The sequence below is a fragment of the Physcomitrium patens genome, chromosome 12, assembly GCF_059467195.1.
Source record: "Physcomitrium patens ecotype Gransden chromosome 12, ASM5946719v1, whole genome shotgun sequence".
Classification (NCBI taxonomy): Eukaryota; Viridiplantae; Streptophyta; class Bryopsida; order Funariales; family Funariaceae; genus Physcomitrium; species Physcomitrium patens.
Genome location: NC_143421.1, coordinates 15,473,726 through 15,543,830, shown reverse-complemented (window position 1 = coordinate 15,543,830; position 70,105 = coordinate 15,473,726). Strand labels below are relative to the sequence as shown.

The following is a 70,105-nucleotide window of genomic DNA, read 5'->3' as shown; positions in this document are numbered from 1 at the left end:
TTGGTAGAAGATGTTAAGAACATAGTCCTTAGAATCTTCTAGAAGCAAGTCTCTGGAACCTTCTAGAAGCTTCCTAGTTGGTGGAAGTTACTTGAGAAGTTTTCTAAATAGGAGTATATATTGGAATCGAGGCTGAAGAGTTCTTCAGTCTCGACAATACATCTCTTAAAGTTCTAACTCACCTCTCTAGTCTTGTTCTTGTATTCATCTGATTAATCTAGTTCTTGCCAGTTCTTCTTAAACTTCTTGTTAGATCTTGAACTTGTATTTCTATGTCCGTGACAGTTTGTCAAGACTAAACTCACCTCATATATCAGAGCTAGTTTCTTCCTCGTTAGAGTGTAGATTACTCTTCTGCTTGAAGATGTACTAGCGTTTTAGAAGTTGCGGATTACCCTCCTCTAAACTGATACTTCTTTTGTTACAGTATTGGAGTCTTATTCTTCTTGGAGAGAGTGGATTACCCCTTTTCTTAAAGCTCTTAAGGCATTTTAGAGGTTGCGGAGTACCCTCCTCTAAACCAATATTGTCTTCTTGTACAATCATTTCTGTCCTTCTCTTAGAATGGCCGGAGGCCAAGACATTAGTATGACGAAAAGTTTGGAGTCCAAGTTGGATGTTATCATGAATGCTCTCGCTACATTATCGCAAAGAACTGCAGAGATTGAAAGAGTCGTGGCAAGGCTTCATAATGATGGAACATCTGGGATGGCACAATCTAGGTTGCACCAGCCTCAAACTTTTGCACTTGGAGAAGCAACTTTCCCTCAGGTTCAACAAGTACCGAGTTAACCTTCCAGACAAGTTTGATAGTACGCGTTCCAAGTTTCGAGGATTCGTCAATCAAATCAGGTTGATAACAGTTTTACAGCCCGAACGCTATCTAACGAAAGAGTCACATGTTGGGCTTGTTGGAACCTTACTTATAGGGCAAGCTCTATCATGGTTTGTTCCTTTGTTTGAGAAATGATCGTCCATATTAAACAACTTTGAAATCTTTTTGGAGGCGTTTGCAGAAGCATTTGATGAACACGACAAGGTTCGATGGGCTACAATAAAGATCCGGTCACTACGACAAGAGATGCACTCTACATCAGTCTATGCATCAAATTTCAGGCAATTAGCATGCGACATCAATTGGGATGAAGAAGCATTGATGAATTAATTCTATTGGGGTTTAAGGGACGATGTGAAGGACTTGCTGGTAATTCTTCCTGATCCGCGAACGCTCAATGAAGCTATTAGCCAAGCTGTGAAGTACGATAACCGCCTATTCCAACGTCACCGAGACCAATGCTCAAGACAACATACAATTTGACATGTCCCAACTATGTCGACAAGCAGTGTGAATTCACATTTAGAGATAGAAGACATGCAAATTGATGCAATACGTATCAACTCCCTTACTCTAGAAGAAAAAAAGTGGTGTATGGAAGAAGGTCTATGCTTTTATTGCAATGAAGAAGGCCATAAAGTTGGAAACTGCCTCAAGAAGCAAAATCGATGCACTGTCAGGACCAAGGGCACGTTTGTTCAGGAAAATGAAGATGCTCAGCCACAATAGGAATCATGCGGCTGGACAGTAAAATATCGCAACAACAATTAGGTTCCTTTCTTTTCGCTCAACTTGTCCTTTGTTTTACAATCCATTTATTTATTCGCCCTCAAAGATTAAGAACCTTAGCATTATTAGATTCAGGAGCATCTGCTTATTTCTTAGATGAAGAATTTGCGAAGCGTCATAAGATCCCTTTAGTACAAAAATCCAAATCTGTTCACGTTGAGGTCATAGATGGGTGACCTTTATTGTCTGGTAGTGTCACCTATGAATCAGAACCTGAAGAAATGACGTTTAAGGGCCATAGTAGTCATATTATTTTCAATATTATTAGAATCCCATCAAATCCTATTATTCTTGGTCTTTCCTGGTTGGAAAACCATAACCCATCCATAGATTGGAGATTGTGGTGTCGTGATGTAATACGGACAACAAGTGAAAAGGTGAAGAAAATATCATGTTTTGAGGGATCACTTCAAAAATATTGTAGCAAATTATCTAGGAAAAAAAGATATTAGTCGAATGGTAGAAAAATTAAAGGTGCTAATGTTGCCTATTTACAAATTATGCTTCTATTTACTTTGTAAGGCCATAAATAAGGCAAAACAAGGTAGATTAGAAAAATAAAGAATATAGACATATGTAGGAAAGAGTAAGGAGTGCAAAATAGTAAAATTTACCTCAAGAAGATGAAAGTTGATACTCGAAGAAGAGTAGTTATGAACCTGGGTCGAAATCAGACCCCAAGGCACAAAACTGTACTTTGATGGCGATTGAAGGATTCTTTGGTAGATCGAAGAGTGGGTTTTGATATAAGATTGAGTAAGGTTTCTATGCGTGTAAAATTTGGGTGTTTTGGATTTGTATTGACTTTAAAATAGCTTTGCAAAGTCAAGGTTTGTTTCGGATGACTTGGATTTTATGAAATAAATAGGGTTTATATTTTGGGTAATTTCAAGAGATTTGTTATAGATCCACAGGTGAAATTTTTGGCATTTATGTTTATAGTTGTGTTTAATATGTGTTGTCAATTTGAGCTCGATCTAACGGATGAATTAAAGGATATTGAGGTTTATATGGGTCAAGGTCTCAGAAAGTAGAGTTTTAGGTCCAGTGAGGTTTTTTAAGATTTCTTGCAATCTACTAGTTGGATTGGAGTGAAACTTATGTGAGAGGATATTAGACTTGTTTTCTAAGTGTATGAGAATTTTGAAATCAATCAAACGGTGCAAATAAAAGATATTGGCTCTGGAAGATTGGCATCAAGATTGGAGAAGGAGGCCGGCCAATACCCGAGCATATTTTTGAGGATATCGTCAATTTGGTAACTCCGATCCTTATTTATTTTTTTTGTACTTGTTTTTAACTTATTTTTTTAAAAGTGTGTAAAATTTGAGTTAAGATCAACGGATTATTCATTAGTTATTGGGATTTAAATCTGTTGTAGGAATTACTAGGATTTTATTTAGGGTTTGGTTAGGATTTGGTTTGGGATTTAGGATTTAGGATTTGGATAGGATTTGATTCAGGATTTAGGATTTGATTAGGATTTGGTTTAGGATTTAGAATTTGGATTAGGATTTGGTTTAGGATTCCATTAGGGTTTGATTTAGGATTGAAGGTTCGGTTAGAGTTTGATTTAGGATTTAGGATTTGGTTAGGGTTTGATTTAGGATTTAAGATTTGGTTTAGGGTTTGGTTAGGGTTTGATTTAGGATTTAGGATTTTATTAGGATTTAAGATTCAATTAATTTGACTTAAAGTCTGAATGAAGTTCAATAGGATTTTAACTAGAAATAAATTAAGATTGAATTGAGATGTATTTGAATGACATTTGTATTCTTTCTAATGTTTTTTTAAAAATTCCTATTGTTTGTTTGAAATTTCTTTAAGGTTCTTTTGAATTTGATATAGCTTCCTTAGCATTATTATAGTCTAATTAGAGCATTGTTAGTATTCTATTAGAATTAAAATTTTGTTATTGCAATTTTCATTCTTCCTTCCACAGCCAGGTGCCCGGAGTATTTTTAAGCCAAACCTCACGTAATACGACAGCGAAAGATGACCTTTCCTACAAAACCATCCAAGAGCAAGCCTAGTAAAAAACCCCGAATAGAGAAATCCTTATTCATTGGAGCAAGAGCGTTTGTAAGATCATCCAAGGAAGGCACATCATTTGTCATTTATGCAGCTCCAACTACCGGAGAGAAGATCTCAACAGCAAGTATACCGAAGCAATATAAGGATTTTAAAGACATGTTTCAAAAGAAGAATGCCGACATGCTACCGGAACACCGACCATATGATTGTGCCATAGACTTGCAGGAAGGAGCACAACCACTTTTTGGCCCAATCTACAATCTATCGCAGATGGAGTTCGTAGAGTTACGGAAGTACATCGACGAGAATCTAGCTAAGAACTTCATCCGTCATTCAAAATCGTCAACTGGGACACTCATCTTATTTGTGAAGAAGAAAGATGGCTCGTTGCCAATGTGCATGGACTATCAAGGCCTCAACAAGATAACAAAGAAGAATCGTTACCCGTTACCCTTGAATTCTGGTCTCTTAGAACAACTTGGACGTGCAAGGATCTTTACAAAAATTCATCTAAAGGGAGCTTACAACCTCGTACGAATCAAGGAAGGAGATAAGTGGAAGACAATGTTTTGTATAAGGTATGGCCATTTTGCATATAATATCATGCCCTTTGGTCTTACCAATGCTCCAGCGGTCTTCCAACATATGATGAATGATATTTTTCGAGAGCACCTTGATAATTTTTTTGTCATATACTTAGATGATATTCTGATATTCTCCAAAAATGAAGAAGAGCATGAAAAGTACATTCGTTTGGTCTTAAAGAAACTACGCGAGCGAGGGCTATATGCCAAGTTAGAGAAGTGTTTATTTCACTAAATGGAGATGGAATTTTTGGGATTTGTTGCAACTACGGAAGGCTTGATGATGGACCCCAAGAAGGTGGAAGCAATCGTGTCTCGAGAGGTTCCGAAGACAGTTAGAGACGTACAATGCTTTCTTGGTTTTACTAACTTCTATCGGATCTTCATCAAGAATTACTCTCAAATTGCTGCTCCTCTCACTCAATTGACATGCAAGGATAAGCTGGAATGGAGACCTCTAGCAGAGAAGGCGTTTCAAGACCTGAAGACGAAATTTACTACGGATCCAATCTTGGTACATCCAGACTTTACAAAGGCCTTCTATTTAGAAACTGATGCTTCAGATTTTGCTTTGGAAGCTGTACTTTCACAAATGAGAGAAGACAAGAAGTTCCATCCAGTTGCATTTTATTCTCGAAAGTTCTCTGTTGCTGAAATCAATTATGAGATCTACGATAAGGAACTTCTTGCTATAGTAGATTCTTTCCAAGAATGGCGTCACTTTCTTAAAGAAACTGCACATCCAATGACCGTATACATGGATCACAAGAATTTGGAGTATTTCATGTCGGCTTGAGTTCTAAATTGACGTCAAGCTCGGTGGAGTATGTCGCTATCTAGGTTCGATTTTGTTATCACTTATCGACCTGGAAAGCAGCAAAGATTATCCGATGCCTTATCGAGGAGATCGTATCTAGTACCAAAGGCTGGAGAAGCAGTGTTTGATCAAGAATATACGACATTATTGAAGCTAGAGCAATTTTGGCTTTGCACTACTATTGTGCCAATTAATGCTGACTTCCTGAATCAGGTACGTGCCGTGACCATTGAAGATTCAGTAGCCATTGATATCAAGGAGCGTGCCAATGACGACAAGTTCAAGGTGGAGGAAGATCTTTTATACTTTAACGAGCGGTTATATATTCCAAAAGGATCAACACGATTCGGAGTTCTTCAATCTAATCACGATTTTCCAGCTGCGGGATATTTTGGATTCAACAAGACCTTGGAGCTTATTTCTCGAGATTCTTGGTGGCTCCAAATATGGAAGGATGTGAAAAAAAAATTTCCTCTCTAGCGACATTTGTTTAAGATCCAAGAATCCTCGATATCGCTCTTATGGACTTCTACAGCCATTGTCGATTCTACGTCGACCATGGTCTTCAGTTTCCATGGACTTCATCATGGACCTGCCATCATCAAACTCATTTGACAGCATCTTTGTCGTGGTAGATCGGCTTACAAAGATGGCGCACTTTATCCCTTGGAAGAAGACATTGTCCAGTGAAGTTACAATAAGGTTCTTTCTTGATAATGTGTATCAATATCATGGACTACCAGATGATATTGTATCAGATCGAGGAACCCAGTTTGTATCAAAGTTTTGGAGATCTCTCTTTGAGATACTGAAGGTGGATATCAAGCTTTCTTTGGCTTTTCATCCTCAAATTGATGGCCAAATGGAACGTGTGAACTAAGTCTTGGAACAATACTTACGATGCAACATCAACTATCAGCAAGATGATTGGTCCGCATATCTGTCGCTAGCCGAGTTTGCATATAACAACACCCTACATGCGTCGACACAATACACACCATTCTTTTCCAACTATAGATATCATCCGAAGCTTGATTTATTGAGTCCATCAACAAATAACAATCTAACAGCTGAAGAATTTGCGAAGCAACTATCGGAGCTTCAAACTACGTTGAAGCTTCAATTACAATCTGCTGAAGAATCCTACAATGCGTCTGCAGATAGATTTCGGAATCAAGCACCTACTTTCAAAATTGGAAATAAAGCATGGCTTCTTCGACGGAATATCAAGACCAAGCGACCATGTGATAAGTTGGACTATCAAAGATTGGGACCATTTATCATCCAGAAGCAAATCAATCTAGTGGCGTACCGTCTGGAATTACCAGATTCTATGAAAGTACATCCAGTCTTTCATGTTTCTCTGTTGGAGCCTTATCGAGAGTCGTCTTTTCTTGGAAGAGTGCAATGTCCACCACCTAGTATTGAGATCGAGAACCACAAGGATTACGAGGTTAAAAAAGTGCTGGATTCACGATAAAGATGGAGCAAGTTGGAGTATCTTGTTCATTAGTGCGGTTACAACATTAATGAACGAACATGAGAACCAGCTGAAAATCTCGCCAATGCGTCACAAAAGGTACAGGAATTTCATTAACAACATCCTCATAAACCTAAGCCAGTTTGACGATAGCTTCTTTCTGAAGCTTGTTCATCCAAGAATATAAGCAAGGGAGAGAGCACCACCAAAATTCGTAGTTGATGTAGTTATTTTTTCTAAGATAAAGTAGAATTTTTTCAGTAGCCATAGTTTGGTCTTCTGATATGGATAGCCAAGAGATAGATACTATGCCTGTAGATTATCTCAACCGACTAGCTCACGAAGGTGACCCCAAGATGAAGAACCGCCTACACCATGACGACAATGGAGGATATCGAATAACCGATCACCGGTGATTATATTTGAATTCGACCCTACTTACGATGGTCAGCCAGAAGGCATGTTTACAAGACAATTTCACAATGAGGATACGGAAGGTCATGCTTGGTCAGAAATCAAAGGCATGGGCCACTATCGTTGGCTTCAAGGATCGATGAACCACTTGCCTCGTAAACAACAGTTGGAGTTCATAGCAGACGTTATGCGACAGATCTTCATTTTCTTGCATTGGTACTAATTAACAATAATATTGCTTCTTAAAGACCTCAAAGCTAAAGAAGGGAGTGATGTTAGGGACATAGTCCTTAGAACCTTTTAGAGACAAGTTTTTAGAACCTTCTAGAAGCAAGTCTCTGGAACCTTCTAGAAGCTTCCTAGTTGATAGAAGTTGCTTGAGAAGCTTCCTACTTGGTAGAAGATGTTAGGAATATAGTCCTTAGAACCTTCTAGAAGCAAGTCTCTAGAACCTTCTAGAAGTTTTTTAGTTGGTGGAAGTTACTTGAGAATTGTCCTAAATAGGAGTATATATTGGGTAATCCACTCTTAATCAAGATTAGACAAAGCTCTGATATTGTAGATGTACTCTTGTTAATCTATCAAGGACAAGAACTCGATGAAAAAGTAATTCAGACAAGTGAGCCTTCACTCAAAGAAAGGTAACAAAATATAAATAAACAAGTATGTATATTGAAAGAGAAATTAGAATGGCTATTGCCAAAAGATAAAAAAACTAGAGACCCTTAAAACTAGACTGGAAGCAAAAAAGGAGTTGACAAGAGTGAAGAAGGCTTCACTCTTGTCTCTATGTTTATTATCTAACTAGAGGCTACATGGCGACGTTCTATAGGACCTCCAATAAGTGTTGACTTTGTAGGACACATGCCTTGACTTACAAGGTAAGTTTTTCTATGTGTCGGCTTCATTGTTAGCTTGGTCTTCAAGCTAACAACATGCGTGGTACATGGCCAACTTGTTGACCACGTTTCTAATCCAAAAAGTTAATTAAAGACACCTATAAAGTCAAAGCAGCATCTATGAAGCTTCTAAGAAGCTTTTATATCAAATACTATAGAATTAACTTACTTTTATCTACTTTTACTTACTTCTATCCATTTCTATATATAATTATTGATTTACATGAGTATGTCTATGACAAATAATCATAGGGACAATGCTTTGAAAGAATATCTGTGTTCTTTTTTTCTAAAATGTCTTATTAATGTTGATATTGACTTAGAATGTCACTTAAAATCTTTTTTTCATCAACAATAGGTATGGCGTATATAAAAAAAGTTGACTCTTTTTTTACAACATGCATGAAAGTTTTTACACCTACTAATAATGATTTGGATGTATTGATGTTATTGATTTCTACTTGTCTAGCAGAATTTTGGACTAAACTACAAGGAAAATCAAGGTTATAAGAAATCTAGCCTATTTGAAGATTATACTTTTTTAGCTACAATAATCCTAAAATAATTGAATTAAATAGAGATCTTATCACATTAAATATTATTAAATTATTATAATCACTAATTATTATATCTAAAAAAATAGTTTCATTTGTAATATCTCTAGAAGATAATAAACAACCATCTATTATTTCTAGATGTACAAATTTGATTTTTTTAATTAAGAATATATCTTATTTTTTGACAAAATCTTCTTTTATTAAATAGGTTGAGGCTCCTAAATCTAAAAAAACTAAGTCTTTATGTTTTTTTGATCCTAAAGAAACTTCTATTGTAAAATAAGGTGAAGGACCTGAGAAGAAAATAGAACTTTTAGTAGGTTTTATGCAAGATTTCAACTGCACAATCCCTACTGTAGCTAGAGATACTTGTTTTTTGAGACCTTATCTTTTTTGGCAGTCATGATTCTCATTTTGTGATTACATTATTTTTTTGAGAAATATTGAGCAATATATTTGGATTCTCCTTAATATAGAAATAAATCTTTTTAATGACAAGAAAACTTTTCTTACTTAATAAGAGATTTAAAATATATTGTGTCAATTTACACAAGCTTTGGCTTAGACAAATAAGCTTTCAAAATCTTAGAAGGTGTTACCTATGGCTTGATTTATACTTCTCCAACCAAATCTTTGTTTTTAGCATCTTTTAAAGAATTAATTGTCATATGCAATAGTTTAGATAATAAATTTCTTCAATAAATTTGTTCTTGATATTGTCTTTTAATTTATATCAAAATTGATTGATAAGGACTTTGTCATTTCAATCCACATCACAAGCAAGATTTTGGAATTCAATAGCATATGAGGTAGTTGAATATGATCTTTGTTGTACTAATATGAACTTAATCTTTGCTATCCTTTCTTGATCACTTTCTTCAAATGTAGATATAAACACTTCTAAGAATAAATTCAAATCATAAAATAGTTGTGAATCTTTTTCCATCAAAAGAACAAATCAAAAAAGAATACTCTCAACAAAAAGTATCTCAATGAATCCAACTTGAGTAAATCTATTATAGTATTGAGAAGGATGCAACTTTAGATAGAGCTTTACTTGTTATAGAAACCTTCAAAATTTTAACCTTGTTCTATCAAACTTCTTTGGCATATTTAGCTTTGTATTTCTAATACTTTTAAAAGCAAGTCTCTTCAAATTTAATTATGAAATTCATTTGTTTACTTATCTTAATTGTACAACTTCTTGGTGCATACTTTGAACTTTATTGTTGACTTCTTTAATAGGCATAAAAATAAAGCCTCTAATATTCATATTAAAAATATGAGAGATTTTTACTCTTAGAGTGTTAACAAGCTCATGAAAATCTTCAATAGTTGGAAATCTATTCTCACTTCCACTAAGATTAGCATGCATGATCTTTCCTTCTATAGATAATTCAAACAAATTCAAAAAGTTAAATTAGAGAATGATAATCGACAATCTTTAATATAAAATAAAAATTTCTATAACAAGAGATAATTCACTCTCTTTAAGAAAAAAATTAATGTTAGAAAACTAAATTATTTATTTAAAGGTGGATAGTCCGTAACCTTTAAAATACAAAAATAAAAGTAGGATAATCCACTCATTTTTAAAATAAGACAAGAATAATAAATTAACACTCTTATCAAACTATCTTAGATATAAATCTTTAAAAAAAAATCTCTGTACATTCTTATATCATTTAAAAGGACTAAAAAAATCATTGAAAGATGATAATATATTGAACTAGAATGGTTGTTGTCAAAGATAAGAAGACTAAAAAGTCTTGAGAGAAGACTAAGGACTAAAAAGACATTGACAAGAATGAAGAAGGCTTTATTCTTGCCTCCATATATACTAACTAATTAGAAGCTATGTGATGATATTCTATAAGACATCCAATACATATTGACTTTATTAGATACATGTTTTAACTTACAAGGCAAGTTTTTTATATGTATGCCATATAGTTAGCTTGTACTAGAAGCTATCAACATGTGTGGCATATGGTTAACTTGTAAACTAAGTTTCTAACCTATCAATCAACTATAAAATATTTAAAGTCAAAACTGCATCTATGAAGCTTCCAAAAATCTTCTTTAAAAGTTATTATAAAATTAATCTATATTTACCTACTTTTACTTAATAAAATATATATATATATATATATATATATATATATATATATATATATTTGACAACAAATTGGAATAGCTTGTTTATTGATATAGATATGATATTAGTGATTGTACATGGAAGCTAGCAAAAAATCTTGCAAATGCAACAAAGAAGATTGATGCTTTTTTTCAATTACATCCATCAAAACCAATATGAAGAAAATCAGATCTATGAAAGATGATAATTGCTCTTTATAGAACTTATTTCTAAAAATAGAGGTAATATCACAAATATATGTATTTTTTCCAATAATTACCTATATGATTAGATAGAAGTTGATAAATGTAGATTAATTTCCTAATATCTTTTAAAAAAGATTCATGGAAGCTTCATAGACATTGTTTTGACTTTACGTTTGTTTGTAGTTGATTGGTAGGTTAAAAACTTGGTTAACAAGTCAATCTTGTGCCACACATGTTGGTAGCTTGTAGAACAAATTAACTATGTGGCACATATATAAAAAAATTGCCTTACAAATTAAGACATGTGTCTAGTAAAGTCATATGTGTTAGAGATCCTATAGAACTCCACCACATAGAACATAATTAGATAGTATATATGGAGGCAAGAGTGAAGCCTTCTCCACTCTTGAGAATGCCTTTCTAATCCTTAGTCTTGTTTCAAGACTTTTTAGTCTTCTTTTCTTTGACAATATTCAATCTAGTTTAATATATTACCATCTTTGAGTGGTTTTTTAGTCTTTTCAAGTGACACAAGAGTATATTGAAGATTTCTTTCTTTGAGATTCATGTCCTTGATAGAGAATTTAGAAGGTTTTCATTAATATTATGAAATCTTTGTATATTGTAAACTTTTGTCACGACACATATTTATAGTCAAACTTTGCTCAAAATAACTTTGATTAATATATTGAGTTGAAAGCTAGCATGTAATAGTACAATATTGGTTGTTATTAAATATTTCATAATTCATACAACAAAATTGACTTTAAAATAGTATTGTTTTCTACAATCTAGAATCAATTGGATGTCTAATTAAATTTGGCAATGAGATTTGAATCCCTTCTATTTCTATACTATGACCAAATATGTCATATTAAACATATGATAATTTTTTTAATAGTCTTTTCTTATGATATAGTGTTGATTAGTGTATTTAATTGATTAATATGACATATCAATCCATCTATATGAACAAAGCAAAGATTATTAAATGATTCCATTATACATTTTTAATTTTTATTTTTATCATTTTAACAAACAAATAAAATATATATACATATATATATATATATATATATATCAAAAATTATTTTGAAGCCACATGAGTTGCTAAATATAAACTAGATTTAAATGTCATTCAAAATATAGATTTATTTGTGCCATGACATATAAATCTTATTTTTGTCAACCAATTCAATTATCTTCAAAGTGCTTTTTGATACAATTGATTTCTTTTCTTTTTTTTTTTTTCTAATAAGATTAAAAAATAAAGTAAATATGTTTGTCATGTAATAATTGTTGGTTTGTTAAGATAGATGGATCAAAAATGTAGTTGATATCAACTTTAAACCTAAAACATTAGCCAAAAATGAATGCCTTAGTGGAGCACCATGTTGCAATTAAAAACCATATTTAGATAGGAAGGATCTAAATGTGGTTTATATATATATATATATATATATATATATATAAATTCTCTCTTTGGTGATACTACTAATCCATAAAAATAAATTTTATACACAAAAAAGGCCTATAAAAATAATAAATTATTCTCCAAAATGTTTGTCATTATTTCTATCAAACTATTTGAAAATATTATATTTAAAAATAGCATAGTATTGATGAGAAGGCCATAAAGCAAAGAAAAATGTGAAATTAAAAAACTTTGAATTAAGATTTTTGTATATACTTTAATATCTTTTACTTTATATTTATTATTTATTATTGTATTATTTTACATATATGTCTCAATCCTTCTAGCCTTTATTTGTAAGCAATAAACTACCAGCCTTATTGTAAATATTTTTGCAAATAGATTATGCCATTACTGTAATTTTTTTTTTTTAATGCATTTTGTTACATATGATCCTACCATTACAAGAAATTTGCTGTGTTTGGATGAAAAATGCACATATGTATGGAAAATACTAAAAAAAAGTAGTGAAAATAATATCAGTCGCCAATCCAAATAGAATTCAACCACTAAAGATTATGGCTAAATTTGGGATGAATAAAATAAAATAAAAGACCCAATTCAAGTCATATGAGAAGATCTCATTTTGAGAGGTCATCACCAACACACACTTTCTTTTTCTTTCTCTAAATCCCTAAACAGACCTACTGATTTTTTAATGGAGACAAAAATTAGGGTTTATTCTGTTCTACTTCTGGAGTAATTAATCTACAAAACCTTAAATCCCCTAACCACCAACTAATTAATCCCACAACTCCTGCAAAGGCTCACAGAAGTTCCAATGCTCGCAGAAGGAAATCGTCCCTTTCCATGAATGCCAGCGCCAATCACCGACAGTCCACGAAAACGCGTTGTGTCAGTCGATCGGCGATGACTGCTACCAATTTGTTTGTGATCGGAGGAAGAGCAGCCAATCCATGAAAGGCGGATGAAGAAGAAGGCATATCTCAGCCTTGATCGTAGCACCCACCCAACTCACCCACCTGGGGTACCGATTTCTGTCATCGCTACGAGATATCAAGGCGCACAGGAAAAGAAATGAATGAACAAGTACATGAAAAGGAGGAAAAAGAGGCGAAAGAGAACGAGAGAAAGGACAACCCGAGATGCGAGTGAGGATTGCGTGTCAGAGATTGAGAATCTTACGAAATTGGGTCACGCCATGGAGTGAAACCCGCTATAACCACCACGCCGCGGCGTTGACATGGCTGGATTACGCGTTATCCTGGGGCGGCATCTCCGCATTCATTCCCTTTGCACTATGGCAGCTAACATTGAGCAGTTGAGGATTGCCCAGATTCGGAACAGCCCCTTTGGACGTTCTTCGTCGACTCTTAAGCACCTTAATTGTAGGGCTTTTCTACTTGAGAGCTTGAAAAGCACATGGTGAATCTAAGGTCCGGTTGTGGGCCAGGAGTTGGGAGTGGGAAGCACTGCCTTCCTGAATGGGATGAAGTTGCCACTGAAATTTTGGTTTGTTACTGGGGGTTTTCCTCTTATTATTATTGTTATAGATTTCAGTAAAAGGTTTAAAAGAATATGTCAATGATTGAAAATTCTCAAATCGTTTTTGTCAAGACATTGATTTTTACTGTGAAATGTCATCGTTAATACTTAAAATGATGGTTCTAAAGTAGTCTGATCACATTTTTAGTACCTCAACCACTTGGCAGTCGCTTCAACAATTAATTTTATCACGTGTGCTCATAGTTACAAAGAAAATGTGATCAGACGATGCAGTTCAACTTTAAACAATTACACAATCCTCAGACACACGCACAAGTATGCACATTTCATTATATGTAACCTAATCAAAATATGATAGTTTGCTTTACAATCTACATCATGCATATGTGATCGTATACCAAATGAGAGCATAAAATTTGACATGAAGTTCAATAAACGTGACCAGTAAAGTCTCAGTAAAGTTATAAATTAGAAAACTACAAGGAACCCATCTAAATCTCAATGAAGACATGTCCTAAATTAACCAGTGCATTTGTTGCATTAACAAGTATACATTATATATCTAAGAATATGTCATTTTGATAAGATTCAGTGAAAAACTACAAGGAACCCATCTAAATCTCAATGAAGACATGTCCTAAATTAACCAGTGCATTTGTTGCATTAACAAGTATACATTATATATCTAAGAATATGTCATTTTGATAAGATTCAGTGAAGTTTTTCTTACAAGTAATAACGAATCTAAAGTCAAGTGCTCGAAGAAACACATATATAAAGTTATGAACATTATTTGTATGAAGAAGAAACAATGAGGATTACAAAAACCAGGGCTCCGCACAAAAGGATTGAATGAGAAACAAGGCAATTCTGGGGTGCGTCACAAAGCTCCTGCGCGTGCGCGCCAGCGGCATCAGAAAGGCAAGCGACAGCGGCAGTCAGCGCTTCAACCAAGCAAGCAAAACACTCCAGCGTCAAGGTCACCAGGACACGGATTGAGAAGAAAAATGACGCAGCTCAAAGCCCTCTCGCCGAATTGTGCACAACGCCCTTCGATGTCCCCATTGCATAGAATTCTCACGCCTTCTGGCAGATCACGGAGCTGTGCAGCTCGTCCTTGACACCGAATGAATATCTGGGTACAGACCCACCGGCTCCTCAGAACGCCGCCACAATCGACGAAACAAACAGACATCTAGAGATACAGCAACGCTGCGCTGTCGCTCCTTTTAATGGTCGCGACGAGGCATTTCGTCAGTGGTGCCTCGGGCGGCAGCTTTGCATATGCCCCACTCCATTCCGATGCCTGCCTTGCCTTTTTTTTGTTACCAACTGGCGTTCGTTGCCCAGTTGTCTACCTCGATTGGGAAACAATTGGGCGGCTGCTCTCACATCTCGCACATGTTGGCAGAGAATGGGCACCTGCTCTCACATCTTGCACATCGGCTCCTAATAAATCTACATACATGGACAGAGTTAAGAATGAATGCAGAAGAGAGAAAGAGAATTTACTCGTTGTCGTGTGTGTGTGTGTGTGTGTGTTTGTTTTTAATGTCATCGCGTCAACAACCAAAATGAAATTCAGTGCATTCCCCACGAACCAAAACATGTTTGTCGCTGGGTGGTGATGGTTTAACGATGATCTGGTTGGCCATGACAAATCCCAACCTTTTGATCTGGCGTGTGCTTCCAATCAAGTTGAGGATAAACTTGACGGTGACGTTTATTACGAATGTATGCAGGTTTCAACCTGAATGAAGTGCTGGATGTTTACTACGAGCTGCTGTAAAAAAGGACGCATGCACTTTTACGTGTGCACTTCAACAGGGGAATATTCCTTGCTGTAAAAAAGAACATGTGCACTTTTTCAACAGGGAAATATTTCTTGCTCGTTGTTTTTCTTGTGATGCCCACCTGGCTTGCTGTGTGCTACAGCGGCTCAACAATCAGCGACCAATTGTTGAGCCCTTGGATTGGGATCGATGTGCTCCCTGGGATTGGGTTTGTTGCATCAAGATGTGAAAACATCTAAGTTTGGAGTGTGTGGATATTTCTAGAAGATTGAAGGCGAGGCGGAACATGAGCGCCTGCGAGATCATTCATTCGTTAGCAAGAGTCTTGGAGATGGTAGGCGCGAGGCTACGAATGTTGATGTAGCATGTCCACCTTTAACAAGGTTGTCACAGGTGAGAGAGTGTTGGGGAAGATTTCCTGTCATTCCGGCGCGCAATTCGCGTCTCTCAGGTGTCGACTAACTCATGGTAGCGTCTTGGGGATTGTGAGGCAGTGACTGACATTGTGTCGTGTGTTCGTAGAGGGCGACTGCGCTCATGGTTGCATTTTAGCTTTGGGGTGAGAGCGTCGAGGAGGGGAGAGAGGGATGGTTGGGTGAAGAGAGAGGGATGGTTGGGTGAAGAGAGAGGGATGGTTGGGTGAAGAGGGAGGGCAGGTGGTCAAGATCTGGTTTTGCGGATGAAAGGAGGGTGATTTCGGGGAGGGAGCATGGGGACAGGGGAGAATGTCGAGAGGAATAGAGGATGAGCGGGAGAAGAAGGTAGGATTCGGGACTTTTGTGAGGAAACGGTACGTAGAGATGGTGCATTCGTCGACGGATTGGGCGGGGAGGTTGCGATGGTCCTACAAGAGGGCTACGTTCATTCTGTGCACAGGGAACCTGTTGGTGGCGCTCGTTATGTTGCATGCTGCTCTGGCGCCCGTCTTCTTTGTTTCAACCTCGACATCGCAGTTGCCTCGTGGCAACGGCGTCTCTGCCCATGGTGCGCGCTCGTTCTTGCCCATTTGGCACACAGATTTTATTAATCTTGAATGTCTGCGCGATAAGGGATCCGCTTAGGAGCGTGCCTTTTGGCTTGTTCTCAAAATCTTCGGCGGGTTATGATCGTGAAACCTTCATCCTCTCTCTCTCTCTCTCTCTCTCTCTCTCTCTCTTGCGCGTGAGCGCATGGTTGTTGGTAGTGTTCTGTGACTTGAAAGAGCCGCGAATTCTTCTCGCTGAATGGTTTTCCTCTGGGATAATGGCAGGTGTGGGAGTGACCCTTTCAAAGGAAGAATTGGAACGCATCGAAGATTCCAACCGGCTGCGACAAGAGCTGCTTCCCACTCCGTTAATTGAACGGGTAGGTTCAAGGGTTGCCTCCCTCAGACACCTATCTATTGCGAATGATCCGAATTCAACTCACATTTGTTGCGATCACGTCCAGCTTTGGTTTCTGGAGGAAAGTCATGAGAATTTTAGTCTTTGTCACAGCAATGAACAGTAAGCTCTGGTTTGTGCGATTCCTGGACTTTCCATCAGGGGGATAATTTTTGATTGTCATCATCGATTTTAGGACTTACAGGGTTTTGCAGAATCAAATACTGGTTCGGAATAATAGCCTTTGCGGGAGGCTGAGTATGACCTAACCCTAAGCCCGGTTCTTCAGGCTCTCACAGTGAACGGTTTCTGGGATTGTTCTTGAAGGTGCGGGAGATTCAATTAGAGATTGAGGAGGAAGTGAATAGAACTGCGGCCTTGAATATAGCCAGGCAAAAGGTTGCTTTGGAGCTTGCGGAACGTTTGCGTGAGCTCAAGAACAGCAACAGCCAGGCTACCCAAGCAGGTCTTTCCTCATACCAGTTTAAGTTATACTTCTTCGCTGCCGTCCCGGGACTCGATTATCAATGACATCATCATCATTCATCACATTTCTGTTATTCTGAACAACAAATTGTGTCAAAAATCCTGTCTCTTTATGTAGTTCTTCAGGCTATCTTTATGCATATAAATTTCCTGTGCTTTAATTTATTGTTTTTTGTAGCTCTTGAGGAATGGAAGAGGAATAAGTTAAAGAAGAAAAATATTAGTGTTATTGCGTCAGCTGGTGGTATGAATCATATCCAACAAATCTGCCTGGGATGAGCGCGTATTCAACGAACTCGTAGCACACAGGCTCAGACCAATTCAGTTCTTCACGCATCATATTCAGCGATTCTTGAATTTGCCAATACGACTTAACGTTGTCTTTTGAATTTGCAGACGCTGACAAGGTGGCTGCTGAACTTGGTGTTCAGTTACCTGGAGATGGAGCAACAGCGGATTTAGATCTTGTGAACGGAGAGTCATTGAATTTCATTGAGCATGGTAATTTAAGTTTATTCGCGGCTTGTTATTATTGTTATTATTATTATTGTTGTTTTTTATCTTGCTAAATTTTGTGACTCCTTGACCGAATTTGGCCCGTTACTGCGCCAGAAATAATGTTAGTTAATTGCTTGTAAGTTGCAAGTTCATGGTTACATAGAGGTAGTATAGAAGTTATCATAGAGATAGAAGGTCATTAATCTGTACAACGTGGACCCTGCTTGTGAAGACCCGTCGTTGAATCGTTGAAATGCTTTAATTGTAAGATATCACAAGGTGACAATCTTGGTGTCGGGTTTTCAGAGGACGACTCCATACCTGGAAGACCAATGCCGCCGGAGTGTTACGCCGAGGCACACACGGATTACGGTGGAGTAGCGGTTCGGTGGGGACTCACACATCATGTAAACAGTGCTGCTGATTGCTGCCAGGCCTGCTTAGACCAGGCCAAAAATGCTACAGCGGGACAGAAGAAATGCAACATCTGGGTGTATTGTCCCAAGGAAGACGGATGCTACTCTCCTGACGTTTACACCCACGAGAATCACGAGTGCTGGCTGAAGCAGGTCAATCCTTACTTCATCATGTGATCTCGCAGGTTTTTTGTCTACTAACTGGCGGATGGCAATGGATAGCTAAAGATGTGCCGTGTTTGTAGCACCGTCTGTTCTTCGTAGTCTTGAGGTTAGCGGGAGTTCCTACATTAGTCAGATTGCATTATTGATGCTCTTGGGGTGGTTTGCATGGCAGGCCGATGACCCGGCGTTGAATTTTAAAGGGCACTACGACGAAGAGTATAGGCGGCGTCATCCAAAAGCCCCCCTGGTTGTTCCTTGGATATCTGGAGTTACGTCACAATGACTCGTAATTTCCTGCCTTTATTTTCTCTCGTTTGCAGAGCAGATTGAAGGAGTCTCTTGACAAGCTTTTCGATCAGATGTTTGATGCCCTCGCGGGGTATAGTCTTCATTTCATATGTGCAACTACAGCACGGTCGGCAATGGGCCGAAAGCTCACAGCTGGTGTCTCAGTTGAAGGAGGCCACTGTTAGATGCTGGTGAATCACGACCTGCTTGTATCCCTCAGTTCAATTCAGTGAACCATTCGAAGCGTGTGTTAGATGGAGACCAGAGATTATTGCACAGCGCAGGTAGGAAATGCTACAGTTGCTGAATCGGCCGCGATTCTACCAAGTGAAGTAGCAGAAAGAAATCATTCAGTAAACACACCTTTCCCCCTTTGAGGGTTCTCTGGAAATGGTGCTGTAACGAACTTTTTTTGGATTTGCTGCTATAATGCACAAAAAAACCGATATAGCCGTTGCATGAAAAACCTAAGCTCTGCAATAGTGTGTATGGTTGTGTATGATGTTGCTTCAAGTTATATCCTCAAGTGGGTGCTTCGTGTTTTTCAAATCAAGTTAATCATCGTGATATCTTTCATATAAGGATAAATCGAGGATCAGTTTCGAATTCCTTTCAAAGTATTTCCACCTTCATCTAGTGGTATTTATATTGACTGTACACCATCAGATGAAGATGTCGATGTTATCCTGAAGCTGTTTCTCTACCGACACAATTTTGTATCCCGTTCATGAAATGGTAGAGCACTCATCAGAACAAGACCCCAGTTTGTCTGTCACTGCCTTTGTCGGTGGGCAGAACTGCCGCCCTGTGTCTGTCGGTACCATCCAAGTCTGAATCGTGGTTGAATGATGGATGGATGTGCGGCCATTGGATTATGGATGGATGAGTAAAGAGGTTAAAGAGTGCCTTGCCAAACTGAATGTTGGGTTTTCTTCTAAACAATTTCTTGAATAATTGTAGGACATTTCAATTGAAGAAACCAGATTGATGTGTAATTGTTTGAGATTACTTTTCTTTTAGATGGCTTGTATAAATTTATAATCTTGTGTTCATTGTTTTGTTGTATCAAGCCTTTGTTTCTAACATGTCAATATTACAACTTAATTTTATAATCAACATTATTGAACACCATCATAGTAGTAGAGATCACGAGGTGGTAACCAATTTGTAGTTTGTATAGTACTTCAATCTTTAAAATGAACTTTAAAAAATGAAATTCAAACTTTTATTGATTGTGTCGTTAATAACTTTTGTATTACACTTTAAGACCACCTTTCTACTATGATTGTATCAAAACCACTTCATAAATTCCTAATGATGTTAAAAATGTGAAAACAATTCTTAAAAATAACATTATTTAAGTTGAAGATATAGTTCTTCTTACAGCTATACTTTCTTTCTTTTTTCAAAATATTTATTTGAAATTTGTATACGTATACATACATACATACCTATTATCTCGCAAATCATATTCATTAAAATAAATGTACATAATTTTTTTTATAACATTTTTTTTATAAAATCTATAGTTCATAAAAAAAAATAGTGTTTTTCTGAGTCATATTGTAACTATTATTTTATGAGATATATTCATGGTATACAAATAATAGATTAAATCTCAATCTGTACATTGTGTTAAAATTTAAAGCCTTCTAAACATACTGTATGGTTTGTAATTTATAATTTTTTTAGTTTAAAATATCAAGCACATAATCACGAAAAAACCAATTAAACATGATGCGTTTTAGAAACCAGTTAGTAGTTGGTAAAATAAGCATTCAGTTGACTTAAGAAAAACTATTAAATTATGTTGATTTAAAAAAAAGTATGTGGCACCAAATGTTTGCAACTTTTGCTCTGTTGCGTTTTTTTCTTATTTTTCTTATTTTTCATTTTGTCAAAAATAAAAAAGTTAACACAGTAGACATTAATACATTTGAAATATTCTATTTTGAATACTGTTTATCCTGTGTGAGAATATCATACACATATTTTTCAATTTGAAAACAGTGTATTGCATGAGAAAATTCAATAGAATATAATTATTTTTATCTTTTTAATTATTAAAATTTTATTTTAAAATAATCAATAAATAAAAAAATAAAAATATTTCATTGACTACAAACATGATAAGATTATGTATGTATGTATGTATGTATATATATATATATATATATATATATATATAATATTACTTTTAAGATAAAAAAACATATTTCTTTCCATCAATTAGATTAAAGTAAAAAATGTCAAAATTGAAAACTAAGTTACAAAATAGATGTGTGTTATATTGATAGATTATCAAGAACACAAATTTGTGCTTTTAAAAAAAGAAAAAGATAAAGAAAAAACATGTGTTTGCACATAAAAAAATGCAGTGCCCAAATTAACTTTGTTCAATTCTAGTTAAAAAAAAAAAAAAAAAAAAAAAAAAAGAAGAACTATCATGAAGAACTAAACTAATATCTAATGTCATTCCAAGTAAGTTCTTAGAATACTGGGGATATTCTCATTTTTGCAGCAGTTTATGCTACCTTTCACTCATACAATATACTAAAAATTGAACTCTTGGACTGCTGCAGAAAGATTTTAGTGGAAGTTACCTTGAGTATGTGGCTCATATAAGATGGCTTGTAGATTCAAATAGAAATGAAAAATAAAAATAAAAAGTTGTAACAAAACATTCCTAAAATACACTAAAGATTGCTGCCAATGTTTTTCTAGGAATCTGTAAAATAAAAATAAAACTAAAATCAATGTCAAATCAAAGTTTGACATGACTACATGTGATGTTCCAATGGTACAAAGGAACCAGTGCTCAATAGCTTAGGAACATGAGACAATGAACGATTACTTTAAGATTGATGCTTCAAGAGGACTAATGGTAGTTTATAAAAGTCTACAATGGAAGCTTTGAAATCCATGACCCATGTCCTGCAAACATTTCATAATAGAAAAAAACCAAATGTGGTGCATGAAAGCAAATGTTAAAAAGTACAAGTAAAGTGAAGAGTTTGCTAACGCAGACACATTTATTGTTGTTATTATTATTATTACTATTGTTACTGTCATCAAACCCATAAATGCTAATTTTCAACAGTGGACAAAACGATGTTGTGTAAGTATTTACAATCTGTGTGTTCATGTCATTTCCTCATCCTCCTTTTGTCTTTTAATTATACTTGTGAGTTATTCAGACCTATAGCTTAGTAGTTGTGTTCAGTCCTTATAAACCATTATTCCAAAAATAAACTCAGCATATTATTGTTATTTTTTATATTTTTTTAAATTTTTATGGTCAAAAAGATTTTCAGTAATTTCTCTTACCTCAACCCTTACACAAAACAAACACACACACACACACACTTATATATATATATATATATATATATATATATCCAAAAGTGAGTTTTGGATTAGCTTAATACTAATCCTAATCTCCCATATTTTAAAAATTAATCTAATTTTTTTTCCAACTTGTGTGTGTGTTTTAGTGGGTTTTAGGTATCAAGCAATTTTCCATGTGTTGAGAGTGGGGGCACCACCCATAATTTTTGCAGTGGGGCAATTTCCAATGTTCCCATGGGAAATTGCATGGACTTCATGGGCTTAGTCAAGGTTGAAGAATTAAAAAAATCAAGACATGGGAAAAAATTAAAAATTAAAAGAAGAAAGGAAAAGAAAGATGAGAATTTATTGTAAAAGATTCAATGCATGCTACTTTTTTTTATCACAATTCATTTGTGGGAGTCTTTCATTAATGGTTGATGAGTGGTTTAAACATGTGTTTGTAATAAGACTATTGTGTTTGTGGTAATAAATTATCAGATTACAATATTGGCTCTTGAATGGGATCCTTGACATCAAAACTACACCATTATTCCAACTCATTACATTTCATCTTTTAATTAGTTATTATAAAAAAACAATCCTTCACAATTTGTCTAGTTATGAAGTTTCAAGAACTTAAAAAGAAAACGTACAGAACATGTGTATTTATAGATGTTAATAGTTGCAAATAATACAATAACATTTTTAAAAAAAAATTTTAAAAAAATCCAATCTTCATGAATCCAGTCTCACAGAGGCTGATTAATTTTTAGGTCTGTGTCAAGGAAAAATATAGTATGTTCATTTTGGGGCAAGATTTAGTCTATATATGTATATATAATTATTAACATTTAATATAATTATCCAGTCTATATATGTATATATAATTATTAACATAATATTTAGAATTTAAAATTATCTTGAATTATAAAAATAGAAATTTGAAGTCTTTTGCAGATAGATCGTAGAAAGATGATATCTCCTTAAACTTTCAATTATTATTCAAATACATGGTGTTATTACTTAGAATTTTGTTTGAATTTGATTAATTTTCCATAATAACTAAATATCTTTTATCTCAAAATAAAAATCAAACTTAAATACCCAAAACGAATTTACATCTTCAAATCTAAAAATATTGACGTTAAAATATATATATATATATATATATATATATATACACACACAAAGAATTATGTAAACTATGACTACTATTAAGATTGTATATCAAATTTTAATTTTTGAAAGAGAATCTTATTTTTTAAAATAAAATACAAAGACAAAAATAATAAAAAATTATTCTATTTATTTGTTCAAAGTTTTTTAGTCTATTTATTTAAATTTTTACTTGGTTTTAAGTATTATAAATTTAAAATAATTCATTTAAAATATTTTTTACTATATATATGTACATGTTTAATATTAATAATTTCATTTTTAATATTTAAATTCAAGGATTGTTTTATGTGGTTATTTTATCCATCATAATATTCTTTTAAACTATCATTATTTTTGTTATATATGTTATATATGTTATACCTAAAATAATGTACTTGAGATTGGTAAAATCCAAAAAAACATAATTTAGTTATATATATATATATATATATATATATATGTAAGTATATATATTTCTTAATTACCATTAAAAATCCTTTACATTGTATTAAAAATTGAGTGATTTGATATGATTTTTGAATTTAACATCTTATGTATATCTATTTATAACTTTTACATATATAATATTAGACTTTGAAATAATGAAGATTTGTTACTTATTTATTTACATAATTCTTTAGAATCCATTAATATGAAAAGAGATTATTTTTTGAATGCCATAGAGAAAAATTACGGTGAAAATTAAAACAACTAAAAAAAAACATTATGAGACCTTTAGTACTTGAAATGACATTGAATCTAACCACATGACACATTCTACAACTCTTCAAACAAAATCCAAAAAACCATTCTTGAATTTGCAAAAAATACCGATCAAGAAGCTCGATGATACTTTGTATTCAAAAAGTATGTGCCCATGATTGTTCATTTATACATCTATTCATTCATTAATTCTACAATTAAAAAAAATGAAGAAATGAAATACATATATATATATATATATATATATCATGCCACTTTATCTTACACCAAACACACATTAATTAATGCTGTTTATACAGACCTCCCAATTTTGCATTGCAATTACCAGCTTCGTGAAATCGACTTGCTCACACAAAACACCCAAATACTTTCAACCTTCACAGCACCTCAAAAACTTTTCCACATTCTACGTTATAATGCTTCACCCAATACAACCATCTTTTTCTTCTTCTTTCACTTAAAAATCTTGACTGTTTTGCTCCAATTGGTGAAAAATTATAAACCTTTCGAAATTGGAGCTCATCAACAACAGCGATGGTAATTACGACCTGTTCTCGACACAATCAGACGTCATTATGATAACGAATCAGTACACCAAGTAGAGCAATATCATACCACCATCGGTATCATATGAACATAGATGACGTGGGTACTGTTTGAGAAACAAATGGCTGACATAAACCAGTGTCAGAAGCCTTGGAATGGATGCGGCGAAGACCCACGAGTTTCAAAGTGTGTCAGGTCAGACACGGTCTGTGGCGCTCCACGTTGGCCAATCCTCCAGCCTTAGCACTCAATGTCTTCGCACAAGACTCGTAGAATCACCATAAGAAGACTGTCGTATTCTTTGTAACGACACAGTCATCGATGTCTGTACCACAATGTTTTGCCGACCTGGGCTGGCATTTACATGTCAGCCTGCTCCTCACCTCTCTCTCTTCGATCGGTGGAACTTATCTTGCGATAAGAAGAGTAATAGTTCCAGCTGGGGAGATTTGTCTTTGGCGAAGCTCAAGTCTAGAAAACGCTCTCACAATACCGTTACTTCTTCAGTCTCTTAGATCAGTCTGGTGTTGGACCCAGCTGCGTGAACTGGTGGTGAGGCTTTTGTTCTGTGCTGTGAAGTGCTAGCCGTGCCGCCGTGCTCACGGGCGACACATTGCTGTTTACGACACTGGGTAGCAATTTCGACGGTGCCGAGCTAAGAAAACCATGACGATTTTCGGTCACCAAGGTTTGGTGGCGGTACACGTGCATGGTGACTTAGAGGTGGATGTGGAGACGCAGTCATTGTTACTTTGATGAACAATTCAAGTTCAGGTGTTCGTGTGCTTTGCAACTGAAGCTTGGATATTCGCGGTGGAACTGCAGTCTACCAAGGCTCGGTGATATCACACCCCCTGCGAGATGGGAAGGCATTCAGTGCACCGATTCGGGTCATGTAGATTCGATCTCCGTGAAGAATCTCGCAGGGGATGTGATATCACCGAGCCTTGGTAGACTGCAGTTCGTTAGAATCATCGATCTCGAGTCTGGGAAGCTGCGAGGACAGATCCCTCCGGAGCTGGCAAATTGCTCCCGGCTTGAGACCCTGAACCTCATGAACAACGAGTTATCCGAAGGGCTTCCGGGCGAGCTTGGAAATTTGACTGCGTTGTCGAAATTGCTGGTCTCCAGAAACAAGCTGGGGGGAGAGATTCCCCGTTCGATTGCAGCTAGTCCAAGCCTGTCTATTTTCAACCTCAGTGCGAACTAATTCACTGGCAGGGTTCCCATGGAGCTGTACAATAATCTGAATCTTCAGGTGATTAACGTCGGAGAGAATAACTTCACTGGTGAAATCACTGCAGGTACAATTTTACAATCTTTGTGTATTTCTTTACGCACAATCTCAATAGTATTGTAAAGCAAGGTTTTTTTTAAGAGACAACTCTGCAAAGCATCACGTATTATTTGGTCCATTTGTTGCGAGAGCGAGTGAATGAACTGCAGTTAAGATAATGATTAAGACTAGCTTAAGATTCATCAAGGTTAGTTTACTTGGTTTCCACCACTGAGTCAACTACGATGCAACGCAGACTTGGAAGAAATGTCGAAGTGGCCGAACATTTGGCGCATACAGATGAACGACAACAATTTTACGGGTTCCTTGCCGCCGTCGATTGGAAACATCTCGTCGTTGCAATATCTTGACCTTGGTTCCAACAATCTGGAAGGAACAATCCCCGATTCTGTCGTGAACTGCCGACGTTTGATAAGCTTGATATTGGATACTAACCCACGTCTCACTGGTCCTGTTCCTCGTGACATCGGAAACCTTCGTAAGCTTACGACCATTGTCATCTACGAAACACAGCTCAATGGCACTATTCCAGAGTCGATTGGCAATTGCTCCACTCTCCAATACCTGGTCCTGTCAACCAACAACCTCACCGGATCAATACCACCGACTGTCGGGCAATGTCTAACCTTGAACTTTGCTAGTAACTCTTTGTCAGGAGATATACCGCCAGAAATAGGAAATTTCACAAAATTGCGAGTGCTTCAATTCGGGGGCAACAAGTTCAGAAGCGAATTGAAAGTTGACTTTAGTAGAGTTACATCCTCAACTCTAATCCTGTCGATCTTCAACAACTTGTTTACGGGTGATATAAAGTTCGTGGGATTCGTGGCTTCACTGCATAAAGATAGAATAATAGACACATACACAACAATACTCTCTAACTTGTCACTGTAAATTTGCATGAATCCATAAGATCAAAAGACTTCTTATGTCACCATAATCTATTCATAAGGAGTCTTTTAATATTATTCCTATCTATGTATATTATCAAGATGCTTCTTCTAAACTATACTAGCAGATAGTTTAGAAACAAGGATCCTAAGTGGTTGTGCTAGAACAAGTAACAATAGTATTGTATATAAGCAGTTGGTTGACAATACTTCCTTAGAATTATTGAGACACACCACAAGTGGAGAAAACACCATACTTTTCCTTGTACATATACAAAGCTCGGAGTCGAGCAGAAGCTACACAAATCTGTAGTACCATAACTTCATCACAAACTACAAGAAAAATGGACATCGGGGTGCACGATCAATTGAGGTCATCTCTTGTGGAGGTCTCTCGCTTGGAACTTAATCGAAGACTTGACTGTTGTCAGAAAACCTTAAGAAGTTGCTGCAATGGATGGTCGTGTCTACGTTAAATATACAAGTTCACAATTGAAGCAGATGCAGAATTGCAACGAATTCCTCATAAAAACCTAGCCAGACTGGGAAGTTATGAAAAAATAGAGTTCAATTTTGCTTCCCCAAGTTCGGCAGCCAGTTCACGGTATGCCCTGCCTTGGCAAAGTGTCCCTGCGGCGATTTCACATCGTTTGTGAACACAGACAGCAAATGTTACAACCTTACCAAGCAATGTACCACAGATGGCGCGATGTGACCCACAAGAGTCCCCATTGCACTCGACACTGCTGTCAAATTCAGCATCACCGCTCGAGTCCTCCGAAACCTTGTTCTGCGAGATCTTGTGTGCGTACTAGTTCAACGCCGCGACCGTGACACCCTCCTAGCGGAAAATTCAAGCAAAGACAGAACTGGTACGTGATCAGCGTGAGGATGTCACTGTGATCCTAATCCTGATTTGATGCTACGAATGTGTACCTAACCCTCTTCAACTTGGGCCCGAAAGGAATAAATGAGAAAACCCTTGGTGTGATTGCCTGCTCTTGAGGTGCGAGACAGTAATGTTTTTATATGCTCGAGTTTTTAGAGGAATTTGTTGTTTTTAGATCTAGTTTTGGGTTGAGTTTCTCGTCAGCTCTATACTGCGTTTGGAGGCCGAGACATAGCCAACCAATAACAATACAGAAAAGCACACACTGAACAACAGGTAAGAAGGGGGTTCGAGAGCATTTCAGGGTCATGGTCAGCTACCTACGGTGTTCAAAACTCTCGCTGGCTAAAATGATTATTGGCGCAGCGAATCTTAGCACCGCGAGTCACAGCGTGCCAGTCTTCCATAGAATCTCCGAGCTCCGGATCGGAAATGCCACCAACCCGTTTGCGCGAGTAAATCATGACCCTGCACGATGCAATCATGGAGCAAGAGCCGAGAGTAAACTCTGGCCTGCTCCCTCATAGAGAATCATTCATTCCGTATGAGTTGAATCGGTAAAATACTTTGAAAATTTATTTGTCACGGGGGAAGAAAAAAAAAAAAAAAAAAAAAAAAAAAACTAACTAACTAACTAACTAACTGCGAGTCGGAGTTCAGCTTGCATTATTGAGTGCTAGCCCTAGATTGTGTGTATGTGGAGCAATTTCTAGCCAATCTTCGGTGCGTGATTCAGTATTAGATCATCGAAATTGGTTGGGTTTGTGTGTCGATGAACGAGAAGTATCAGTAGCCAGTTACATGTTATTCGTATAAAAACTTCAACTTACTGGTTTGGGATTGAAACTACTTGGTAAGAGGAGGCTAAATCCTCATAGATCTACACATTTTCAATGTGAACAAAAGCAAAGAAACAAATTTCGGTCTTTGATAATAACAAGTTCCTAAGAAAACCAACTTGTTCTCTAACTTCAACAGAAAAGGAAAATCTCGTTTGACCGTTTCGTCTAATTATTCCTTAAACCTTACCTTATTTGAATAATCATGTCACGTTTAAGCAGAGAATGAAGTTTAACATCCGGTAAATATATCACTACATTTACCTTAGGCGCCTGTTCAAACTGCCTGATTACCGAAGCTTTGAAAATCCGCAACCGACCAAAATGAATGACAGCAAACATCTAAAAAGAAAGCCACACAAGTCCATTCCAGTGAAGTTTTCAAATAAAACAAAAGTTACGAGAGAGAGAGAGAGAGAGTGTGTGTGTAGAACGATCGATGGCGACATGATCTAGGTGGCATCCGAATCGATAACAAAGAAAATGATTTTCTTCCTTGTATCCAAAATTTACAGTGTGGCAAATGTAACAAGCTTGAAAGCTGGCACGCCAGCTTGCAGCAGGACCCCGAAGGCCAGGAGACTGAGTGTGGGTCGTGACGAAGGAGGAGGGATGGGTGGGGTCTTCCGAGGCAGCAGCAGCTGAGAGTATCTTTCCGCAGGGCGGTGATGTGCGCCCGCGAGCTGATGATCCCGTTCAGCCTCTTCTCAGCTGCAGGTGAAGAAGTAGAAGAAGTAGAAGAAGAAGCTGGTGTAGTGGTCAAGCACCGAATGGCATTGTGCTGGATGGAGGCGACGCTCTTCATGGAGGTAGCAGAAGCGGTGGCGGTGAGCCAAGCGGGCGGAGGTTAAGCGCCATGACGAGGTGAGTGCGTGAGTGCGTGAGTGAGCAGCACATCAGTTGCAGGCTGCGAGAATGGTTTACCCACAAAGCCACGTAATCGGGCTTGTGGGTTTGCGCAAGCTTTCTCTTATCTGCGTCAGTCCAGGTCCTAGTCGTTCACCGCCACTTCAATTTCTGCATGGAGTTTTTTATTTTATTTTTCTTTCTTGCTTGCTTGCTTTCTTTCTGAGCTGTTTTTCAATGGAGGTGGAGAATGACGTTCATGCGGCTCGTGAGCATTTACGAATCCGGTAGTAGTTTCTATCAGTGCAAGGACGTGCAGCTGCAGCTTGTGTTTCAGGGCGGCATGCGGCTGTGCGGCGCGCGCGTTACTATTATTAGGAGATAGGTGGCAAATTGAGACTCTCGCGGCTTCGGAAGCGTCGGAATGAGATTGGAAACAATGGGTTTCCACTGTTCCTATTATTAGTGCTGCACCTTCGGCAGCTGCAGGAGTTGTGAGCAAGTGTCTCAGTGGGGAGGACGACACATGAGGGGTTGACAGGTCTAGGAGATGGAAAGGGGAGGGGGGTAGCTGAACTCGTTGACAGCACCATCCCTCCGTGCGCTTTCTGAGGGCTCACAGTTGACGAGAATGCCTCACGGCTCACTACCCTGAAGCTTTAGTTGTGGCTTGAGCTGCGAACTGGTCATGGTGGCATTTTTAGGCTTCGCAGGAATGTTCGCAGGCATTGGTCTAGAGACGAATGCAGCGGTTTTGTGTTTGCGTTGTGAGTCTTTTTCATGTAGAATGGTGGAAGGGCATGTTTCGAAAGCTAGCCTGAGAGAACGCCGGCTATGGTAGAGGGTTTGTATTCAGTATGACCGGAATGTGGTGCCACTCGTCGATCAATTGGGAGAACTGGACTCTAGGTTGCAGATTAACAGACTGAAATGTTCAAATTATCAGTATCGATTTCAAAAGCTTAGGGAAAAGTTGAGTTCGATTTCAGTAAGAAAAAAAAAAAAAAAAAAAAAAAAAAAGGGAGAAGAAGAAGATGAAGAAGCATACTGTAGTTAAATCTAAGAATACAAATGAGATTGGGCACTAGGCCCCCGGCTCATATTAAAAGAATAAAACGAGAATCTCAGCGCTTGCTTTTCAAATTTGGGGTTAGATCACGTCACTCTTGACCTGTATAGACTCCGTGCACATTAGAACTGAGAATCTCCTTTTAGATTCTAGACTTGGACACTAGTGTGACCTTTCGTCACTATTTACCTAGTCTTTGGATGCGGCAAGCAATGAGAGGTAATGTAGGATGAATGTTCGATGTCTCAATGTCAAGCGATCACACAGCTGATTCCATGGTACCACTTATCTTATATGAAGCAGCCTTTGGGAGTAAGGTCATGTTAACACCAGTTAATTTGATTTCCATTATCTTGTGTTATGGATCTGTCAAGCTAAATCCTATCTAGTAAATTGAAATCGCTTGATTTGCAGATAATGCGCATTGACAACTTGGAGTGATTTAGGGGCACGCATGTATGACAAGGTCGGACAAAGAGCACGTTCCACAGATGCAGCAGGGTGTTTGGCAACAGCACTGGCCGAGGATTTAGCTGCTGGTGCAGAGCCGAAATCTACATAGGAATGACGTGAATTTCTCTGAGTTGAAGCGTATCTGTTGCAGACAAACAGTATGAAACAAATAAGCCTGCTGGATTGGCGTTTAGATACTCTGATGTTATAATTTCATTTTCATCGGGGCTTCAAAGGAATGTGTAGCATGGCTTACACTCGCAAGTCCTCCGGATCCAAATCATGCGCATTGGGCTCACCAAAGTGCAGTAACATAGATATGTCACTGCGAAGGATGAGGTGGGTTTTGGCGATGATCTTAGCATTAGGTCTAACGATGCCTGGTTATGAAGCTGCTGGGCAAAGTCATGCAGACATTGATACCTACATGGTGTTACTGGAAGGTCCGCCAATTGTGATATACAAAGGGGATATTCCTGGTTTGCGTGGCACAGCCAAGTACTTCACGAACAGCTGGAAGAAACATCATCGCAGGTGAATTCTTCAATAGAGTTTCAAAAAGTCTTGATTAGTGCGTGTGCTCTAAGTTTTTTAATTTACATAGTATAGTGTGCAAATGTATAACCGTTAATGTGCTTAACTCTTTTCTTTCCTTCAGAGCCCATGTTAAGGATTTGGTGAGTAAGTATAAAACTCACTTGATTCAAAAGCATGATGCACTTCTGAAGGATCTATTTCAGGAGAAGAGCTGCACCAAGCTCTACAGCTTCACTCACATTCTCAATGGCGCTGCTGTGCGACTGACATCCCAGCAGGTAGACTACAGTTTAAACACAACCGTGTTCCATTCTTGTGAGATTCTCGCGAGAATATACCCATATTGATGTTTTCATAGAGAAAAAGCTTATTCAATATGTTATTTCAGAATTCACACGATACATACGTTCAGTTAAGGACTACCACAGGAAATTGAGGTATGATATATAGTTGGATGAAGTTGACCTAAGCGAAATTATTATATTGCTTTGTATCCTGGTACTGGATACGCATGCTCTATGCTCACGTTTTATTTTATTTCATTTTATTTTACTATAAACATTAATACCTCTCTGTTGTAGGCTGATGTTTTAGCGAAGCACCCTTCAGTGGTGCATGTTCAGAAGAGCTTTAAAGTGCAGACGACAACGGTCCATACTCCCGAATATCTTGGACTACCCACGGGAATATGGTCAAAGATGGGGGGAGCTTTGGGTGCAGGAGAAGACATAGTTATTGGAATAGTGGACACAGGAATCGACCCAACGCACCCAAGTTTCTCAACTGTAGGCCAAAAGCCATACGTACCTCTTAGTAAATATCGAGGAACATGCGAGGTTGCCAAAGAATTTCCTGCTGGTTCTTGCAATGGAAAACTTATTGGAGCGCAGCATTTTTCAGCTGCTGCCAGTCAAGATGGTGCATTCAACGCTTCGCTTCATTTTGCGTCCCCCTTGGATGGTGACGGCCATGGAAGGTGCTTATGTGTTCCTACTCACTTTTTATCTCTTAGCTTGTGCATGTAAATGCTCTAGTATACTTTGACTAACATTCTGAGAATGTCATGTTTGACTCTATTAATAGTTCCTGCTCAGGTCAGCCTTCTAATCGTTCTGGCCAGATTCTCACACTTGTCCGTGACCTGCTCTATTCTAGCCATGTAGCATCTACTGCAGCTGGAAACTACGGAGTGCCAGTCATCCTTAACAATGTCACATATGGTAAAGCAAGTGGCATGGCTCCAAGAGCACGGTGAGTTCCTTCGCATGTCATTTGTAGGCTAAGGTGATTTGAACCACCCACGTAGGACTGAATTTCCAAACAAGTCCAACTCTCAAGTCGCACCTAGTTAAGCCCGGCCTCGAAAATATTCTATCAGTGCTGGAGCAACATAGAGAGATAAGCATGACCCTTGCCCAATGATGGCGCGAAAAATGGTCCAAATCACTCAAATTAACGTTTTCCTTTTAAAAGCCATCCTCCCTTTGAGTTTTGCTGAAATGGCGAAATTTCTCTCACACACGCACACAAACACACACACACACACAGATCAAGAGAGAGAGAGAGAGAGAGGGCATCTCTAATAGAATGCTGCAATATACAAAACTAGACTGGTCTCTATAGAAGACTGTCCCATTCGGTGTCGTCGTGGTGATCGCATATTCTTTACATCATCGTATCTAATAACAGCTTTATCATCTTGAAAGTTATGCTTGGCACCCTAGTTTTGTTCAATTAGTCCCTTGACATGCACTTTTTATGCATGATACATGGTAGTCACATCCATTTTCTGTCTGTGATGGGAATGCTCGGCATGTCCGTGTCCACAATTTAGTGCTTGCAAGCTGGATTCTCTTTCTAATTATTAAACAAGAGTGGGTTTCATTACCATTCAGAATTGCAGTTTACAAGGCATTGTATCGTTTGATCGGGGGTTTCATACCAGATGTTATTGCTGCCTGCGACAAGGTTCGTTTTTAAATTCTATTTATTTACTTTAAATCGCCATGAAAGTCCTTGGTTAGTGTACTGCCGTACAGCTTCCACTTATGAAATGAATACTTGATTTTTTATTAATGATTTTAGACTTGACTCTTACGGGATGTTTTACAGGCCGTTGCCGACGGAGTAGATATACTCAGTCTGTCTTTAGGACCTAATAGTCCACCAGGTAACTCTACAAGTACCTTCTTGAATATCCTAGACTTAGCTCTACTTAATGCTGTCAAGGCGAACGTCCTCGTTGTTCAAGCAGCTGGGAATGGAGGTCCTTATCCCAAGACGGTGACATCCTTTAGTCCCTGGGTACTGTCGGTGGCGGCCGGAGTTGATGACAGAACGTATCCTAACGTTATTACTCTTGGAGATAAAAGTGTTCTGAAAGGAACAGGACTTGCTCGTAAGTTACTTCATGAATTTGTTGGATTTCTGTTTCTAGGAAGGGACTGAAAATCATTATTAATATTGCGATCTAGTTAGTGCATGAAATTTTAAGGCCATCCTCGGTGGGACTTAGAACAATGAACCATCGCAGTTGCAATGTCAGCGTCAGAATTAATCAACAGAATGCTGAATGGGTACATGGTTTTAATTACAGCTGCGACAAAAGGAGAAGTACTCTACCCCTTGATTTTAGCTAAAGACGCAACAGAAGGTCAAGGTAATCCGGGATTCGCACCTAGCGATTGTCAAGAGCCTTCTATTTTTCAAAAGGCGCTAGTCACAGGAAAACTCCTCATCTGCACATATGGCTTCAACTACATTTTTGGCGGCAGTACATTACAACAATTAGTGAAGACTGTTGAGGCTGTGGGAGCAGCGGGTGTGGTGTTGGTTGTGGAGTCTGACGGTTCTGGCAGTAAATTCGATCCTGTGCCCCTTCGAATCCCAGCTATTGCCCTTCTCAGTTTCGCGGATTCAGCGGTACTCCTTTTGCCTCAATTGTTTCACGCTGGCCTCTTTCGATGCCTGATTTTCGAACGTTTATCTTGCTATTTTCAACCTGTCGTTTTATCTGCAACTTTGAGATGGCGAAACATAAATGAATCAGTTCAGAAAGAATCAGATGATTAAAATAGATATGTCCCTCTCGTACTTTTTGTGTCACCGTGTAACCAGAAGAACATGTGACCGCAGACTTTTCTGGGATACTATGAAGCAAATACAAAACGGGGTCAGAATGGCAAAGCCCTCTCATTTGGCGCAACTGCTAAACTTGGAGATGGTCAAGTCACTGTCTACACGGGTCAGGCGCAGCAAGTTGCTCTGTTCTCATCGAGAGGCCCCGACGTGAGAGATTTCAACTTCAATGACGCTGATGTGTTAAAACCCAATGTTATGGGGCCAGGCTTCCTCATCTGGGGAGCGTGGACACCCATCGCAATTGATAATGCCGCTTATCAAGGTAAGCTCTACTGCATTGTCAATACCAGTACTCCACTGGAATCGCTGAATCTGTTGTCTCTTGCACTGAACATGATCGCATGCAATTACTTCCAACGTCTGTGTCATCTGGAAGATACAATCCTCAGAGAAATGGATGGATGGGTTTAGAATGCTTTTCGAGAACTGCATTGAGGTGGCTTGTTTTTGTACCTGTAGGTGAACATTTTGCCATGATCTCGGGAACAAGTATGGCGACGCCCCACGTTGCGGGTCTTTCTGCTTTGCTCAAAGCGAAGTATCCGGCATGGAGTCCAGCCGCTCTCTCGTCAGCCATGGTCACAACAGCTGATGTTCTAGACCAGCAAGGGCGACCAATTCAGTCACAGCAACTCTCTGGAGGCCCTACACCTTTGCTGCAAGACGCTACGCCCTTTGACATGGGAGGTGGAGCGCTCAATATCAATGCTGCCATTAATCCAGGCCTCATCTTCGAAGCAGGTATTCGAACTTCTCTCTCTCTCTCTCTCTCTCTCACTTACTCTCTCTCTCGCTGCCCGCTAGACTCTTCCAAATTCCCATGGTTTACATTGTAATTACGCACCATCGAACAAGTCCTTAGATTTCTACTTCTTATGCTCACTATCAGACTGAAAACATGACATCAAATTCAAGTTTCGCTGATTGTGAATGTTCTTGGACTTCGTTATAATTTATGTGGTTTTTGGCTGGTATCTGCAACAGTATATCTAGACTACATAAAGTTTCTATGTTCTGCAAACATGTCAACTCCCGGAGAAGTGTTGGCTGCGACGAAAACAGCATGCCCACAAGCTCCAGGCATTCCAGCCGACCTCAACACCCCATCCATCACATTCGCCAATCTGGTGGGGACCAAAACTGTGTCGCGAACCGTCACGAATGTCATGGCAGCGGGAGAGACGTACACCGTGACATGGACGAACCCAGCAGACGTTGTCCTCACAGCCAGCCCCACAAGCTTCGCAATCGGAACCGGTCTTCAAAACACGCAAACCGTTGGCTTCACTTTGCGAGCAACAGCAACTTCACAGACAGCTTCCTTTGGGCGGATCATATTCAAGGGGTCCTTAGGACACACGGTACACATCCCAGTTTCGATTGGAATCAAAGAGCCTTGAAAATTTTCAATTTTTTTTTCTTCTTCGTCCATTACTATCCGGAAACAGAGCTCCTCTAATTCTGTTCGAAGTTTTTCGAGGCTCAGGCCTGTCGTGGGTCTTGCTTTGACCTCACATTACGATGAAAGCTTAGAAAGGATTGTTATTTCTCTACAAGGCCATTTCCCTACCTTCCACATTTCAAGGTAATAAGGTTATGAACAGTTTTTGCAAGAATGCATTGGATGGAATTGATAAAGGTCCTCAATTATTATTTTTTACCCGATAAGATTGCTGAAGTCATAAATTTACCACTCAGGACTGCGTAAATTTCCCACACGTTTCTGAAGGGATTCATCAGCGATGAGACTTTTGTTTCCGCAACTTGGCCACAAAGCAGAGAACCAGATAAGAAATTTACATTGCATTTGATATCTTCATTTTTGGAAAACAAAAAGCCTAAGAGCCAGACAGCAATTGCAACTATCTCTGCATCGAGATGTGATGAACTTATTGGATAGCAAAGGAATGTATCCACTGCTTCGGCATTCCCTTAAAATGCTACTAAGAGCAACTGGTTCAGAATCGATAAAGTATTCTGAGCTGGGTTGTAGTGATGTCTTCGATCGCCTCTACAGATTGGTGCTTTGCAAATCAACCAAGTCCCTTGAGAATAGTAGTTCAGTGCTGCTCTGGGTTGTACAATGCTTCACTACTCTTTGGAGAAGAACCCAAGAAGGTTGCTTTGCTTTTGCTTGACCCCTGCATGCACAGCATTTTTAGAAGATCCTTTCGAAACATCATTCACCCGTTGACGCTTTGGGTCGTGACGATTGACCAGTGTAGCTGCTGTCCTAGCTTGCGGCTTCACAGGAGTGGAAACTGGGCTGGTCTTTGGGCTGGTTGGTTCGGTACAAGATATATCGTTACCTGCTGTAGCAGAGTCTTCTTCCTTGTTGGTCTGAGGCACATGGTCTTCCTTCGTTTCGGGTTTAATGAGCGGAGGATCTTCTTCTTTCGTTTCGGGTTTAATGAGCGGAGGATCTTCTTCTTTCGTTTCAGGTTTAATGAGCGGAGGATCTTCTTCTTTCGTTTCAGGTTTAATGAGCGGAGGAGCTTCTTCCTTCGGTGTAGCCTGTGTATTTAATCTATCCAGAGATGAATATTCAGAGTGACTCACTGCTTCACTGACATCCTGATCAGGCTGCATGCCTGCGAGCAAAGCCTTAAAGTCTTCATCATTAAGAAAATCTTCATCCTTGATATCTTGAGACATTACTTTGTTAACGTGACTTTTATTCTCCTGTGCAAGCTGTTTCCCAAACATTTGGGCTATGTTGCTCTCGCCTGCCACCTTCGGCTTGATCTGTATTGAATACATCCAGGCTGAATCAAACCTCAGTACATAAGAATCCAGCCGGTTGGGAAGACTTCAAAGTTCTCAACAAATGCATCCCATAGTTACAGGGAGAATTTGTGTAGCTAGTCTGGATTCCTTACAACAATCACATGCACGCTTTCAAAGAGCTTGTATCTATCCAAGTTTTGATTAAGTGCATCTATCCAGTATCCATCAATTAAAAAAAATCCCCCCTTCGCAATGACCTGAAGTTGGTGTCAGTCTGGCCCAAATCCCTAAACAGAGTCAATAACTACTGATTATGGTTCTTTTTTCTTTTCATTTAATCAATGATAGAATCTCAAAATGACTTATTCTACCTCCTCAATGCACTCGGGTCCATTGAACGCTGGTTTTCCCATGGCTGGAGTGACAGGATACCAAATCTGAAAATACATCCAACCGTTAGTGAGGTGCATGACCTTCATAGATTACTCGAACCTATTTCGGGGATATAAAGTAAGCCCCTGATAATAAAAGATAATCACTTCAAACACACGAAGCAGGGTGGGCCCCATCACGACGGTTGCATTCTTACAAGGTCAGGAGCTTCATAAGGTTGTGTCAGCTTTTTCATAACATCTTCAGATAAATTATCATTCAACCATGAGTCGATAGTATCCTGACCTTTCAATATAACTGGCATCCTGTCTACACACCACCACAGCGATTTCTCAAACCTCATGGTCATGACCATAAACCGTTCAAAGGGTGACAACGTAAAACTAGGTTTTTTTTTAGACAACATAGTCCTTGGCCATATCCTAGAGCTCAGTCATGATTATATCCCAATGTAGACATATGACGTTCCAAGTACCAACAAGATGTCAAAGTGACGACACTCCCAACAATGAATAGCATGATCCAACAAAAAATCAGAAGCGCAAAAATGAAAAAGATTCGGAACTCATACCATGTAACCATTCTAACCGCTTTGACACACGAGTGGTTAAGATAGTGAATGTATACAACATATCCCCTGCCAGAATTGACAGAAACAACTTTCAAGTATTTCGTACACAGAAAAAGCAATACGTGCATGCTTCAATTAAATGTAAACTAAATTGCTCATATAAATAATTCAAGGTCTCTTTTAAGCCGTGAATACCTTCAGGAGATTCCCAAGTATCATATAATGCAGCAAACACGAGAGGATGCCCGTCTTGCATGTGTATATAATATGGCTGCTTTTTCTGGCCATCTTTTTTCCATTCGTAAAACCTGAATAAAGAGGACTAGAGAACTTATTATAATACATACACAATCTTAAGTAAAATAGGCAGACTTGTTGTCAAGTGAACAAGCCATTCAGTGAGCGTTGTAAGCATGCGTTAATCTATTGACAAGTCCTCTGACAATTTGCAGCGTCTCTTATCAACTGGCAGATAAACTGTTACGAAAGGAAATTGAGTGCGAGGACATACTCACCCTTCTACAGTAGTAAGGCATCGATTCTTCGCCAACAGTCGACGAAAAGAGATCTTCTGATGTACAGATTCTGACCTAGCGTTAAACTGGAAAACAACAATCAAACAAATCACAAAAAAGAAGCTCACGATATAAAGCATAATCTGGGATCAAATTTCGAAAGCATCAACATTTCATTTAGTAAAAGAACGTGTATTAGTATTTTAGAAACACGTATTTGCTTACCATACGATAAAAATCTGGTTTCTCTGACTTCTTGGCAAAGTTGGGGACGAGGCCCCATCTCATGCAGTGCACAACAGGCTCCCTTGCATCACCAGCACCATCGTGTCGCACAACAGGCATGTGTGCACCTGGTGCCACATTGTACGAGGGCTGATATCTGCAAACACATAACTAATAATATTCATGACAGAAGACCAGAGGACCGCATAATGATTGTAGACGCACATTTAAGGGTTTAGAATTTAAGAAGATATCATCGTATTACCTGCTGGACATAAATGTGAATTCAAATTAAAGGAGTGAAGGAAAACAATGCTTTGAATGTAGTCAATTTACACGACATTGTGAAAAAAAGTCGCACAGAAAACATCTAAAAATTGTCTCAACTTCTGGAGCCTCAAAACCCTGACCACATTCGTCGGCTATCTTTTGAAAAAAAAAAAAACTGCAACTCAAAAAAGACTGCCTCAAAGCTTCTAATTAAGTAAATTGCGATAAATGTCAGAGAGTCGTGCGTCAACAAAATGATTGTTGCCAAAAGCCAAGCACCGCTAAACTTAAGAGATAGCTACAGTGGAATGGAACGCAGAGGAGCTCCAATTTGATAACAACGAGTGCGGACCGAAATATCTCTATCGTCACATGCCAATTCTCACTGAAAAAGCAGCACCCTCCTAAACATCACATTGGAATCGAAATCGGCATTGAGAATTGCACAATTTTTCTCAAAAATCGCTCAAGAAACACAAAAAGGTCAAAATCAGCTGCAACCACAGAACTTCAAAGCACATGTACAGCAGCTTCTTCATGAAGCCAGCCGAAAGAGTCCCAAGCTGGACACCAGGTGCAGAACTGACATACCGATCAGCATTCACGGAACGCAAGGGAGCCGAGAAGCCGCAAGCACGTCCTACTGCATCAACTCTCACCGTGCACCGCGCCCTCCCACACATATCTTTCCCCCTCTCCCTCTCCCCCGCTCTCTTCTTCTGAACCGAAAAACACTGAACTCCTTCAACCCTCAGAAAAACTAAACTAAATGGACCACAATTCAACTACAGCCCCTCCAAAAGACGACCGCGAAATAGAGAATCAGTACAACAACAGAAGCTTGTGATGCGCCCTAGTGATCTACACAAATGTATCAACACAGAAGGAGAGCGAAATTTGGCGACGGAGACTACACTTGGCAGGCAATTCCCGTAATCGACGCACTGCTTCAGAGACTTACAACCTCGGCGGTGGTAGAGACGGTCTTGGGTCCCGACATATAGGCCACGGTCAAGGGTTTGCAGCACGGTCTCTAGTAGGGTCGTCGCGGTGAAGGAGTCTCGGTCGTGCCCCATGGGCAGTGACGGTGGAGAGGATTAGGGTTTCGGAAAAGTGGAGTGCTAATCTTTGTTTCTGTGCCGAGAGTAATGAGTTCGTTATGGTCTTGGTACGTTTATTAATATTCATAAAACAATGTCTTCAAGTGATTTGCGAAGTTGAAACAAGATATCATGTTCATACAAAGAAATCAACGAAATTCCATTGATGTAAAAGACGAACTATTAAACAGATTTTTATTGTACAATAGACAAATGGGTGTGAATGTAGACAGTGGGGCTATGAAATGTCAATGAAACATTTGAGTACTTTATAAATCACTGCAGTGCAAAGGATACACAAAAGATGAACACTGAAGGATATTGGTTCAAGTCCTCATCACAAGTGCTTTAAGTATGTTGAGAATGTTTAGAAAGACACAAGAGTAATAGTAAGTCATACACACACACAAGAGTAGTAGTAAGTCATACACACAAGAGGGTTTCTAAGGAGAGAGAGCTTCACACATAAAAATCTATTGATCTGGTTGTGTCTTGTATACAAGAAGAGAAAAGGGAAGAGGATAAACAGTACTTCTCCACTAGACTCTAAATATTGTAGCTATAGTATTTACTATAGTCTACATTAAATATTATGGAGAGCGTCGACTACATTTAATGATTTCAACACTCCTCCTCGCTCATCATAATATTTACATAATATAAAATTTATATAGAATTATGATCTATACTTTTCTGTGATCTTGTAAGATCAACAATTGTTGCCTCATTAAAACCTTATCTAGGAAAATCTTATTTTATTTAAGGGCAAAACCATAAATAAAGGAAAAAGAGTACAATATCATTTTCTTTAATTATTTAAAGAGCTTATTAACTTTCTTATTCAAGAAGAGCAAGTCGCTGCATATCAATGCCATAAGTAAGTCGACGATGGTTGCTTAATGGAAGAGCTTTAGTGAAGAGATCAGCAACGTTATTTGTAATTTTCTTAATTATAAGTGCTTGAACAGTAATCAAGTCATGGATATAACTAAAATACTTTGGATCAATATGCTTTGTCATGTTGCCTTTAATGAAACCAACTTGCATCTGTGCAATATAAGCAGTATTATCTTCATGCAAGATAGTTGGAGAATCATCATATGAAAATCCACAGGTTGTTTGAATGAATTTATCAATTGATCGCAACCAAATACATTCTCGAGATGCTTCATGTAAGGCAATAATTTCTGCATGGTTGGATGAAGTTGCAGTTATTGTTTGTTTCACTGATTTTCCTGATATTGCAGCTCCATGTCTTAAGAATACATATCATGTTTGAGATTTAGCTGTTGCAATACCAGATTTATATCTTGCATCACAATATCTAACCAATTTTGGATCTGCGGATTGTGTGTAGTATAATCTCAAGTCTTCAGTACTTTTTAAATAACGTAATAAATGTTTGATGTCATTTTAATGTCGTAGTATTGGACGTGTACTATGTCTTGCAAGAACACTAACTGCAAATGCAATATTTGGTATTGTAGATGTACCTAAATACAAAAGTGCTCCAACCACTGCGAGGTATAGATATTGATCTCCCAATATTTCCTCCTCTTCACATGGACGGTATGGATCATGACCATCATGACCATGTCCAACCATTGGTATGGACAATGGATAAGCATCAATCATATTAAATCTTTGCAAGTTTCGTCTAATATACGTTAGTTGGTAGAGAAAAATGCTACCATCTATTAGATGCATAATCTGAAGACCTATACAAAAAGTTATTTTTTCTAGCATTTTCATCTCAAATTCATGTATAAGTAGGTTAGTAGTTGTAACACATGCAGTTGTAGTGCCCACTAGATTAAGATCATCAACATATATAGCAATGATCACAAAACTAGTTTTATCTTGTTTGATAAACAAACAAGAGATTAGTGGATCACTTATAAAATTATTTGTAATTAAATAATCTCAAAGACGTTGATACCACATGCATCCGGATTGTTTTAAACCATACAAGGCCTTACATAATTTAATACCCTAATATTGTCCTAAAGCGGGTCGATTTGGAGTTCCTATTTCTAAGCCAAGTGGAACTTTTATATAAATATTTGCATCAAGAGAACCATATAGATATATAGTTACTATATCCATCAGATACATGTCAAGGGTGGCATGAATTGTCATTCCAATAATATATCGAAATGTAATTGAATCCATGACTGGAGAATATGTGAATTCATAATCAATGCCAAATTGTTGAATAAATCTTTGAACAACAAGACAAGCTTTCTAGCAGGTTATTTGGCCTTGAATATCTCGCTTGCATATTAATACGATTTTATATCCCACAAGGCAAGATGTAAGAGTGTCTACAATTGGACCAAAGACTTTTCTCTTACGCAAAGAGGCATATTCCTTCTCAATAGCAGTTTTCCATTTTGACCAATCTGAGCGATGCATTGCCTCTTCGATGGTTTGAGGTTGAGGATTGTCTTCCTCGCAAGAAAGGGCTTCTATAATCATATATGCAAATGATTCATCTACCATAATAGATGGTCTGTCCCAAATATCATCTATAACACAATACATAATAGATAATTCTTTACTCAACTTGTTCTTATTCCTTCCAATTCCAAGATTGTTTTTTATAGGAATTGAAGGTACATTATGCATGGATATATCATCATGAATTGGTAGTCCTACAAGATGTGTGGCAATTTCTTGAGAAATAATATCAGGATTAGTCAATTTTATAGCTTTCTTCTTACGTGGTTGCTTATTTGGTCCACGAGTTCTTTTAGTTGTTGTTGTTATAACTTGAGGTATTGTAGTCAATGGCATTGCAATCTGAGCAGGTGCATTCTGAGCCTCATTAATAGGAACTCTTGTAATTCTAGGTGTATCATTGAAGCCATCAGGTGTTTCATCTGCGATCTGTTTTAGATGCAAAATCTTAGCAACTTCGGTTTCTGCCAAAGATGTCCTAGGATCAAGATTCATTGTAAATGTTTCTGGTGCTTCAAATATGAATACTTTATTTCTTTGTTGATTAGATACTCCTCCTTGAATAGATGGGAATACATTTTCTTCAAAACGACAATTTTATAAGCGTGCACGTAATAGTGTGCCAGTTGATGGATCAACAATATGAATAATGCTTGGTGAATCAAAACCAACATATATATCTTCTTGTCGATGAGCTCCAATGGTACGCCGTTGAGGTTCTGGTACTCGAATCCAAGCACAGCAACCAAATACTTGTAAGTGAGATATATTTGGAACACGACCCGAAATGAGCTCATGTGGTGAAACAATTTCAAGAGAAGAAGGGCGGAGGCATATTAATGCTACACCATGTAAAATTGCATGACCCCACATAGATGCAAGTAAATTTGTGTGAAGGAGGAGAGGCCGAGTAATGAATTGTATATGCTTTATAAATGACTCTACAAGTCCATTTTAAGCATATTCATATAGAACACAATATGTCAATTCGATTCTTGTTGTAGTACAATAGTCTTCAAAAGACTTTGATGCGAATTCTTTTGCATTATCCATACGCAATGTTTTTATAGGATAATCAAGAAAATGTGCCCGAAAATGAATAAGCATAGATATAAGATTGGCAAATACCATGTTTCGAGTTGATAATAATGAAACATGTGATTGTTTACCTGTTGCATCAACAAGGACAAAAAAATAACAAAATGGTCTTGATATTGGATTAATAGGACCACAAATATTACCATGCAATCTTTCAAGCATTAGTGGTATTTCTTGTAGAAGTTTCCAAATTGAAGGCAAAGTAATCATTTTACCTTGCATGCATGCATGACATAATTCTATAGATTCTACATCCGTAGGCTTTAAATTAAGCTTAGTTATATATGGAATGATCTTTCTAAATAATGTGGACCTTGGATGTCCTAATCGTCCATGTCAGAGAGAAACATGATTCTCTATGATAGATGATGCAAAATTAAATATATGTCACGGACACAAAAATTATCACGGACATAGAAATACAAGCTCGAGATCTAACAAGAAATTCAAAGAGAATTCATAAGAACTAGATTAATCAGATGAATACAAGAACAATACTAGAGAGGTGAGCTAGAGCTCTAAGAGATGTGTTGTCAAGATTGAAGAACTCTTCAGCTTTGATTCCAATATATACTCCTATTTACAAAACTATTCACATCGTCCCTTAAACCCCAATAGAATTGATTCATCAATGCTTCTTCATCCTAATTGATGTCGCATGCTAATTGCCTGAAATCCGATGCATAGATTGATGCAGAGCGCATCCCTTGTCGTAGTGATCAGATCTTTGGTTTAGCCCATCGAACCTTGTCGTGTTCACCAAATGCTTCCGCAAACACCTCCAAAAAGGTTTCAAAGTTGTTTAATATGTACGATCATTTCTCAAACAAAGGAGCAAACTATGATAAAGCTTGCTCTGTAAGTAAGGTTCCAACAAGCCCAATACGTGGCTCCTTCGTTGGATAGCATTTGGGCTGTAAAACTATTATCAACCTGATTTGATTGACGAATCCTCGAAACTTGGAATGCGTACCATCGAACTTGTCCGGAAGCCTAACTCGGGGCTCCTTATGTTGTAGAACCAATGATGCTTGTCGAACTTGAGGCAAATTTGCTTCTCCAAGTGCAGAAGTTTGACGCTGGTGCAACCTAGATTGTGCCATCCCAGATGCTCCATCATTATGAAGCCTTGCCACGACTCCTTCAAACTCTACAGTTCTTTGCGATAATGTAGCGAGGGCATTCATGATAGCATCCAACTTGGACTCCGAACTTTCCGTCATACTAATGTCTTGGCCTCCAGCCATTCTAAGAGAAGGACATAAATGACTGTACAAGAAGATAATATTGGTTTAGAGGAGGGTACTCCGCAACCTCTAAAACGCCTTAAGAGCTTCAAAAAAAAAGGGTAATCCACTCTCTCCAAGAAGAATAAGACTCCAATATTGTAACAAAAGAAGTATCAGTTTAGAGGAGGGTAATCCGCAACTTGTAAAACGCTAGTACATCTTCAAGCAGAGGGGTAATCCACACTCTAACAAGGAAGAAACTAGCTCTAATATCTGAGGTGAGTGAAGTCTCGACAAACTGTCATGGACATAGAAATTATCACAGACACAGAAATACACGCTTGAGATCTAACAAGAAGTTCAAGAAGAACTGACAAGAACTAGATTAATCAGATGAATACAAGAACAACACCAAAGAGGTGAGCTAGAGCTCCAAGAGATGTGTTGTCGAGACTGAAGAACTCTTCAGCCTCGATTCCAATATATACTCCTATTTAGGAAACTTCTCAAGTAACTTCCACCAACTAAGAAGCTTCTAGAAGGTTCCAAAGACTTGCTTTTAAAAGGTTTTAGAAACTTGTCTCTAGAAGGTTCTAAGAACTATGTCTCTAACAATATAATGGGAGGTCAAATCACATGAGCGCATCATTTGATTCATCATTAGAGGTTCTATCATTCATATAAGCCTCTAAGTCATCAACACCAATTGAATCCATGGACGCATCCATAGTAGGAACTTCACGAGCCTCAGCTCACAATTTCTTATTTTCTTGGAACATTTTAATAAAATATTCTGAAGTATAGTATGCATGTGCTAAATATCCAATCATTCCACACTTATGGCAAGAATGCATCTCTGATTTTTATTTTCTATTATAATTAATAGTAGAATGTTTATTCTTTCCATATGGGTAGAAATGGTCATGATTATGACTACCCTGATACTTATGAGCATGTTTTCCATGTTTACATAATTTCTTCTTAGACTTTGAAATATTAAGTGCATGAGATTCAAGAACTATAATTCCAATAGGATAAGCTTCCCCATTATGCAAGAGTAACTCATTTTGCTTCTCCGCAAGAAATAGATAGGACATGAGATCGGAATGACTCTAAAATTTCATGTTCTTGTATTGTTGTGCAAGCACAACAAATACAAGAAGAAATGTAGAGAGAGTTTTCTCAATCATTTCTTCTTCAGAAATACTTTGTCCACATAATCGTATTTGTGAGACAATACTATACATTGCACTATTGAAAGTATTTAAATTTGGAAAATCCAATACACGTAAATGTGTCCAATTATGACATGCATGTGGAAGAAAAATGGTCTTTTGATGATCAAACCTGGATTTAAGATTCTTCCAAAGTTCTGTAGGATCTTCCATTTCCAAATATTGATGTTGTAATGCAAGTACAAGATGACGACGAAGGAGAAGAAGTGCTTTTCAACAAATAGCAAGAAGTATAGAAATACTCATTGTAGGAGATTCTTCAAACATAATGGCATCCAAGAGTTGTTCTACAAATAAATTTTTTTTGTCATTTTTGCCCATAATAGATAATTGTTTCCATTCACAATCAAGGGTAGAATTAAAAGAGCTTGAAAATGTTGAAATGCACTGATAATAGTTGGAACCATAGTAGAAGCAGTTGAAGATGTTGAAGCACTCATTATAAATAAATCTGTAAAGAAAATATAAGATCAAGTAGAAAAGTTGAGTAAAACGTACCTTAAAATATAAAGTCAAATAAAATGATAAACTTAAACTTGAAAAAATAAAAATATGTATATTTTTTTTTTTTTTTTTTTTAAGGAGATTGTGGATTAAGGCAGTAGAACAGCAATAAGATGGTGGTAGCAGGCAATGGTAGGGTGATAGGGTGGCAACGGCGGGCAGCAGCAAAGTTAAGACGACGACAACGACGAGCAACAACGTCAGCGGCGACAGGGTGGCAGCGGTAGCAACTCAGCGACAATTTGGCGGCTGTTTGGCGACAAGGAATAAAGAGCAAGCCGGGGTGGAGTTGGACTAGATCAAGTATTCTAAACAAATATTCTAAGAAAGCATGGCAAAGAGTGGAACAAGTATTCTAAGCAAGCAACTAATGTGTGAAGAATTAGCAAGAATAGCAACAGGTTTGAAGAGTCAAGACTAGAATAAAAAAATTTGTAATAGTATGTAGAAGAGAATCATACTGATAACGTGTTGAGAATGTTTAGAAAGACACAAGAATAATAGTAAGTCATACACACACACAAGAGTAATAGTAAATCATACACACCCAGAAGAATAATAGTAAGTCATATATACACACACAAGAGTAATAGTAAATCATACACACACATAAAAGTAGTAGTCATACACACAAGAGGGTTTCTAAGGAAAGAGCTTCACACATAAAAATCTATCGATCTAATTGTGTCTCGTATACAAGAAGAGAAAAGGGGAGAGGATAAGAGTACTTCTCCACTAGACTCTAAATACTGTAGCTATAGTATTTACTGTAAATATTATGGAGAGCCCTGGCTGCATTTAATGATTTCAAAGTCAAAATCAATCCATTTTTTGGCCCAGATCGAACCTTCCATGAATTGTTGACTAGCTGTCCTTCTCATCGAGTGGATGCAGGAATTTCAGCATTAGTTGGTGGCGGTACCGTGCGATCTGTTTCTGAACAACAAAAAAAATTGCTAGCAACTCGGTACGAACCGTCGGTAGAAATCAGACCTCTTGCTCCACAATCAACCATCCACATTTTGTTGATAATAAGACGGCAAACTCGAAACCCTAAATGAGTATCTAAAAAAGACGGTATTTGCAAAATTTTCAGTAACCTGGAAGGCGAAAACTGAATCTAAGGTACGTTAACCCGATTCACCGCGAAAATGTCGTCTTAAGCTGATTTGGACACTTTCTGGCTCTCTACCCAAAGTGACCTGCCGAGACTTGGAACTAGGTTGATGCAACTCCAGCGTGTGGCCACCCTGCACTGTACGGTACTTGAGCTGACAGAGTAAAGAATAGGCGTTACTAACACGCTCTGAAACTGTAATAAAAAGGTTGGAATTGCTTATTTCTGGTGCAGCTTCTTTTTCTCAGCTCTTTTCAACAAGTATTGAAGCGATGGATATCCAAGCGCTAATGTTTGCCAAAACCAACCTCTGGCATTTTTGCGATCTGCTTTCATTGCTACTATCCAAGCATATATGCCCTCAAGAAGATGAGCAAGGCATGCCAGGTAAAGAATGATCCGCAAAGTCTCCTGGGAACGAAAAATAAATAGTCCAATCCAGCGGATGAACTCCAGCGGACCCATGAAAGGAGCTGGCACATACACGCATAGAAACAACAGAAACATGCCACCCAACAAAAATATCCAGGACAGCAATGGAGGGCCGTCCAGCTCCTGGGAATGTCGCTCTTTCCAGTAAGTAACAGTCCGGTCCAAGGCATCCTTCTTGTCCACAATTGCGGTGTAGCCAATTTCCTGCCTAGCTTTCCACGTTGAGCAATAATGCGTAACACCAACCTGTAAGTGCATCCATTTGTTGTGTAAGAACCATTACTGCCCTTTGATTAAGAACCATCCCTTAAACAACTTATAATGGCTGAGTCTATTTAAATGCTTATGGTTCAAACTGACTTCGTCAAAAGATGAGGTCCCCATCAAAAAAGTTATAAGTGCCAATCCTGGAATGAACCAGGAATGAATCAAGCAGAGTAACGACTAATGTTCATTTCCATCTCTAGAACAGATTCCAAGGCAATTTAACAATGTAACGACGTGTTCAAATGATAGTACCTTAAAAACCTCAGCAGGAAGGATAAAAGGCTCAGGAATCCAAGATTTCTGGAGCCACGGGTACAGAAGACCATAAAATGCATACATGCCCCACGCCAGAGTCATTGCAGATTTCACAGATAGTTCGCGTTGAGGCATTGTGTAGCCTACTCCCTCCACGATTGGTTTTATCAACTCAAAAGAATTAAGGGGAGCTCCTGTTAAAATGACAGCCGAGTACGTGTGAGCTAACAGCACCAGTCTCTGCAAACTCAAGTACACTTCGCATGCGAAAATACTTCTCCAATCATCAGCTTTTCACATGTACACTGTCACCTTAGATGAATGTGGACTACCCCCACCAAGCATTACCACTTTAAAAAATTTAACTATCGACTGAAGTATGCACGAGCAACCGGGTTGGCATGCTGAGCAACTCCACACTGCATCTTGCCTACGGCCTAATAGAAACAATTATCAACAAGGACAAGAATCAAGAACATACCATCTGAGATAAAATAGGCCTGACCAGCAGCAGGGGGAATCCCCGACCTTCCGGGTAAATCATCGATAAGCGCCATACTAGCCAACAGCTGAGCATGAACCAGATTGTCACCATACACCCAGTCAGTGAGTATGTTGGGACCCCCAATGCGAAACTTAAGTAATCCCAATCTTGCCATCTGTATGATCCTAGGAAAATGGCGTTGCTCTCCCGGACCGTAAATGGCAGCTGGTCTAAGAGCACACGTATACAATCTTTTTCCTTTTTTGTTTCTGCAAATAATTACGAGTACACATGCAAGTAAGACTGCAATATCTACGCATATATCAATGTCACACGTCGAATAAACCACAACTGTCTGAGGTACAAACATTCAAGAGCACAAGGACGTAAAAGCAATCACGTTTACGAGTTCAGTGTCGATATGTCACAAACAGCAATCGCTTAGTTGCTCCTAATTCATTACAATCTTTGCAGCAACAGAATTCGCGAAAAGAAGAGATATATTAGAGGAAGAGGAGAGAGAGAGAGAGAGAGAGAGAGAGAGAGAGAGCATACACAGATCTCCATAACAAAATGAAGGAACTTACCCAAGAGGTCGCCCACTGCTTCGGATCACAAATTGCTCTGCAAGTGCCTTACTGCGACCGTAGGGATCAACGTGCTTTTCAATAGGAAAATAGGGTAAATTCTCTGTTCCATTTCGAATTTCCTGTCCACCATAAACTACATTATAAGTGCTCGTGTACACTAGCCTTCTCACGCCGCACTTTGCACAGCTGTCCAGAATATGGCACGTTCCATCCACATTAACTTCATCGATATGCCGTGATTGAAGCATCTCTTTACCGGACATTCCGAATGAGGCCATGTGAAAGACACAGTCAGCATTTTTTAACGCCTTCTCCACGTCCGCTTTGCGCCTCACATCACCTTCAGTCAGTTATCGCGAACAAATACATCAAGGAATTCAGAAGCAGCCCGTGGTCATTATACAACCCGTCCCTTACCGGAATGACAATCATGCCCAAAAACAAGGATTTCGCAGAGATCCTAGACCCCGTCCAAAGGAAAGCCATCTACACTGTTGAGATTGTCAAGAAGCCGTTGAAATAGCGATGCCTCTACAACTAGGGCAGGACTTCTGTACACGAATTAACTAGCCTCGGGATCTGGATAAAACAAAATCTAGTCCTCGAAGTTTGGAGCCCTTGCAGCCTTTGCGGATTTGTGAAATATACCTCCGACTTGAATGGATTCAGGAGGTGCTGGGAAATACGAGTTACACTAAAATTCAACCCATCTACGTTTACAGTACGAAGGCAGCTTCCGTGATCGCATCAATCCTGTTCCAAATCCACAACAATATAATTGTATACATTGCCATGCCGAGGCAGTCCAGAAATAACTATCATCTCGTTTTAGATTCAACAATTCTCCTATTTCGTAATACAGCCACCGACGCATCAATAAGAAATCTGAAACAAACTGTAAAACTCGTTCAACAAGACAAGCAGTAATGCATTTTTTTTTTTTTTTTTTTTTTTTTTTAATTATTTTGTAGCACTTTCTTAACAATAGAGAACACTAAGCAGACCCCGACCGAGACCCTAACAACAATTTTCACAACTCAGCTACATATTACTCACCAACGATGCACTTAACGCCGTGCTCTTGCAGCAGGGCTAAGCGCTCCCGGGACTTGCAACAATCGAACGAGCGAACCTCAGCTGCGCCTCGTCGTACCAGTTCCAAGCACAGCAACGATCCAACATAGCCTGCCCCGCCCGTGACCACAAAGGTGTGGCCCTCTATGCCTTCATTCTCAGACAATTGAACCATCTTCCAATCCCTCGTAATCCCTCGACTGCAAAAACCCCCTCAAAATGCCGCAGCACGAATCAAAAACACCCTCCCGCACATCAATACACTGTTTCCAACCGTGCCTATTTGGGGATTCCGAACACAGACACGACCAGTGACGATTGGATCCGTAAGTAAAGCGAGATTTCACACATGCACGAAAACCAAGGTGGAGCTGCTGCTAGATTTGAAGCAGGCTAAGGCTCCGATTGTGTCGCCAAGAAGACGGAACGGAAAGAGTACAGAATAAGAAAAGCTCCATAAGGCGTCGGGGAACACGGCGAAAGAGCCTCCTCCGTGGGCGTAGGGTCTGTCCCCCACTACCGTGCTTCGTTCAGTTCACAGATTTGAAATGAGTTCCCAAAAGCGTTCTCATTCACGTTTTGTGAACGCTTCTTTTTTACATGATGACGTTACCTTTTTCAAAAAGTGAGAGTGAGATTGAGAAAAATGCCCAAGGGCACCCATAGCAAAGTGAAAAATGTTCATTTTTTTGGGCAAAGACACTGGTAAGGTTTACAGGGGAAAATGAAAAACAACAAGCTCATGGAGTAGAATAAAATAATATAAAAATATCAAGTCAAACAAATTATTCTTTAAATAGCTACAAAATTAATAAAAAAATAGAAATAAAAAGTTTTTTTGTACTAGCATTGTACTTGCTATTGTCAGTCAAAGAAATGCAACGAAAATTTTAATAATTCACAAAAAAAAAAAAAAAAAAAAAAAAAGTCCAAAACAGCTCCTATTCATGCATAAAATATAACATCCAGGATTTTTTAATATATACACATGTACATTATAGTGTATTACATTAATACCAAAACAGGTGTCAATGCATCAACAAGTTAGTTTGGTTTTTTAAAAAATAATCTAATGAAAACAAATTGTGTTAAATGTATTGTATTTTTAGAAAAATTTAATTAAACTTATTGCTTGATGGTGGAATCTTTTTATAAAATCAAATTATAATTAACGTTATTTTGAAATACCTCAATTTTAAAAATAATGCATCTACATCATTTAAAATGCAAAAACAAACTACACAGAATCTACCAACTAATAAGATTAATTTCAAAGAATTGATAGAATCCAAACTGGTTAAATGTTGGCAAAGGGAATATACGCTTCTATTTGTAGATTTAATCACAAAGATAAAACTTTTTGAAAAACCAAACAGCTTATATGTGTACCCACATCAAACAAAACATTAAACAAAAAATAGCAACAGTTTTTTTCGTTTAACTAGTTTAATAATTATTAATATTTCCATTATGTAATTGGACTTTACAATTTTGTAAGTTTAAAAATATTATACTCTTTTTAATTAAACAAATGTAACCACAAACACTGTTTCACAATTTATGAAATACATTTTCTTACAAAATCTAATGAAGTACATGTAGAAGTGATCATTATATACTATTTAATTTTTTTGAAGTTGTAGCGTGCAAATCAAATATCTGTTAAGAGTGACATTGAACAATAAATAAAGTTTGGCTTCATGTGTAATTGCTACATGACCATCTAACATTCTAATATTAAGATAGAACTATGATCCTAAATTATCCAATTATATAATTTATGCCCAATAACTATATATCAAGTGAATAATTCCAACAACTCTAATATTCAAATTCAATAAGAAAAAAGTAATCATGGATACTGATGCCAAAAAATAAATTTTAAACCTTTTCAAATTCAAAGTTGTACCAAAAACAATCTTCAAAGTCCACAATCTAATACATATTTAAATAAAGACAACTATAGTCAAATACAATTAAACAAAAAAACCAGTTAAAAACATAATATCATGTATTTGTACGAATTATCTTCTAATATTTAACAAATTTTCATAGTTAAAAAGGGAACATCTTCCTCTCCGTTGCAGTTCATTGATAATTTGGAATATCTATCATTCATGTATTTGCTGTAAAAACACACACACACATATATATATCTATATGAATGGATTGAACACAATGTAAACTGTTTACTTGGATAGTGCAAACTCCTCATAAGATATTGATTAAATATAATTGTGAAACATGTAGAATGACTTTATTCGAATATAAATCTGAATATATATAACATACCAAATGTGGCTTTTTATCAAATATATATATATATATATATATAATGCTTTCGAAGGGTATCAATAAGCCACATACCCGGCCAGCCATAGTCTCGATCTGTGATGCAAGGGCATGTCTATCTCTCATCCACTACATTTTACGTGGCTCACACTCATTCACTCCCTGCCACGGCGACAGCCAGCTGGTGGGTCGGTCATGCGCTTCCTTTGGCCCCATGACCACTCCTTTCAGCACCCCCTTTCCGCGCGGAGCTACTGGACTTTGATGCTTTGATTGTTGTCACTTTAACGTTATTACATGAGAATATGTGAGATAGTCATGTCATTTAGTACTAATGACAAGATATTTTTATTTTATTCATAGAATAATTCCTTCAAATGTATAAAACTAAGAGAAGTTTTATTTTGTACAATTGTGTGATGATTATAAGATTGATATTATAGATGAACATTTATATAAAGACATGCATATACATATTTCTTGTAGACTTGCAATTATATTTGCTTGAATTTTACATATCAAATTTTACATATATTATTTTTAATATCATTTTACAAATTTGGATTTGATACATGATTTTAATTGATTTTATTCCAGTTATGTAGTTTTGGATTCCAAAAAGAAAAATCTCATGGCTTAACCTTATGACAATCACAGCAGTTCGGTGTTACTTTATTGGTTTATTTTTGTCTCGTTATATAAAATTTGTGATACACAATCATGACCAATTAAAACATAATCTTTACAGTTTGGTTAGTAATGACATAGAATTTGCCCTGTAAAGTTTAATACGATTAGTAAAAATCATGTAGACAAAAACGAGATTGAATCATGGAACTTCGTGTTTGTAGAAGCGAAATTAGTAATTGATTTATTTTATTTTATTTTATTCATATTTTTTAAATTTGCATTTAAAAAAAAACTTCAAACCAAATGTCACAATGCAGAATATTTTTTGTAATTAGTCATCAATGTCAATATGAATTTTCATCTCATTTAGATTTTTAAAATTTTATTCACGATATGTTTCAAATACACAAATCGTACGCAAAGTAATTATTCTCTTCTTTTATTTTATTCACAACAGCTCCTAAACAAATCAAGCTATGACAGCTTCACATCAAAACTCAAAGAATATTAATACAGTTCTTTCATTGTAACTGTGAATTGAGTAAAAAACTAAAACATTCTCAACACAATTTTTGTGATACTTCATGTGTGTATGTATCCATACATACACACACATACATACATACGTACACATAAACATATATATATATATATATATAGTAAAGTACATTTTTTATCAGTAGCTCATGAAAATGGACCCTCTCAGACTTCGCACCAGTCCACTGAGGAGGGGGAGCGCATTGAGCACCCTTCCCTCAAAAATTTCCTGGGACCCCTGACCGTCGCCAACTGGCAATGGCGGGCGAGATCATCCGTGTGCCCTTGCTGTGCAAGGATTCCATTCCACACATTTCTGAAGCACAATGCACCTTAAGGACGGAGGAGCTCAGGGACGGGGATTGACTTCCCCAGTATTTCAAAGGGGCGTGTGTGTGTGTGTGGTGTTCTTTGTGACTTTTAAAAAAACAAAAAACCAGAAAGGAAGAACCTCTGGAGAACCACTTGTGCCACAACCACTTCTCTCTCAAACTATACCTCGAAGAAATGCATGGATTGTATGGCGCCCTTCTCGTCCTTGGCTGACAATTGTCATGAAGAATTTGTGCTTTTTGCTCCAACACACATAAAAGGATGTAGGATTTAGGGTTTGGCCGATGCACTTATTCGAATGCTTAAACACACGCACAGAGAGGTTAGGGTTGACATCGTCATCTTGACAAGTCCGGTGCTAGTGTTACTTGAGTTATGCTTTGATGGGATTTTCTACCTTTACCCGACCACACAAACCATGAAAACCTCTGTTTTTTTTTTTTTTTTTAAAAGAGAGAAAAAAGAAAAAAAAACGGCAGAAATGAGATACACTCTGAGGCGCCTTCCTCTGAAGCCTGGTACTCTGCAATCCATGCCACAAAATCCGAAGGTGATGCAGATCCACTTTTCCGTTGGTAAAGTCAAATATTCTTACACAATGTCATTATCCCCTCCTTGCATGCCACACATCCAGTCCGGCCAGCTTGGCGGATCACTGCTTAATAGGTAGGCTTGAAGCAGCGACAATTTCCAGTTTGACAAGTGAGGTCGGTTGAGAGATCAAGCTAGTGGGCGTTGCCGACAACAAACAGTGAGGGAAGGAGGAATAGGTAGTAAAAAAAGCACTTCCTGTAGTAGAGGGGAGGGGGAATTTGACCGGGAGATCCGGTGGGAGGTGACAAGGAGCCCCGGTCGCCATGTTGGCGTGGCCTTGCAATTTTCCCCTTTCAACGGAGCCTGGCTTGTGTGTCGCTGGCTTGCTGTGCCGTGCTGGCTGGCTGGCTATGGCGAGTCGGTCTTCTCTTCCTTCCCATTTTGCCTCTTGACTTGACGTATCGTGCGCTTCGGGGCACTCGCGTTGTCCTGCTCGGGTTTGTAACGTCGGTTTGCTATTCTTGGTTGCCGTTTTCTTGGATTCCTGGTTTGAGTGTCCCGGTAGCGCTGGTTTCGCCCGCTATTGTCGGCTCTCGACGGGGCGAGCATGGGATCAGTGCACCTTGCACCAGCGGGGCTGAGTCGTTATGCAGGGGCAGGGCTCAAGTTCGTCGTCTAAGTAACTGGCGCATTTTTTGGCATTATCGCACCTCTCTCCAAATCTCTTCTCGGATGATCCACGGCGTCGCGCGTTCAGCTGTGGCTGCAGGACCGTCCCCCCAGCCGAGTCTGTAGGTATGAATGGGCGGGGGCATCGGAATGAACAGCGCATAGAGGTTAAGAGTTTGCTGTGTGCGGCGATTGATTTTGTGCGTAGTGGCTTCGGTTGCGTATTTGTTGTCTCGAACCTGTTTTCGCGCGGGTTGAAGTGATCTGAGAATGAAAGGTGAGGCGTGAGTGGTTGTGATCCGAGATTCGGGAGAGTGTTGGTAGAAGACGACTGTTTTATGAACTAGACGCTGCAATTTTTGAAGATGTACTGTGCGTGCGCATTGGCAGTGTAGGCTTAAGTGTGGAGGAATGCTTTTTTGGAGGAATCGATTGATGTGCCTGTCGATTCTTCTGTCTTAGGGTTGGTATTTTGTAAATTATTCAGATTTCTCTCCTCGAATATCAGGTCTTGTGACTGTGAAGGTTGCGGGTGTCCCTTGCCCTAGGGTTCACAGGTTTTCCTTCCGTGCGATAGTTTTCTGTTAGTTGCGTTCAAGTCGGGATGTTCGATTTTTATTTATTATTTATTATTTTTCTTGTTAGTTTTTCTTTCGAGTAAATATATAAATATTTAAATAAATATACATAATTGTTTTTATTTATTTGGTTCATTGTTGGTCGTTGCGAGCTTCTTGTATTTTTCTTCTAGGCTCTGCACTGCCATTGTCTTATTCTGCCTTTGTGTTAATGTTCTTTCGAGAAAGCTCGAGCGTGTGTAATGGTTACGGACTTGCCGTTGTGGAGTATTCTTAGATACGAAATAATGCAGCATGCTCTGATTTTAGCGTTCTTTTACTTTGCCTCTCCACTCCGGGTTCACCTTTAATGAACGATTTGTAATATTTCGACAGTGTAACTTTATGTTAGTGGAACCTCGATTGCCCTTGAGAGCGCGACTGTGAACTCGATTATTCTCTGTGCTGGACTGTTGAAAAGTTTTCTCTTTGGTAACCTTCATGTAAATCAGGTTTACGTCACGGTTGCTGATGCAATATATCCTTGCTCATGTATTTCAAATCAGGTGGAGGAAGCAAATGCCAGACCGTTGAAAGTGCACAGTTTACGAATTAATGCACACTCCCGGCGGTGCCTCTGTTTACAAAGTCACGTGGACGCAGGTTTAGAAGAAGGCAGGATGAGGGGCCAATCACTGCTAACCGAGCATCACACTGCGGTTTCTTGTAAGCCCGGGACTTAGAGAAGGGCCCCGTGTACCTTTAGTAAGTGGCGAACGAGAAACTTAAGACGCAGGGGCTTGCGTAGTCAACGTAATTTATCGACGGATTTTGATTGGCTTGAAGAGGTTCAGCACATTTGTTAAAAATGAGACTGAGATTCGTCGAGGTGGGAAGACAGGCGAGATTGGAATTATGGTCTCTCCCTGCAGATAGTATGCCTGGTCTGGAACATTGATTCGTGCAGCCCCCTGAATTCGGGGATTGTGGAAAAACTGCTACTGTTCGAAGAGTCAGCAAAGCTAGAGACATTGGTGGAAGAGAGGTTGGAGAGGTGATCGATTAGCTTTGTGGTTGCAGACAAGCTTAGAGCTTTTTTGGATGCCAGATCTCAGAAAGATCGACTGGCTGCGCTTTGAAAGTCATCGTTAAGTCTGATTAGGAATGGCTTGATTTGGAGATCATGAGCAAAAAAGAGCTTCAGAGGGTTAGAAAGAGAGAATTAAGGTTTCTCGTGCAATCAAAACTGGCCTGTGGGTGAGTTTTGATAACGCGTATTAGGATCACAAGGGGTGCCGTTTAAGTACTCTGCATGATTTTCCTGAAGAGAATGATGGAGCAACTAGTGAACTTCGTGATACGGCCTCCAAGGTAACATTGTTCATTCAAGTCTGTCTATTGTCTGCCGTTTATGACAGTTGATCATTATGCTCATTATTATTTGGTTGGCGATATTTTTTTTTGTCGTAGTTTTCTAAGAAAATGACTAAACCATATTGAATGTGTGGCATTGATCACGCTTGTTTGTTCTTGACATTTGACATGACTTTTAGTCCTTGGTTAGTTTCTTGGATTACCTAGGCTTGTTTGTAATATCTTTCTTACTTTTAGTGCTGTGGTGAATTCTTAACGAAGTGAAGTTGCAAACATGGAAGTCTTCTTATTTTATAATTTCCGTATAGGTGTTAAATTGCACTGTGCCGATCATGAACTGCTCCCATGTATTATACGGCGTCCTGGAACTATTTCTTAATGATTGAATGGTGCTCATTGATGGTGCAGAGCGAGTTACAGCCCTTCGCTTGACTTGCTTGAGCAGGAGTTTCTGCTGAAAGGTCGTAAATACTCACGAAAAGACCTTCAGGCAGGTGTTATCTTACTTCCTGATTTAAGACAAGATCTTGTATGAAGGCGTTCTCTATGTGTTCGTGCGTTGTAAATTAAACTTTTAACAACTATTGCTTGTATTGCATGACATTAAACCGAAATTTCGATCAAGATTCTCAGGATATCTTTACATTTCTTCTTGTTTCATGTATGATTGAGTTGAGTGCGTGTGAAAGACTGAATTGGCAGCTTCAGCTACTTTATTCAACTATTTAATGAGCGCAGCCTTTCTAAAAAGACTTTGTCTCAGTTATCTAAGCATTAATCTAATATTACAATGTGATATATTGCAGGTCTTAAATAATAGAGGACATGTATTGCAATGTAGTCATTACACGCCCCAATCTCCGCCTGATGATGAACCACTTCCTTGCGTCATCTACTGTCATGGAAACAGGTTGGACATAACAGCTTGCTCAGACTTTAGAAAGTTATTTCATGCCTGAATAGTTTATACTAGATTGAATAGATTCTAAGTTTTCAATTTTCTTTATAATTCGTGCAGGTTCGGCCTTCTTTTGGTGAGGGGTAATTGTGTTGCATTTGTTGGTCTACTCGTTGAAATTCAGGTGCTTCTCAGTAGTTGGTTGATCGAAGTACCAGAAATGGTTAGGATAGAAGGTTGTCTAATTCCTTGTTTCCTAGCTTAAACATTTTGTGATATATTTGAACATGTGAATATGCAGTGGGTGCCGAGCTGATGCGAATGAAGCAGCCATTATACTCCTACCATGTAATATTACTGTTTTCACGTTAGACTTCTCAGGCTCGGGGTTGTCTGATGGAAATTATGTTAGCTTGGGCTGGAATGAGGTAACAATTTAACATTTGTTACTGTTTATTATCTATTTTCTCCTTCTAAGCAGTCATGCTATTTTCGTTTTGTAACAATTCTCGGAGCTTTTATGCGAAAGTGTTAGCTCAAGTTCAGTTTGATGTTAACATTTTAGTCGTAGAGTACTAGTGTTACAATGCCCAAGGTTGTCTCATCGAAGTTTCAAACATGAAACATCCATGTGGACAAGTCTAAATTGCGCTGAATTGTTATGCTTACAGACAGATGATTTAAAAGCCGTTGTAAACCATTTGCGAACCGACGAAAAAGTATCCCGCATTGGTTTATGGGGTCGTTCTATGGGGGCTGTCACCTGGTATTATATTCACTGCACTCATGATTCATGACTGGTGTTTATTGCTTATTTGTAGTTTTGTAGCTCTGCATGTCTAGTTCAAAACTTCCTTGTGGGAGCTATTTAGGCGCACTGCAATAATTTTGTTGATCTACGCAGCCTCATGTATGGAGCTCAAGATCCCTCCATAGCTGGCATGGTCCTGGACAGTCCTTTTGCGAATCTCAACAACCTCATGATGGAACTGGTTGATGTATACAAGATTCGCCTTCCAAAGTTCACGGTGATGTTGTCTGAATACAAAACTCAAGTTTAGATTTCGTTGCATCCAATCCTTCCTGCAGCAGACGTAGAGGACTACTCGAGATTGGTTATCATATATATATATATATATATATATATATATATATATATATTGTTTCAAATGTTCTAAAACGTGACAAGCACGGGGTGTTGTTGTTCTTGATGCGTACAGGTAAAGGTGGCTGTGCAATACATGCGGAAGGCTATACAAAAGAAGGCTCGTTTTGATATTATGGACCTTGACACAGTACAGGTTTGCTCAGACGTCTTATTTTGAAGTTGAAGCATGTCCTTTACACCTTGATATATTTTCTGAAGTAATAGGATTTTTTTGGGGCGAAGAGTGCAGCATCATCGAGAGCAATCGAAGTGCATATGCTACTTGTAGTAGTGAACACTATCTTTTTCTCAAACGACACCTTTGACATGTGGCTTTTGCTGAGATATTTGGTTTCTCGATTTGTTCCAAGCCAGGCAGAACTTATAGCAAACTACCAAAGTTTTAACAGTATCAACAATTAACTTTTTTGATTGGTTTTAGTTAAGTTGTGTGCCTGTTTTGTTTTCGGTTCTTGGATTTGACCACTGCACACACAAGTAACTTGTACATGTCATTAAAGTCACGTTATGTTTTCGTCCTTTCTAGGTGGCCAAAAAATCTTTTATTCCGGCTCTTTTTGGGCACGCAACAGACGATGCCTTCATACATCCTCGCCATTCTGAAATAATATTTAAAGCTTATTCAGTAAGTTTCACCTCTCCATGCCTTCTAGCTTATGCCCCTTTCCATCTTGTTGATAGGTACAAACTTGTTTTGAAAATCAAAGTTCGCTTACGTCTTTGACTATTTACGTTCTCATTCATTGAATGAACACTTCCACTGTCTTTCCACATGCTTCATTCAACCTGCTTCCAAAGTTTCGATTTTAGAAAGGCTCACGATGAGTAGGGTATGAGATCACTTACAGGTGTGTTTAAGCTCGTTAAGTATGGCCATTTGAATGCAATGTGATGAACGTGATGCAGGGTGATAAGAATATAATCAAGTTTGATGGTGATCATAATTCCCCAAGACCTCAGTTTTACTATGATTCCATCACGATCTTCTTTTATAATGTTTTGCGACCTCCTGACGCACCAATCGTCGTGCCGGAAGTACTACCCGAGCCACATTTCTATGACGATGCATTGGATCTTGATGATGTAGACGAGGTGTGTGTCCTTTCCCTTCCTCCTGCAGTATGTCTTTTTTCCAAAAATAATAATAGTGAAACGGAACGCACAATTGGCAATGCCTTTTGTTGGTTTCAAATGGGTTCTTTTTGAGGTACTTGAGATATTCCAGAAGAACTTCATCTGAGACACTTCGTTTGTTACAGGATACCCTCTATGAGATGTTGGGGGCAGTTCGACCGCCTTCCTCTACCAATACTGGGTCGTCACCTGCTGGTGGTACTAGCTCCGATGGTACTTTCTGCAACCCATTTTCTTCCGTATGTTTGCGAGCTGGTATATCTTTCCGAAGAAATCCGCAGTCAATGTCGTAACTTTGCTTTAACACATAATTTAGCTTTCATATGTGCATATGTCAGATATTTGGTAGTAAGTTCAAATCACCAAATATAAGTCATTAATATACTAAATGAGATTCATGTGCAGTGAAAAACCTCTGAATTCTAATGTTGGACAGGTCCGGGTTCCGAATCAACAGAGGAAGCACTGTCACAAACACGTTCACGATGGCAGATGAGTAGAACAGTTGTAAGGATCTTCTAGTTTTTCGTTTCTCTTCTAAGTAATGATTTGTCCGCAGTTGCTGTTGCATAATTCATTTATTTTCCTACTTATTGATTTATTGGGACTATTGCTGTGTTTTCTTGCGTGTCCTTTCTGTTTTTTAGCTACTAGGTTGCTGTAATTCTTAAATTTTATGAAAGATTGTTTCCTGATGGAACACATCTTGGCAGGTGGCCGAGTGACTTCTATTTCAGGTGCTTTGAGATTCTAATTAATTTGGGCGCTCGTGCAGGTACCTGTGGACCTCACTGGTAAGGAAGCAGATCTTTCCGACCTTAAAGATTTTGACAGCGATGGGTTCGAAGGCACATCCTCTTGTACTGAGGTACAAGAACTTGTCCAGTGGAGGGCTTTCTGCCATCACCAGTATTCCAGCACAGCAGTGGTTTGTCAAGTTGTTCTTGTTGGTTGTATGCTCTAGTTAACTGTTACCCTTGGTGTGGTTTTCATTTCAGGCTTCTGAGAATGGGGTTCACACCCACCCTGCTAAGGTAGCCTCGTCGAATGATGATGACAAATGCTGGACCCCTAATCTTTACAGTGATGATGGACATGTCTCACCTAGTGGAGAGAAAGTCTGGGGTCCTCTTCTTGGAGGTGCTGGACATGCTTCACCCAGTTATGATCAGTCATTTGCCAATGCACCTGCAAATTTTGACGATGAAGAGCGGGTAAGCTCCATCTGCCGTAGGCGTTGAAGAAGTGTCTTAGTCAGCTGTTTCGTTTCGTTTGGTCTCGCCTAACCGTCCTTTTTGTCTGAAATAGAAACAGGTTGAAGTTCAGTTCATGTTAATGATTCGTCCTTTTTGACATGATAGACATCATTTTCTGACTGCATATGTCAATGTCGATGGGGGATTTTGTTTTGTTCGGTTTTGTTACAGATGGTTATGGAGGCTATTGCAGCTTCTCTGCATGATGTAGACTTAAAGGAGGCGGAGGAGAAAAACAGGAATGAAGCTTCACGATCCGTGGTTATCGCATCGACAAACAGCAGCAGACTTGACGCATTCAGGCAGCGTTTGAGATCCTCTGTTTTTAGAGGCGGTCGTCGCAATGGATCAAAATAAATTGCAGCTGTGTTATGCATTCCTATGCCCGCGTCCCTTATGAATTTGCGCCCTCTGTGGCATCTCATGGTTGCAAATCTGCGGTTATCTTTTCAACACATTTTTTGTTGAAAGCCTTGATTGTGCATAAAAAGGCAAAGAGTTGTGCCTCTCTTGTAAATTATGAAAGAAGTGCTAACTATTTCTCATTCTTCGCATCTCGCAACCCTTCATGTTTGAGAAAATTGTTGAAAGGAACATCCAATTCTACTGTACATGCCAAAGTACTTTCTCAGTTTACTAATTTACCCAACATCGAAGTGAGTTGAATTTCAACGGTACCACTTTCGAGATAAGGATGTGAACTGAAACCTCGGACCCATCTGGAATGCATACCAGAAGCCAGATTTGAGAGCGTCGCCCTTGCAGCACCACTGCAAAGCTTTCGTCACGTGGCTCTGCACGGCAAACGATCTGCGGATTCGTGATGGAAAACCCGCTTCTGCACTTCGCAGGACTAGAAACGAGGATTCCTGTCAACCTTGGTGCTAAGAGATTTACGACATTAGTACCTTCAAATCAGGGAAGGATTTGAAAATAATTACATACAGGGGAACACATGTTATCTATTGGCAGAGGGCATTAATGAAGGGCCGTCAAAGATTAGGCAAACTGTTGAAATTGTTGTGTCGGTTGTCTGCTGCGCTATGCTGCCGCTCTTCTCTACACCTCTCCACTTTCTATTTTATTTATTTTTTTATTTATTTTTTTAATTTTTTATCTTAACAAATGCAAAAACTTCTTCGCCGTGTTAAACAATGCAAAAACTTCTCCCCCGGTGGGTGATAAGCATGTGATGTGTGGGAAGTAGATCCCTTAGGATGCTATGACGACACCAAGAAAATCTAACATTTCAGATGCTAAACTAGACACGATTGAACAACACAATCTGTCCAAGCACAACGCATAGGAGGGAGTGTAACAATCGCGACAAGCTGTTATGCTGCGCGATCAATTTCTCCCAATTGCGCTATGCTGTCACGCGTAAACAACCCCTGTGGATTATTTTTGCGTCTGGTTGATCATCAAGCTCAAGAATGTTCTCATGATCACGAGTTTTAAGACCATTGACGAGCGCGGCGTGCAAGTCCACATTGCCGAGGGTGGTGGACTCACAATACATATTGTGAGCAATATCATTGTGCACGGCCTCTTCATCCACAACATTAAGGCCACCGGACCTGCAAATATCATGAACTCAACGAGGAATGCGGAAAACCGATGCGATGGTAATGTGATATCAATCTTTTCTTCTAGGAACATCTGGATAGATCAGCTTCTCTACGGCTCTAAAGACGATCCTTGCAAGGACGGCCTACTTGCTTGATTTCAAGAGACGTCCATGTCATGTCTTCATCCAAAGTTTCCACGTCAATTGGCACAACAATGCCAGCATACACGCGACGGAGCTTGCTTAACAGATAAGTTTGGTGTAGAAATTGTTCAACTTGCTCTCGGGATTTCATTGCTCCGGCGCATGCGTGGATGCATGGCAACTGATGTTTCTGGAACTCTCCACAAGAGCAGGTGCGGCCAGCAAGTTTGACAACCTGGAACGTACCACCACTACTACTACTGTTACTACCATAGACCTTAAAAACATACGTGTCCATCTAGACCACCAACCGTGTCTGACCCTCCCTAACCTTTGTCTGAAGCTCAAGTATTGTTGATTGTCGCAGATGGTCTGTAAACTCAGCGTACTCCTCTTGTCGGGTGAAGAAGAGGCCACCCGTTTTGCAAACAAGCTGTACAAGAGCATCGAATGGCTTTGTGTTGTGAACGCCAAGAATCCACGCATTTGTTGCCTCCGACATGTTTGATGTGAGCACCCCAAAGCGTGGAGTCCTGGCATGGCTCAGCGTCCACATTTCTGCTGGGATTCCACTGAGGTAAGCGTAGGCCTCAGTATGATCTCCATGATCTGCACCATGGCAAGTAGATAAGCATCCTTAGTAAATGCCCAGGCGGCTGCCCAGATATTGCCATTCAGCTTCGACTTGTAATAGGTGTTTATGTTGTTCTCAATGTACCAGACACATGCTACATGTGCAGCCATGGAAAGCATGGTTGCAGCACCACTTTCAATGCCTTTTTTACGGTTACTGACCATTATTTGTATAGATGAATTGAGGAAGGGTATTGCTTCCACCACCTTTGCACAAAACCACGTCCAGTTCTCGGTGTTCTCAATCGGTGCACTACCGAAGGCAATTGGAACTAGGTGACCTTCACCATCAACACAACTCAGACCTAAGTACACGCCTTTGTATGTCGCCTTGGAATGGGCCTCGTCCAATGTAATGACTGGGTGGTAGTGTATCACGGTGGCCTTCCATGCCCCCAAACAAAGGCACGTTTGAATCGCCCGTGGTTGTCCGTCTCAAATATAGAAGAAGTTTCAGGGTGGACAACTTGGAGCTTGTCAAGCAAGCCACAGATCATCTGAAATCTCATATTATGCTCTCCAATGGAAAGTTTCATGTGGGCCTTTTGGCTACGCCAGGCAGCCATATACAATGTTTTAGCACCAACTTACATCCTAGTGTGGTTGACGATGTCTCGTGGACGTAGACCATAGATGTCATGGACAAGGGGGCCGGCAATGGCAGCTAGAGCAAGTCCACGAAGCAGAAACGAATCAAGGAATGTCACGCAGTTTTCATTGTGAGGTGTGAATTTGATGACGTTGAGTAGCCCGTCCTTTCGATGATTGAAGGAGACATAGAATGCACACCGTCCAGCATCTTTCTTTGTCGATCCGCAGATTGCCACGATGTTGGAAGGCTTATTATTTTTGAAATGTTATGGTGCAGATACCTTCTGAGCATACGCGTTGAGTGCTGCACGTGCTTCTTCTACCATCGACAAATCAACAACATGAACGTCCATCTGATCTAGACATCAATCTTGATCTTGCTAGAATTTTAGCGATTTCTTCCTTCCATTCAATTAAGACGAAAAGGCAAGTTAGCAAATCTGAATTTTACACTGATGTCGTGCTGAGACTAAGGAGGATTCTATCATCAAATCGATACCTATGATGCTTGTGGCTAGTGTTGTCAAGGTCAGCGACAACGTCAATTGCCTTTGACTTGGGTGATTGGTTTGGGTTACGCTTCCCAAGAGAACAACCAAGCCGGCGTAGCTAATGTGAGCTGTGACAAATTAGCACTTCTTCATTAAAATTTTAGCTTTCCTCCATGACTTCGTGCGAAAATGTGAGAGCAGCCAGTTGGATTGCCTATCTTGATGGCACTTATCTTGGGAGTAAATATGAAATGATCTCTAAAAAGAGCATAGTAAAGGTACTTGTCGGCTGATTCGGCTACCACAGAATTGGGAGAAATTGATTGCACGGCATTACAGCTTGTCATAATTGTAACACTCCCTCCTGTGCATTGTGCTTGCGCAGATCATGTTGCAGAGAAGTTTTTGTATTCCTTAAGATAAAAAAATAATTTGAACGTGGAGAGGTATAGAATGGCAATCAACCGGCACAATATTTTTCACAATTTGCCTGATTTTCGACGGCCCTTCATTAATATCCTCTGCCAATGGATAATGTGAGTATTCTCCTCTATGTAGTTATTTTCAAATCCTTCCTTGATGTGAAAGTACTTTTGCATTTGTTCCCCCACATGTAAATTCTCCTTAGTCTCTCCCCTTGGTGGGACCCGAGATAGCCTATTATCTTCTTGGAACTCAATCTCCTCAATTCTTCCTTTCAAAGGAATTGTTTGGTTTGAAATTTTTGAAATATGACATAGCATTGTCACGTGCCATCACTGCATGATTTACAACTTGATTATTATTTTATTGAAATTTGTAAAAATTGTGTATCAAACAAATAAACTCTCTCTCTATATCAAGTTCATGATGGTATTGTGAGGGCAGGTTTGCATCATTTCCTGCATAATTCAGACTAGGATTCATTTCTGTTTGTAGGTAACAAAGGGTAACCTGATTGACTGGAAGGTTTGTTTGCTTGCTCTTTACAAAGATGTTTGAAGAACCACCATAAAAGAACTTCAAAATTAGGTGATAAAATAGCACAATCTCCATAGATAATCATATATATATATATATATATATATATATATCTCTTTTATAAAACATTTCAAGCAAATAAACCGGAGGAGACAAAAACCAACTTTGATTGGTTATATATTTCATTATTTTCATCAAAAGTAAAACAAAGGTGAAACAATAATTCAACTTTTGATCAATCAATGATCAAAATCTGCATGCTCTTACTGTAGATTGTCAAGAATAGCACTACCAGATCACTAAGCATGGAGTTCAGAAGCATCTTAATGTGGAGCTACATGAAACATGGAGTTTCACGTTACATGAAGCTTCAAATAAAAGATTAATTTATAACACATAGTTTATAATATTTTTTTGTAGCCAATGGCATAGGTTTTTACTATAATCTATATATAGATATAGATATATTTTAAATGACCTTATATTATTGATTGTTTAGGCAATGGTTTGATTATAAATTCATATCTTATTTGGTGAACTTATAATATTAACATGCAAAGAAAAGGACTCCACTTCAAGTAAGTATTTTAGAAATAAGGTTGTTTGTGGGTAATTCCATCTAGTAGCACTTTACTAATAGAGCCATGAGCAAAGCCCACACATTGTGATTCATGATCCCAATACAATTCACATAAACAAACATGCTATTTTTGTTCATAGGCTTAGGTTCAAGCAATAGATGGAACATACATGAATTTAGAGTTGTTCTAACACACATCAAGATAGAATTATGGTATTTTCTTCTTTATCAGACTCTTTTTCTTGTTTTTTGTTAAATACTTCTTGTTTGTTTTTATATATATATATATATATATATATATAATAAAAATCTATGCCATTGGACATGAAAACTTAATGATCTTGCAATGCTATTCTTAGCAATCTGTAGTAATATGCAAATTTTGATCTCCAATTAATCAAAAGTTGAGTTATTGCTTTACTTTTGATGAAAATAATGAGATATGCAACCAATCAGAGATGGTTTTTGGCTCTTCTAGTTTATCTCCTAAGCTATTTAATATAAGAGTTTTTAAATATATACAAAATATATAGAAAAAATCAATTTTTTTTTTAACATTGAATAGTAGACTCAAAGATTTAATAGGAAAATAAGACATGACAGTCACTATCACTAAAATATAGATGGAGGTTCAAGAAAATTGATATATACTTTAATTTGTTTGATTTTTTGGATGCTATTTTAGAAAAAACTTATAAAAATTAGAAAAATTATTATTTTTTGGTTGATGTTATATAACATCGTAAATTTTTTTTTCTTAAATAAAATTTTAATAGAATTTTAAAAAATAAATGTTCTATTTATTTAATTATATAAATAGGTAGATGAAAAAAAATGTATATATATATATATATATATATATATAAAATTCCATAAAATATTACATCATATTATTCTCAAAAGAAAAAATAACATCTCATTCAAATAAATTATATTTATTAATAAAATAAATACTTCTACTATCATGATTTTAGTTAGATCATTTTTGGATCATTAAACCTGCTATCCAAAATTGATTATTTTATTTTGTTGAATCTATCTATTTTATTCATCTCCTTTAAAAATAAAATATTAGAAATAATATTCTTTAAATAAAAGCTTCTAGTAAAGAATCTAATGTCTTATAACACTTTATTGCTTAAATTTCATTCATTTTATTAACAAAATTTATTGTTTTACATATTGATGTATGAGATATTACAATTGGTAATATTTTAAAATTTATTTTTAGTAAAGTCATAATCACCCTATTTTGTGTGTCAATTGTCAATCAAACTTTATAAATAAAATTTTACTACAACTAAATATAAAACAATAAATCTAGATATTATCTATTGAGACAAAATAACATATATCGTATTAAATATAATGATTCAAAAATCTCGATTAAGTGTCCATATAAAAGAATAACTTTGGTCTTGTTTATTCAATAATAATAAAACTATAAATTTTTTTATGTAGCTTAAGAAATAATAAGTAATAAAATTATAATAATTTATTTCTTAAGCTACATAAATTTTAATTTTAAAAGCTTTTAATACAAGAAATTGTAACAATACATTAATAAGTTAAACCAAAAATCCTAAATCAAAAGTTAAACCCTAAACAAATAAATTAATCAAATGGAAAAAAATATCGAATTTAAAATCTTAGTTAAGAATCTATTTAAATATAATAAAAATATAAATATTAATGTGATTATTGCTAGCCTGTAGAAAAACTAACTAAATTGATATTAATATTTCTAAATTCTGTTCTTTTCTGAAATATTCTTTAAAATGAAAAGTCATGTATTTATTATGACTAATTATACACACTTTAAGTAAAAATAATAAATATTATAATACTATTATTACTTATTATTGATATTTAAAAGAGATATTTAACAATACGAAATATTTAATAATTTAAATTAAAATTATATTTAAAACTTTGATTTTTTTCAAAACTATAATTAAGACCCATAAATCAAATAAAAAGAACAAATAAAATCTTTTGTAAAATCCTCACATATACTATTTTAGAGAGAAAAATAATCGATATATATATATATATATATATTAAAGAGCTTCATAATAATAATTATATATATTAATAATTATATATATTAGCCTTATAATAGTATTTTAAAATTAAATTATAATTAGAAATAAATTTACAATAAAGTTTAATTTTTTTTAATTTTTTTTTTTTTTTTTTTTTCATAAATAAGTTTTTGAATTCAATAAAAATATCTCCATAATTTTGTCAACTTTCAAATTTTCACAATTTTTATATCTTTAAAATCATAAATTATAAATAACAAATAAAATGACAATATCCATGTTTTTTAAAGAGAAAAACCAAAAAATAATTTTCTTCCATAACAGTGATTACCATCAAAGTTTAAGTAATTTGTAGATGCATTAGCTTAGCTTTTATATGATTTTTGTGTATTACATTATTATTAAAATAAAGTAAGAGCATTTTTAGTGGTTGACTTTAAAGTTTTGAGAAAATAATAGGTATTAAAAATATACTATATGTGATAATTAACAAGAAATTTGCAATACTGAAAAAAGAAAAGAAAAGAAAAGAAAAGAAATCATTGAAAATAAATTGTCTCATGACATATATTTATGTTATTTTTTTTGGAAACTAAATCTAACTAAGAGATGTCTTAGTAAAACAATGTTTAGATAGCAAAAACCAATGCAATGTGATAGGCTAAAGCGTATGATTTTATAAGCCTATGTTAATAATATGCATTTGATTTTCCCTTCTTCTGTTGTTGTTGCTATAATCAATCTAGTT

The 70,105-nt window shown here is 37.8% G+C and overlaps 6 protein-coding genes and 2 long non-coding RNA genes across 16 annotated transcripts; 5 read left to right on the top strand and 3 right to left on the bottom strand.

Annotated features, from left to right (window-relative positions):
* Window positions 1–12,728: 12,728 nt before the first annotated feature.
* Window positions 12,729–14,106, bottom strand: LOC149988059 (uncharacterized). Its single transcript, XR_016505880.1, has 2 exons — window positions 13,373–14,106; window positions 12,729–13,233 (listed from the first exon to the last, which is right to left on the bottom strand). It is a non-coding gene; the product is annotated as an uncharacterized LOC149988059 (long non-coding RNA).
* Window positions 14,107–15,698: 1,592 nt separating this feature from the next.
* On the top strand, window positions 15,699–19,166 carry LOC112290049 (uncharacterized). Of its 2 annotated transcripts, none has more exons than XM_024535973.3 (6): window positions 15,699–16,585; window positions 16,736–16,830; window positions 17,175–17,313; window positions 17,730–17,834; window positions 18,138–18,400; window positions 18,585–19,166. In XM_024535973.3, the coding sequence occupies exons 1-6, from the start codon at window positions 16,393–16,395 to the stop codon at window positions 18,693–18,695; spliced, it is 906 nt and encodes a 301-aa protein (XP_024391741.2). In that variant the 5' UTR covers window positions 15,699–16,392; the 3' UTR covers window positions 18,696–19,166. The 2 variants fall into 2 exon arrangements, with proteins under 2 accessions (XP_024391741.2, XP_024391740.1); XM_024535972.3 differs by having other exon boundaries at window positions 15,717–16,470.
* A 5,610-nt stretch (window positions 19,167–24,776) lies between these two features.
* Window positions 24,777–27,644, top strand: LOC112289459 (uncharacterized). Its single transcript, XM_024534698.3, has 2 exons — window positions 24,777–25,761; window positions 25,990–27,644. Exons 1-2 carry the CDS (start codon window positions 25,686–25,688, stop codon window positions 26,646–26,648), a joined length of 735 nt encoding a protein of 244 aa, XP_024390466.1. The 5' UTR covers window positions 24,777–25,685; the 3' UTR covers window positions 26,649–27,644.
* Window positions 27,645–28,889: 1,245 nt separating this feature from the next.
* Window positions 28,890–36,086, top strand: LOC112289705 (subtilisin-like protease SBT2.5). 3 transcript variants are annotated; one of them, XM_073537656.2, is made up of 12 exons: window positions 28,890–29,236; window positions 30,702–31,079; window positions 31,184–31,274; window positions 31,481–31,555; window positions 31,859–32,253; window positions 32,433–32,528; window positions 33,173–33,245; window positions 33,390–33,675; window positions 33,874–34,199; window positions 34,413–34,680; window positions 34,878–35,159; window positions 35,403–36,086. In XM_073537656.2, exons 2-12 carry the CDS (start codon window positions 30,979–30,981, stop codon window positions 35,816–35,818), a joined length of 2,409 nt encoding a protein of 802 aa, XP_073393757.1. In that variant the 5' UTR covers window positions 28,890–29,236; window positions 30,702–30,978; the 3' UTR covers window positions 35,819–36,086. The 3 variants fall into 3 exon arrangements, with proteins under 3 accessions (XP_073393757.1, XP_090111132.1, XP_024390940.1); XM_090255006.1 differs by having other exon boundaries at window positions 31,399–31,555; XM_024535172.3 differs by having other exon boundaries at window positions 30,702–31,274; window positions 31,399–31,555.
* Window positions 36,087–36,206: 120 nt separating this feature from the next.
* LOC112289706 (uncharacterized) lies at window positions 36,207–40,080 on the bottom strand. Of its 3 annotated transcripts, XM_090255007.1 has the most exons (9): window positions 39,711–40,080; window positions 38,850–39,006; window positions 38,625–38,710; window positions 38,305–38,417; window positions 38,110–38,175; window positions 37,735–37,847; window positions 37,517–37,582; window positions 36,728–37,163; window positions 36,207–36,559 (listed from the first exon to the last, which is right to left on the bottom strand). In XM_090255007.1, the coding sequence occupies exons 1-9, from the start codon at window positions 39,800–39,802 to the stop codon at window positions 36,510–36,512; spliced, it is 1,179 nt and encodes a 392-aa protein (XP_090111133.1). In that variant the 5' UTR covers window positions 39,803–40,080; the 3' UTR covers window positions 36,207–36,509. The 3 variants fall into 3 exon arrangements, with proteins under 3 accessions (XP_090111133.1, XP_024390942.1, XP_024390943.1); XM_024535174.3 differs by having other exon boundaries at window positions 36,207–37,163; window positions 39,711–40,078; XM_024535175.3 differs by lacking the exon at window positions 38,110–38,175 and having other exon boundaries at window positions 36,207–37,163; window positions 39,711–40,079.
* On the top strand, window positions 37,847–38,862 carry LOC149988058 (uncharacterized). The gene is made up of 2 exons (XR_016505879.1): window positions 37,847–38,112; window positions 38,582–38,862. It is a non-coding gene; the product is annotated as an uncharacterized LOC149988058 (long non-coding RNA).
* A 7,972-nt stretch (window positions 40,081–48,052) lies between the features above and the next one.
* LOC112289943 (uncharacterized) lies at window positions 48,053–51,384 on the bottom strand. 3 transcript variants are annotated; one of them, XM_024535705.3, is made up of 6 exons: window positions 50,947–51,326; window positions 50,539–50,643; window positions 49,888–50,230; window positions 49,298–49,569; window positions 48,814–49,010; window positions 48,053–48,540 (listed from the first exon to the last, which is right to left on the bottom strand). In XM_024535705.3, exons 3-6 carry the CDS (start codon window positions 50,166–50,168, stop codon window positions 48,082–48,084), a joined length of 1,209 nt encoding a protein of 402 aa, XP_024391473.1. In that variant the 5' UTR covers window positions 50,169–50,230; window positions 50,539–50,643; window positions 50,947–51,326; the 3' UTR covers window positions 48,053–48,081. The 3 variants fall into 3 exon arrangements, with proteins under 3 accessions (XP_024391473.1, XP_090111130.1, XP_024391471.1); XM_090255004.1 differs by having other exon boundaries at window positions 49,888–50,643; window positions 50,947–51,384; XM_024535703.2 differs by lacking the exon at window positions 50,539–50,643 and having other exon boundaries at window positions 50,947–51,384.
* Window positions 51,385–55,660: 4,276 nt separating this feature from the next.
* LOC112289878 (uncharacterized) lies at window positions 55,661–62,894 on the top strand. Of its 2 annotated transcripts, none has more exons than XM_024535572.3 (15): window positions 55,661–56,085; window positions 57,083–57,887; window positions 58,299–58,380; window positions 58,697–58,800; window positions 59,090–59,216; window positions 59,460–59,554; window positions 59,693–59,816; window positions 60,009–60,089; window positions 60,483–60,581; window positions 60,863–61,048; window positions 61,216–61,303; window positions 61,548–61,597; window positions 61,866–61,958; window positions 62,089–62,304; window positions 62,518–62,894. In XM_024535572.3, the coding sequence occupies exons 2-15, from the start codon at window positions 57,829–57,831 to the stop codon at window positions 62,701–62,703; spliced, it is 1,590 nt and encodes a 529-aa protein (XP_024391340.1). In that variant the 5' UTR covers window positions 55,661–56,085; window positions 57,083–57,828; the 3' UTR covers window positions 62,704–62,894. The 2 variants fall into 2 exon arrangements, with proteins under 2 accessions (XP_024391340.1, XP_024391338.1); XM_024535570.3 differs by having other exon boundaries at window positions 61,527–61,597.
* Window positions 62,895–70,105: the final 7,211 nt, after the last annotated feature.

Coding starts and splice junctions, on each gene's coding strand:
- LOC112290049 (XM_024535972.3), top strand. CDS start 16,212: ATGTCGAGAGGAATAGAGGATGAGCGGGAGAAGAAGGTAGGATTCGGG. Junction 17,314..17,729: donor CAGCCAGGCTACCCAAGCAG/GTCTTTCCTCAT, acceptor TTGAATTTGCAG/ACGCTGACAAGGTGGCTGCT. Junction 18,401..18,584: donor ACGAGTGCTGGCTGAAGCAG/GTCAATCCTTAC, acceptor TTTGCATGGCAG/GCCGATGACCCGGCGTTGAA.
- LOC112289459 (XM_024534698.3), top strand. CDS start 25,686: ATGGAGCTGTACAATAATCTGAATCTTCAGGTGATTAACGTCGGAGAG. Junction 25,762..25,989: donor CACTGGTGAAATCACTGCAG/GTACAATTTTAC, acceptor GATGCAACGCAG/ACTTGGAAGAAATGTCGAAG.
- LOC112289705 (XM_024535172.3), top strand. CDS start 30,979: ATGTGTAGCATGGCTTACACTCGCAAGTCCTCCGGATCCAAATCATGC. Junction 32,254..32,432: donor GATGGTGACGGCCATGGAAG/GTGCTTATGTGT, acceptor GCTCTATTCTAG/CCATGTAGCATCTACTGCAG. Junction 33,676..33,873: donor GAAAGGAACAGGACTTGCTC/GTAAGTTACTTC, acceptor TTTTAATTACAG/CTGCGACAAAAGGAGAAGTA.
- LOC112289706 (XM_024535174.3), bottom strand. CDS start 39,802: ATGTGTGGGAGGGCGCGGTGCACGGTGAGAGTTGATGCAGTAGGACGT. Junction 39,007..39,710: donor CGTTCCGTGAATGCTGATCG/GTATGTCAGTTC, acceptor ATGTGTTTGCAG/ATATCAGCCCTCGTACAATG. Junction 38,711..38,849: donor AACCAGATTTTTATCGTATG/GTAAGCAAATAC, acceptor GTTGTTTTCCAG/TTTAACGCTAGGTCAGAATC.
- LOC112289943 (XM_024535703.2), bottom strand. CDS start 51,139: ATGGTTCAATTGTCTGAGAATGAAGGCATAGAGGGCCACACCTTTGTG. Junction 49,011..49,297: donor GGCCTATTTTATCTCAGATG/GTATGTTCTTGA, acceptor TCATTTTAACAG/GAGCTCCCCTTAATTCTTTT. Junction 48,541..48,813: donor TTCCTGCTGAGGTTTTTAAG/GTACTATCATTT, acceptor ATGCACTTACAG/GTTGGTGTTACGCATTATTG.
- LOC112289878 (XM_024535570.3), top strand. CDS start 57,829: ATGATTTTCCTGAAGAGAATGATGGAGCAACTAGTGAACTTCGTGATA. Junction 59,817..60,008: donor TTCGCCTTCCAAAGTTCACG/GTGATGTTGTCT, acceptor TGATGCGTACAG/GTAAAGGTGGCTGTGCAATA. Junction 61,304..61,526: donor TGGTGGTACTAGCTCCGATG/GTACTTTCTGCA, acceptor AATGTTGGACAG/GTCCGGGTTCCGAATCAACA.